This window comes from Juglans microcarpa x Juglans regia, chromosome 1D (genome assembly GCF_004785595.1).
Source record: "Juglans microcarpa x Juglans regia isolate MS1-56 chromosome 1D, Jm3101_v1.0, whole genome shotgun sequence".
Lineage (NCBI taxonomy): Eukaryota > Viridiplantae > Streptophyta > Magnoliopsida > Fagales > Juglandaceae > Juglans > Juglans microcarpa x Juglans regia.
In genome coordinates, this window is record NC_054594.1 from 25,804,226 (window position 1) to 25,876,314 (window position 72,089).

At 39.6% G+C, this 72,089-nt stretch overlaps 3 protein-coding genes and 1 long non-coding RNA gene across 5 annotated transcripts; 3 read left to right on the forward strand and 1 right to left on the reverse strand.

Annotated features, from left to right (window-relative positions):
- The first annotated feature begins 5,924 nt into the window (after positions 1–5,924).
- LOC121254413 (pirin-like protein) lies at positions 5,925–8,246 on the forward strand. The gene is made up of 7 exons (XM_041154450.1): positions 5,925–6,359; positions 6,518–6,567; positions 6,677–6,715; positions 6,802–6,830; positions 6,918–6,980; positions 7,060–7,163; positions 7,460–8,246. The coding sequence occupies exons 1-7, from the start codon at positions 6,097–6,099 to the stop codon at positions 7,941–7,943; spliced, it is 1,032 nt and encodes a 343-aa protein (XP_041010384.1). The 5' UTR covers positions 5,925–6,096; the 3' UTR covers positions 7,944–8,246.
- Positions 8,247–22,853: 14,607 nt separating this feature from the next.
- Positions 22,854–41,334, forward strand: LOC121254424. The gene is made up of 3 exons (XR_005938636.1): positions 22,854–23,137; positions 27,345–27,347; positions 41,323–41,334. It is a non-coding gene; the product is annotated as an uncharacterized LOC121254424 (long non-coding RNA).
- LOC121254417 (uncharacterized protein At5g48480-like) lies at positions 28,380–28,996 on the reverse strand. The gene has a single exon (XM_041154465.1). It carries the CDS (start codon positions 28,986–28,988, stop codon positions 28,707–28,709), a length of 282 nt encoding a protein of 93 aa, XP_041010399.1. The 5' UTR covers positions 28,989–28,996; the 3' UTR covers positions 28,380–28,706.
- LOC121254403 (pirin-like protein) lies at positions 31,927–34,401 on the forward strand. 2 transcript variants are annotated; one of them, XM_041154436.1, is made up of 8 exons: positions 31,927–32,182; positions 32,228–32,425; positions 32,584–32,633; positions 32,743–32,781; positions 32,868–32,896; positions 32,984–33,046; positions 33,126–33,229; positions 33,593–34,401. In XM_041154436.1, exons 1-8 carry the CDS (start codon positions 32,118–32,120, stop codon positions 34,074–34,076), a joined length of 1,032 nt encoding a protein of 343 aa, XP_041010370.1. In that variant the 5' UTR covers positions 31,927–32,117; the 3' UTR covers positions 34,077–34,401. The 2 variants fall into 2 exon arrangements, with proteins under 2 accessions (XP_041010370.1, XP_041010364.1); XM_041154430.1 differs by having other exon boundaries at positions 31,927–32,425.
- Positions 41,335–72,089: the final 30,755 nt, after the last annotated feature.

Sequence of the window (72,089 nt, forward strand, 5' to 3'; positions counted from 1 at the left end):
AAAATTGTTGAACTGTTATCTGATAAATTGTTACATTGAACGATTGATATTTTTAATAAATAAAACTAGCTAATGATATTTGTTTTGATCTTCCAAATGTTTTTTGGCATAGGAAGAAAAATATTATTGATTTACTTTATGTTAAAGATTTCTCGGAAAAAAAAAATATTACCATGAAAGCCAAACCTATTCAAATGAATAGTGAGATTTTAGAATTTTGCAAAAATGAAATTTATAATCTACTTGTTAAAAAGATTATAAGGCATAGTAAGTTATCTTGGTCATGTGCTGCTTTCTATGTTCAGAAAAATGCTGAGATTGAGAAAGGAACGCCTCGCTTAGTCATCAATTACAAACTCTTGAACAAAGTGTCAGAATGGATCATGTACCTCATTCCCAACAAAAATTACTTGATCCATAGGTTAGGTGATGCCATAGTATTTTTCAAGTTTGATATGAAGTCTAGTTTCTGGCAAGTCCATATTAGTGAAACTGATAGGTATAAAACTGCTTTCAACACTCCTTTTGGTCATTACTAGTGGAATATAATGCCCTTTAGTCTTAAGAATGCTCCTCGTGAATTTCAAAATATTATGAATGATGTTTTCAATTCATTCAATCGCTTTACCATTATTTATATTGATGATGTTCGTATCTATTCCAAATCCATTGATGAACACTAGAAACACTTGTATTTGTTTCTAGAAATCATCAAATGAAATGGTCCTATTATCTCTACTAAGAAAATTAAACTATTCCAAACCAAGGTTTATTTCCTTGGTTATGATATTTCAGAAGGAAAAATTCATCCTATCAATAGAGCCATTTAGTTTGCTGATAAATTTCCTAATGATCAAATCTAGTTACAAAGATTTCTTAGTTCTCTTAATTATGTTGTTGAATTCTCCAGGGATTTGAGAAAATATTGTGAACCATTATTTGAGCAGTTACGGTCTAATCCACCTCGTTGGGCAGAAATTCATACTTCTCTTGTTAAACAAATCAAGATCCATGTCATTTTGAATAATTATCCCTGATTTTCTTATCTGTGAATTTCTGCAGAATAATGGACCAGTAGAAAGTCAAGTAAAGATAAATATGTTACAGAGGTTCCTGTCCTTGGCAGGTAACTGGTGAAGTATGAACTTGTTTACCCCTAGATCTTATTAACTGGTTTACTACCCTTGGTAGTATAGCCACTGCTAAATCCAGTTTCTCATCCAATTTAGCAACAACCAATGATCCTTAAGCTAGTTCTATCACTAAATTCCATCAACATATTTAGCCTTTTGATCATCTACTCCAATGACTGATTATGTCTAAAAATATTATTACCAAAATTTGTCTTAAATTGAACCTAATTGATCAATATATACTGATTCCCCAAAACTACTTTTGGATGTTTCCCCTGATTTTCATTGGGTTCATGAAAATATTAAAAAAAAAAAAAACCTACAATATTACTCTTTAAGTGTCACACAAACACAATCCATCACGATTAAATCCAATTTTTTTATAAAATTAATAAAACCAAGCTATTCTACCACAATGTTTATAAATTAACTTTGTTACTAAAGAACAATGAGGAGCCCATCCCTATGTTACCAAGAAGATCCCTAATTCCGATATTACCTACTACTTCTATGATTACATTGAAGCATGGTTCAAATTCATGTTATTCCAAATTGCTGAGATGTCTTATTCTTGGTTCATTAATTTTGACAATAAATTCAATTCCCAATTCACTTTTTGGTTTCTAAGATGGTAGACACAATTTGGTCTTATTTCAAAAATATTCCTTGATAAATGTTCGCATGAAAATATATTTGCAAGTGCATATAATCGTAACAAGTAGTAAAGTATTTTAAAGAAAATGGATATCGAACTCACAAGGAATCATTATGCTATTGAGTATTGAAATTGACTAAATTAATTACTATTTGGAAAACCAAATATTTGAAGAATGGATTATCTAAATTAAACTGAAGAAAATAACATAAAAATCTAAGATTTTAAAGATAATAAGAATAGATGTAGAGCATTTGATTTCACCTAGCAAATTCCATACAATTTATTCTTCCTTGTTATAGAATTCTAATTATCCTAAGTTGATGACAAAAATTCCTTAAATATTTAATATTTTCTCTCGAACAATATCAAAAATATCTCCAACTAATAACTTAATATCTCTATGTAAATTTAACTAATTGGAGACTCATTAAATTCTTTATATTTTTCTTGAAAATCACACTAATCGTGATACAATATCTCTACTTTCACTCAACTAATGGTGCTTAATCCTAGAGCTTTAATTACAAATCACCTTTTAGTCTTATTGTGATTCAATAGATCGAACAATAGGTAGATAGAAAATTGCAAGAATTACGAATAAGGAATAAACACTCAATTATGGAAAGATTGGAATATAACTTGTGTTCAATTCTAGATTACATCAAAGCTCTAGAAAATAAAATTAGTTAGAACAAGAATAAAACTAGTGTTTTTCGTTGGAGTCGGTTGATGAAATATGCAGCTCTCACCTCTGCCCTCCAGATCTGCCTCCTTAAAAGAATTTCAAATAATAAACTTTGAACTATTGAAACCTAAAAACTCAAACTCTCTAAAATTCAGAAACTCCCAAAAAAACTAGAAGCTCCCAAAAAAACTAACTCTCTCTATTCATCCCACAAGACGGGATTAAATAGATATTAAAATTCAAATTTGGAAACAATATAAATCCGACTACAATCTAGCCTAAAGGTCTGGAAACTAGTTTCTAAAGATAAAAGTTAACATAAAAGAAATTATCTCAAGAATAACAGAATTATCTAAAATAGAAGATTCAGTAATAAGTGGCTTGATTTATAGAGTTCGAGAGGATTTGGTGGTTAGCAGATTGATTGCGGAACTCGGAAGAGTCCCACCGGGTAGATGCTATGTGCGTTGAATATAACTGGTCTTCTCACCTACTGAGAGGAAGACTCCTGATCGGGATGATAGAACCCTCTCACCAATCTAGAGGAAAGACTCCCGATCGGGATGATAGAACCCTCTCGCCAACCTTCCGAGAGGTAAAGCTGCTCGTCTTTACTAGTTGTTGCCCACGATGTTGTTTAGGTTGGTATTTTAAGTTGGTCATTTGGACAAGTCGCTCGGATCCTTGCGCCAAGTTTGCCACTGTCTACAAAACTAACCAGCATAATCAGAAGTTCCCTATTTTCATTCACTTTTGCAGGAAATACAAAATTTCTTGGATTCTGAAATGGAGTTATACTAAGAAAAATGATATTCTTGTTCGTAATTAGTACGTCAAGTGGTGGGACATATTTCCTCACACCCAAGATGTTATTGAAAATGTTACTAGAGAATTTTCTCGAGCTTCTCCAAATTTGAAAATTATTGAGTAATTCTCTACTGCTAAAATCATGATTTAAGAGCCTTATATCCTATTGCTCAGGTGATAGAACAACCTTATTCATCTGCTTCATCTGATGAATCGGGTAAATCTTCCAAGGAGAAGTCTGTTCTCTAAGGACTCAAGAAAAAAGATTTAATTTATCTGTTAAGAAGTCCCACCGGAAAGATGATGACAATTCTGATAATGAGTTGAAGTCATCCTCTATAGCCTCTGTTAATAATACTAATCCTTATGATGATATATTCTGACATAATCCAGAAACCACTCCAAAGTTATCTAGAGATGAATCTCCTGTTTTGATGATGGAATTATTGAAGTTGACACCAGCCAATAAAAACTACCACCATTATTGTTGAAGACTCCATAATTCCCGTTGCTGGTTCCTACAAAGTCAAAGATTCCCGCCGCTTTACTCATACTTCCAATAACTTTTCTCTGGTCAAATGACTAGTAAAAAAAGTCAAAATTACTCTTCATCACTGTCCATCTCAAGAATTATTGTACTAATAAGCCACTATTTGCTTATATAAAGAGGGCTTGACTTTGTTGAGAGGCAACCCTTAGGAGCTTCAACACCTAAGAGCTCTATTCTTCTCATGCTTATCGGTCTCCCCTTGTAATTCTTAAATATTTTTTATGTATTATTGTTCATCTTATATGAAGAACAACTACAACTATTTCAATTAATAATTTGTGAATATTTTTCAGCAGTTTTTTTTTCTTTTTTTATCATACTTGCACATTACTTTTATTTACTTATTTGCATATTACTTCAGTTATTTGGTCCATTTGGATTCCAGTCATCTGCTCTCTCTCTCTCTCTCTCTCTCTCTCTCTCTCTCTCTCTCTCTCTCTCTCTCTCTCTCTCTCTCTCTCTCTCTCTCTCTCTATATATATATATATATATATATATATATATATATATATATAATGTGCTTATTTTAAAATTGTAAAAAGTGTGCGAATAAAAAAGTTTTAGAAAATTTGAATCTAAAATGTAGAGGAAACTATTATATAGATGGAAAATGAGATCTGCACAAGTATTAACAGAGAAGAAGGTTTTAATAGAGCTTAACAATGGTTAGAACTAATACATTTATACAAGTACTCATATATCATAGTTCGGTTGTCTCTCTTAAAATATTATTTTTATTTTAAAATTTGAGAAAATTGTATTATTTTTTATATTTTGTTTGGAAGTTTAGAAAAGTTGTAATGATTAGATAAAAAAGTTGAAAAATTTGAAATTGAAAAGTATTTTATGTTTGAGTAATGTTTGGTAGGGGTGGCAATATGTGACACGACCCGTTAACTCAACACGAACAAGACACGATAAAAGCGGGTTAGGGTTTACCCTTAACGGGTTCGGGTCAAAACGGGTTGACCGGTTAAGACACGATAGCTTAACGGGTTGATAACGGATTAACCCGTTATGACTCGTTAAGAAAGTTAAAGTTACAATTATACCCTTATACCTAAAAAATAAAATTGTTGGGATTTTAACTTTGATATTTTTATTGTTTGGATTGTAATTTTAGACTTGTAGTTAGTTTTATATTTTTTTATAGATATTGTGATTTTAATATTTATATAAAATTATGCTAAACTTAAGTAGATAAAATGGGTTAATTTTAGGTCTATTTCAATCCATTTACATAAACGGGTCAAAACGGGTTGACACGACACGACCCGTTATATTAATAGATCGTGCTAGGGTTTGAGATTTTGACACGATAAGCTTAACGGGTCGGGTTAGGGTTGACTTATATAGTATAATATATATGTCTTGACAAGACACGAACACGACCCGTTAACACGATTTGACACCCCTAATGTTTGGAAAGGAAATTATAAAAAACTTTGAATAAGATGAGATGGTCTCATCTTATCCAAGTGTCCAAACATGGTCGGGATATTTGGGAAACGAGATGATATCAGAACTTTGTGAATAGTAACGAAATTGTTTGTGAATAATAATGAAATTTTTGTCTATTTTGAGTTAATATGTTTTATTGGATTTTGGAAAATGTTAGAGAAAAAGTCGAATAAAAATATTATAAAATTAAAATATTATTAGAATATAAATTTTTAATAATACTTTTTTTAAAATTTTAAAAAGTATTTTTTTTTTATGTTTTTTTATATGTTTGGGAAAATAACAATGATTAAGAAAATTTGAAATTTGAAAAATGTTTGTCTTCAAGTGATGTTTGGAAAAGAAATTTTATAAATTTTGAGATGAGATAATTTATGATCCCAAATGAGGCTAAACCAGGATTCGAATCTTCTAAGATTTCTATTAAATCTCAAATTTTAAAATAAATATTTAATATTGAATATTTGTCAAAAAACTGACTAAAATAATTATAAATATGTTAAAACTCGCTTCAGTATTTACTTTTCCACTACTTAAAAAAAAATATTGATTTCAGAAAAAAAAAAAAAAAAAAACAAAACAAAACTAAAAAAAATAATTAAACCACTCCCCGGACTCCAGTACTTAACAGGGACGTGTGAAAAGCCAGAAGGACCATAGCGGACCAGCGGTACCCGGTCTTCCTACCCTTCTACTATCAAAAACCAGTCTGCCGCCAACCAACCATACTGGAACTGGAAGTGGAGTCTTCGGCTGCTTTCGTGTTTTCCTCTACATATCCATCACCGCGTTGTACCAATCCATGTTTCAAAACCTGTTAAGCTTGTTTTGTTTTGTGCTTGCGCCTCTCTATTTTCTCTATGTTTGTGTACAGCATCTGAGTCCAAAATCTGCTACCGTGTTCAAGAGAAAGCCGTCAACGCCGAAAGCTGAGTACATCCAGAATATCATGGCTGAATCAGGTCAACCTCCTTTTTTCGATAAACCCAGATTGGTGGTCAACAAGGTTTTGGCCAGAGCTCAACAAGAGAGTGCTGGTGGTATTTTTAGGAGATGCATTGGAAGGTATTCTTGAATTTTTTTGGCTTCTCTTTCCTTTTTCCTGGAGTTTTCGTCCTCTGGGCATTAATTCTTTGGAGTAACTGTTCAATGTTGGCTGAGCTTTTGTCATCTGGGATTGATTACTTTGTGGGTTCTTTTTGTTGGGGGCATTTGATTCTCAGAAGCGAATTGAAGTCTTTGGACCCTTTTCTAATGTTCGTTGATTTTTCGCGTACGCACGATTCCAATCTCATTCTATTCAGTTCTAAACTTGTCTTTGATTAATGCAGTTGGTATTAACATTGTGTGCTGGTAACTACTTTAACTGTTTGATGTTGCAGTGACTCCTCCATCTGGATTTCCTGATCATCCACACAGAGGTTCTGCATTCAAACCAATGAATCTCATCGTTGATCATCCAAATGAATACGTATATTTTCATCTTTCATATCTATCTATTTTGCAGGTTTTGAGACTGTCACATACATGCTGCAGGTATACTTCTCTCAAAGCAGCTCAGTAACTTGCACAAAATTGTGACTGAACTGTTGAGAAACTAAGTTTGGTTTTTTGGGATTATAGGGAGGCCTTGTTCATCAAGACTTTGCAGGAAATAAGGGAACAATTCGAACCGGCGATGTTCAGGTAAGGGATATCATTTGCAATCAATTATCTTTTGAAAAACTAGAACAAATTATCTTATGACACTTGCCTTTGTTTGCAGTGGATGACGGCTGGTAGAGGAATTATTCACTCTGAAATGCCTGCAGGAGAAGGACCTTCAAAGGGCTTCCAGCTTTGGATCAATTTAGCATCCAAAGACAAAATGTAAGAGCTCTCTTTCCATTAACAGTCAGTTATGAATAAATCTGCTGCACGCTCATTACCCACATGAATTACCATCTTATACACAGATGTCTGTATAAAATTGTACTCTAAAGTCATTCACAATACTTATACCCGTGTGCAATGGCTTTTAATCACTCCATGATATCTGATTTCTGTGTGAGAGAGTGTATGAATTCTGCAATTGATAAATGTGCTCTGCCCTGTATAACAGTTGACTACCGAATACTTCACTAACTTGGGAGTTTCCTGAACAAATTTGAGTGCTTAATTTTCAGGACTGAACCAAGTTATCAGGAACTTTTAACCGAGGAGATAAAAAGGGCAGAGGAAGATGGGGTTGAGGTCCGAGTTATAGCAGGAGAATCAATGGGAGTCCGATCTTCGGTTTACACCCGGACTCCAACAATGTATCTGGATTTCACATTAAACCCCGGAGCTCAAGTGCATCAGAAAATCCCAGAATCATGGAATTCCTTTGCGTACATAATTGAAGGGGAAGGGGTCTTTGGTTCCTCAAACTCATCACCTGTGGCGCCTCACAATCTCCTGGTTCTGGGTCCTGGAGATGGTGTAAGTGTGTGGAACAGGTCTTCAAAGAAACTGAGGTTTGTGCTGATTGGAGGGCAGCCGCTTAATGAACCTGTGGCCCAGTACGGTCCTTTTGTGATGAACACACAAGCTGAAATCAGTAGGGCTATCGAAGACTACCAATATTTCAAAAATGGGTTTGAACTGGCAAGGAGCTGGAGATCGCAATAAGTTGAAAAGATAATAATAATTGTAGAAATAAAAAGAAGGGTTTTCCCTTCTGTCTTTCATGTTTCCCCCTTCCTTCCACCTACTAAAGCTCTCTCTTCCCCCTCTTCTCTTTCTTCCTCTTTTCACTTTCTTTTTCTCCTCCTCCTCTTATCTCCCCTGTCATCACAATCTACCTTCTCCCTTTGGTGACCGTCTTTCAATAAGTATGGGAATGGTTCTATCTTTCGATTAACGTTTGTAAATGGGCGTTTGCTCTTCTAATCAGTACAATTCATTTCTTGGTCATCTGATCAAGGAACACAAGATAGATTTGTTGGCTATATATTTGCAATTTTGTTTCTTTGTATTCTGTTATAGGTTATAACGATTGTTTGGGGCTAAATGTTTGGAATTCTTCACACCATTTCTTTTATCTTGATTAGGCTGTAAAAAAACAAGAATAATTGATAAAATGCTCGAAATCGATTTGGCCAAACTAGCATCTAGCTCCGTTTTTTTTTTTTTTTTTGGAACCCCACCTAAATATTTCATTCATAAAATCAGTCATTACAAAGCTTATCATTCATTATAGAATTAAAGATACATTGGCCCCTCTTTCATCCATATCTGGTCACTCTTATAAAAAAAGAGCTAGTTTGGCTAGCTAATGAGCTACCTCATTTGCTTCTGTATGTAAATTGGCCTCTCAATTGTGGTCTTCCAATTAGTAATCTTCTATTATCATCAATTAACTGTCTGTGCTAAGTCCAGCCCTCTTCGCCACTGTTGGTTGCTTCTATAAGAGCTTGAGTATCTCCTTCGAATACTATCGTTGTAAAACCTAGCCCTATACAAAATTCCATAGCCCCTCTCAGTGCAAGAGCTTCAAGTATACTTGCGCATAAGGAAGCCAATATCTCTCCCTCCGAATCTCTCACAATAACTCCAAGCCCAACTCTCCTTGAATGAGCATCAATAGAAGCATCCCAATTTGCTTTCACTTCATTTTTTTCTTTGTTCTTTTTTCAATCTAATCAATTCCCTCACATTCCCAGATGAGTTTTGTTGTTCCTTTCCGTTGATCTGAGCTTGCTTGAATTCCTCTAGCCCTTAGTATCTTGAATTAACTTTGTTGGACATTCAAACTGGTTTACAAAGATAAAAGCATTTATTCGGATCCACATCCTTCTCATTATTTTCGCCACCAACTCTTACTCCTTGTATCGAAGCTTCACTATCAAAATTTTCCACAACTCCAGAAAGTCTTCCTCTGATCTCGACTATTTGTGTACAGGACGACCTGAATTTGTCCACAAATCATTAGCTGCTGGGCAACTTCACAGAGAATGGCCATTTGATTCCGCATCTAATTCACATATAAGACAAAGGGGAGTATCTATTATCTTCCTTGTTGTTAACACCCAAAAACGGCGCAACCTGGAAGGGGAGAAAGATCCATTCCTGGACGCACTGAGGTAGGCTGGGCCTCGATTGGTGAGGTGCGGAGCCCCCGGCGTGATCCAATGCGGCTGTACAGTGTTGTGCATATGTCCATGGCAGTGAACATTATTTAAATGTAGAGAATATAAGGAGAGATGGATACACAGATTTATGTGGTTCGGTACTAAGCCTACGTCTACGGGGGTTTCGAGAGGGGAGATTCCACTATAATATGCTTGTTTACAGTCTCTCGTAGCCTCTCATTTCTCATTATATAATGGGAGTTGAAAATCTACTTGTTAGAGAAGATTTTCTCTTTGGAGCTCTCTGCCTAGAGGTTGAAGAAGCAGCCGAAGAAGACGCCTGGCCAAAAATCTCTCCAAGCATTTCAAAGAAAAGAAGTTTTAGAAGTCGTAGGCACCCTATCTCTTTTGTCTAACCTTTTTCATGCGTGCACCTCGGTAGTGGTTGAGGGATGTCTGCTTTGTGTGTCTGACCATTTCTCCCTTTCCTATTTTCTCATGACACCTCCCTACCTCCTGACACCCTCACCCTCTTGTCCCTTCTTGTCCCCTCTCCCTCTCTCTTATTTTGTCTTCTAGTGATGGTCCCTTGATAGGCTGGGTTTTGAAAACCATTTTCAACCTGATGTATTTTACCTCCTCAGAGTTGCCTGTGATTCTTACGGGCAATTTGTTTCAAAGAAGATTTTGAGAATCTTCAAAGGTAAAATATGCAATTGAACTGATCCGCCTCCGTCCGTAGAGGAATAATTTCCAGGAACTGGCCCTGGTCATTCGTTCCTCTCGCATTAAGCAATAAAGACTTCTGAGAATGGGATTAAGTGGGAGATGAGCTCGATCGCGTGGAGTGCAAACGCGAAGCTTGTCTTGGCACGATAAGTGGGAGGTAGGCTCAATTGCATGGAGCGCAAGCGCGAAGCCCTAGCGAGGTAAGAGGGAGGTAGCTCGACCGCATGGAGCGAATAGGGTGCAAGCACGTAGCCCAGCTATGGTGAGAGATGGGCTCGATTGGGTAAGATGCATACAAAAGTTGGTTGGGCAATCAAGCGACTTGCCTACCTATTTGGACACCTAGGAGGCTTTTATAAAAATGGTAGTGGATCGAGCAGTTTGTAAGACTGGACTCACCCTAAGTCTTGTTGAAAGATGTACATTCTTTCACTGTCTTTGTTTTCGATGACGGTGGTGAACTTTCCTTTTCCAATGTGAATTGCGGTTAATATTAGAGTATGTTTGTTGTAACCCGCGCAAAGTGGTCAGAGAGCTCGTCGACCCTTTGGGTCCACTTCAGGCGATTGTGGAGCTCGAAGGCACATTAACTCCGAAGGCTCGTTCCAGAATGTAACCCGATGGTAGCGGTTATGGCACGAGTGCGAGCACTCTGCATTCGCTGGTGGAGATGTTGTCTTAAAAGTAATGTCAGGCAGTCGAAAGATTGAACCTGCACTTTGCCATGGGGTAGGCTAGGCTGCCTTGTGGTTGGACCCACCTATTGACCCTCACAAGAAGGTAAGTAGGGGATGCTGCAAAAGTCAAACTTGTTAGTGCAAATATTTCCCAATCACAAGTCCGAAATTCGTAATCCTGAGTTGTCTTGCCAGGGTGCGGTGAAGGTCTGAAGCGCTATCCATTTGGCATTTTGTTGTTGGAGATGACGTTCTATTGCGGGAGATGGCATTCTGTTACGGGAGATGGCGTTCTATTGCAGGAGATTGCGTTGGTGGAAATTGGGTTGTTGGAGATTGCTTTGGTGGAGATTCCATCTTCGAGTAGTCGAAGGCTGACCTGCACTCCTCCGCGAGAAGGATAGAGTAGTCTTAGGCATTACACTCATCCCTTTGCCTCGCAGGGAGGTAAGTTACTAATGGAGATTTCGTTGGTGGAGATTCTGTTTTCGGGTAACCGATAGCTAACTCGCACTCCTCCATGAGAGGGATAGAGCAGCCTTAGGCATTACACTCATCTCTTTGCCTCGCGGGTGGGTAAGTTGCTGATGGAGATTTCATTGATGGAGATTCCATTGGTAGAGATTCCGTTGGTGGAGATTCTATCTTCAGGTACCCGAAGGCTGATCCGCACTCTACCGTGAGAGGGATATAGCAGCCTTAGGCATTACACTCATCCCTTTGCCTCACGGGGAGGCAAGTTGCTGATGGAGATTTCATCGGTGGATATTCTATCTTCAAGTAGCCAAATGTTGAACTGCACTCCTCCGCAAGAGGGATAGAGCAGTCTTAGGCATTACTCTCATCCATTTGCCTCGCGGGGAGATAAGTTGTTGATAGAGATTTTGTTGGTGGAGATTCTGTCTTTGGGTAGCCGAAGGCTAACCTGCACTCCTTCGTGAAAGGGATAGAGCAGTCTTAGGCATTACACTCATCACTTTGCCTTGCGGGGAGGTAAGTAGCAAAGTATTTAGCCGCTAAAGGGATCAATCATGTTAGTGAAAACAAAATTGACATAAGTTTTGAAGGAGACAAACTGGAGTATTTAGCCGTTGTGATTGATTTTTGCCCGCTGCTTGATCAAAATTGCCTGCTGCAATTTGGCATTTCTTCTCTTCCTTGCCCCTCATTTTTATTTATTTTTTTTTTTTACAACCAGTGCAGATGAGGTGTGTTCGTGGGTTAGGAGCATTGTAACACCCCGCTTCCCAAAAAGACATTTTAGAATTTTTGGGGAGGCGGTGTGCTACTACTAAACTTAAACTTAAAAGCTTTTCTTTTAAACAAGCGCCAGATGCGAAAGATTTCCATACATAACAAACTTCAATAAATACGAAAAATTTAAAATAAAGTCTGCAGAAGCACTTATTTTAAAAAAATACGGAAGTCGCATTTGCTTATCAAAATAATTTATTTAAATTATAAACCGTAGAAATAATCATAGCATAATCTGTCTAGGCCTCTGCCTCGCCTCCCTGAGTCAAGTCCTGTCCTGCAGTCTCATCCTCATAAATTTCATCACCTAGGATGGTTTAAAAAATATGAAAACAAATTAAAATGAGTTGAATACTCAATAAGCAACACATCATATAGTAAACATAATAAACATAAGGTTTCTTGAAAAATGTGCATACTCAAAAATACATATGTAATTAACATGAACATGAACATGGACTTATCTTTTTATTTATCATAGGCCATTACCCACTGTTGACCCCCGTGAGTTAGGGTTATCGAATCTAAGTAGATTCCGAATCCGCCCGGTTGTGGAATCCATACATAAGGAAGACATACTGGGTGCACTACCAGCATGCACGACCTGGCAATGCAATATACCCATAACATAGGTACTGTCTTCATATCATAACATAGGCCGTTACATATTTTTATCAAAATCATACTTGCATACTTGTCATCTCATAGATTTCAAAAGAAATCACATACATACTTGTCATATTGTATCATAGATTTCAAATGAAATCACATTCTTTCATAAATATCGTGATACATGTTTCCTTACATAAATTCATGACTTTCATAGAAAATTTTATGCATAACTATCACATAAAATAATTTTATATATAACTCTCACATAAAATCATGTATGACTTCCCGTAATTATTTTAATGCATAAATTATCACATGAGATCATCAATATTTATGAACTTTCACATAAAATCATAGATTTTAATAAATAATTTAATGCATAAATTTTCATATAAAATCATAGATTTTCATAGATATATCATGATTGGTTACGTAAAGAGGAGCTTCCAAAGAAGGGCATACATGCAAAATATTTTTATAAAAGACATGCCATTTACCGTACATACGTGGGTATGATCATGCTACTTACCTTGCAGTCCTATCCACTATTTTCGGCACATAATCGGTCGCCTATAAAATAAATACGTAATTTACATAAATTTCTAATTAAACATGTGATTTTATTTAAAACCTAAACTACTATAATATTCTATATTTCCTAAACCTAGATTCTTCTTAACACTAAAATATTCTCATCTTTTAATCCTAAATAGGCAAGGGTATTTTTGGAAAACAATACAAAGGGCATTATTGTAATGTAACTAACCTACTTAAAATTGATCTTAGGGGTTGCATGCATATTCGGGTTGGGTTTTACACTTGACTGGGTTGCATGCATTCGGGTTGGGTGGTTCGATGCTCATCGAGAGAGGAAGAAACAATCACGACGGTGGGTCTGGTGGTTGGGCACGATGTCAACTCCGATGAGTGGCAGCTATGCAACTGAGAGTGAGAGAGTTATGAGAGAGAGAGAGAAACTGAATCTTAGAGAGAGAGAGATTACGGGGAGAAGGTTTACGCACCACGCAGCGTGCATGGGCTTCGGGCGGTGGTGCTGGGCATCACTGGGTGGTGGAGACTAGATCTCTAGTGTCGTCTGTTGCTGCTGACAGTGGCATTGCTGCCGAATAGTGGCGGAACGTGGCTCTCAATTTGGGCAAGGATATATCCTCTGTTTCGGTGCAGTAAAACAGAGTATTTTGTTGGTGTGGTTTCTCAACGGCTGGGCGACGGTGGTGGAAGGAAGAGCTACGGTTGCTGCGTGTGGGAAAGTTGATGGTTCTCGGTTACGCGTTGGCTGAGGGAGAAGACGTAAGCTAGGGGTGTTGGAGGGTGAACGCTAGTGCGGACAGGTGCTGAACTGGGGTAGCAGCGCTGCGGGACTGAGCATGGGGCTGTGGTCGTGGCTTTCGGTGGGCATCACGGAAGAGGTTTTGGGTGGTCTGCTGGGCGAACTGAGGGGAGGTGGTGGAGATTGGGTGTTCTGACTTACGGGGTGTGGGCTGATAGCGGCAATGAGGAGAGTAAAAGTATATACATATATACATATATATATATATATGTAGGTGATAGAGAATGGTGATAGAGAACGTTCAAAATAAAACCTAGGGAAAGAGATGTGCAACGAGTGAGATGACTAGACGTGCATGTGGAGGAAACAGATGCAATGAAACTGTGCATGCATAGGTTTGATATGTGAGAGAAAGATTCACGATGGAGGATTTGCGGCTTGCAGTTTTTTGGTGAGTGAAACGTGTGTGTGTATATATATATATGATTGAAAACCTAAAAGAAAACCCTAGATAAAAAGAGACGTGAATGTGCATGAGTGAAATGTTTGAAATTCATAGAAGAAAAATATGATAGGGAGGAGTTTTATTATGAAAAGGACTCATGAGATTGAAGAGAAAATAATAATAAGAATAATAATAATGATGGAGCCTAGATAAAAATAATAATAATCTATCCGATAAATTCTCTAATGGGCTTTAACTCATTTATTGAGCTTAAAAAAATCTTTGTAATTTATTCCTAAAAATATAGGATCGGGTCATTACAAGCATACTGTAGAGGAGTTGACTCCACCAGTGGATGAGAAGCTCGTTGGCTGGTCGACGAGCATGGTGGACGACGAGCCAATGGCCGGGGAGGGTCAGGAGTCTTGCCCGTGGTGCATGGCCGAGGGTAGTGGCCGTGGAGTCCTACCCGTGGTGCATGTCTGGGAGTAGTGGCTGTGGAGTCCTGCCCGTGGAGCATGGTTGAGGAATGGTGGCCACTAGAGTCCGAGGAGACCTTGGTCGTGAGCTGGCCGAGGTGTCCAGTGCACATTCTATGCACTAGGTGAGTGGCTTCAAGCCACCGTTGCCCACCGTATGTCAGGGCGTGGAGGTGGCGTCCAGGCAGGGACAGAACACATTGGAGGTCCACAGGGTGGCTGCCAACACCCCTACCGTGCCACGAAGTGACTAACCAGAGGAGACATCGGCCACATGTATGAATGCATGTGGCCGTGTGGTGAGGTTCCCACCATGGACCGTCTCCAAGGAGACAGACGGCGTAGCCCCTGGCTATGCCACGACGGGGCCATGGCTTATCAGGGCGCATGCTACCATGCACCTTCATGCATGGCTCAAATGCAGGGTACGGCCCGTAGGTGGGGACCATCGGCGTTGGACAGAAACTGCTAGTGGGTTAGTGGGCCTCGCGGCGGGGTGGTGCAAGGGTCCTAGCTGCACTCGACGTGCACCCATTGTCCACTATGCATGGCACTATGCGTGCCATGCACAATTTGAAGGTGCATGGCACGCACGTTCAATGCCCGCCCTTTGTGTATGTGTGTATTTACTGTGCACAGAGTATTATGTTAGGATTTAAGCATTGTGCATTTAAGTGCACAATATTTAACCACCAATGCATATGCTATGTGCATATGTCCCGTGCATAAACTACACCCCCTGGGTATGGAGTATGTGTGGCCCGGTCACTTGAGCTACAACTGTCATGTGTAGGCACTTAAGTGTACAACATTATTAACTACATGGGCGAGGAAGAGTTTACTCACTTGATTTTTGCGATGGCATCATTAATAAAAATAAGAGTAGGAAAGCTGTGAGTACTTATCTAAAAGAGTTTCATCAGCTCATTCAGAGATTATTTAGCGTATCGAGACATCGTCATTCTCCACGGTGCAAAAAAATCTCGATCCTACAAATAGCACCACTGTTAACGCCCAAAAATGGCGCAGCTCGAAAGGGGAGAAATATCTATTTTTGGACGCGCTAAGGTGGGCTGGGCCTCGCTCTGTGAGGTGCGGAGTCCTCGGTGTAAGGTGAGGTGATCTGGTGAGGCTGTACAATGTTCGTGCCTACGTCCATAGCGGTGAACAATATTTAAATGCAGAGAAAATAAGGAAAGATGGACACATAGATTTATGTGGTTGTTTACACTAGGTCTACGTCCACGGGTCTTTCGGGAGGGGAGATTCTATTATAATATGCTTATTTATGGTCTCTCATATCCTCTCATTTCTCACTGTACAATGGGAGATGGAAATCTACTTGCTGAAGAAGATGTTCTCTTTGGAGCTCTCTGTCTAGAGGTTGAAGAAGAAGCCTAGCCAAAAATCCCTCCAAGTGTTCCAAAGAAAAGAAGTCTTAGAAGTTGTAGGTACCCTATCCCTTTTGTTTGACCCTTTTCATGTGTGCACCTTAGTTGTGATTAGGGATATCTATTTCGAGTGTCTGACCTTTTCTCCCTTTCCCACTTTCTCCTGACACCCTCACCCCCTTGTCCCTTCTTGTCCCCTCTCCTCCTTCTCTCTCGTTTTGTCTTCTAGTGATGGCCCCTTGATGGGTTGGGCCTATAAAACTATTTTGGACCTAGTGTATTTTAGCCTAGTGTACTTTACCCCCTCACATTACTTTTAATAAGATTTTTTTTTTTAAGTTGGCAATATATCATGACCTACTTTCCAAACAAAATGGTTTACATTACTCGGGACATTTAAACCCCAAATCTATTGCCAAATTGTTTCCATTGCTGCATGTTTTGAAGTTTGTCTTCTCATAATTCTCTTTTTGGTATGCTCCAAGTGGTGTGCACCTTTGACAGAATAAATCCCATTTCTGTATAACCCTAAAGCAATTTATCTTCCACTCCCATTCTGCTAATGGGTATGGTGCAAATAACCTCAGCTTCTTCTCTACTAAAATCTCTTCAACAACAGTTTCATTCCATCTTTCGGTTGCATCATGAATAAGTTCTTCAACTCTGGAATCTTGATCTAAGATCTTAATAGGAGACTGAACTCTATATGTAGAAGGAATCGGTAGCCTCTTATGCCTTCATATCTTAATCTTTTTGCCATTCGCCACCCTCCATATCAGTCATTCTTTAAGCAAATCCATTAAGAACCATAAACTTCTCCATATCAAAGACGGCCCATGTCCTAGTTTAGCATCCAAAAAATGGTCATGTTTGAAATATTTACACTTTATAATCTGTACAAACATAGAAGATTGGTATTCAACATCCTCCAACATTGCTTTATCGAAACATTCTATATCTTGAAAAACCTAACCCCTTCTCTTTTTTTATTCTCCTATCTTTGACCAACTTTTCCACCGAATCCTTAAATCATTTTGCTTGTGGCCCCACAAGAATCTAGACATCACCAAGGACAACTCTTTGCACAACTTCCTTGGTAGTTTGAAAACACTCATAGGGAAAGTTGGAATTTCTTGGATCACTGCCTTGAGAAGTATCTCATTGCTTGCTTGGGATCAAAATGTATTCTTCTAGTAATTGATCTTTTGCCAAACTCTCTTTTTATACTTCTAGAAGTGTTGTATTTTAATCTACCCATCATTGTAGGCAATCCGAAATACTTTTCATAACTATCACTAGGTGAGACACCAGCAGCTTTAGTAATCTGATTCTTGATTGTTGAGCCAATTTGGAGCTAAAAAAGATGACGTTTTCTACTTGTTTAAACACTAAAAAGTAGATGATTTATCCAATAATTGTTGGACTTTTGTCTATTAAGTCAAGTTAGCCATGCATAATATTAAACAGTCATCTATAAAAAGTAGATGATTTATCATTTTACCTCCCCTTACTACTGCAACCCTCTTTGTATCACCTCTTCTATCAGATAGATCTAATAGAGAACTCAAACCTTCAACACACAGTAAGAACAAATAATGAGATAGAGGATCTTCTTGTCTGATGCCTCTTGATGTTGGCATTTTTTCCCTGGTTGTCAATTTACAAGAATAGAATATGAGACTATGGTAACACAATCCATTATCAGAGCTACCCATTTGTCTCCAAATCCTAATTTTCATCACAGCTTTCAATAAGACCATTCTATTCTATCATAGGCTTTTGAATTATCTAGCTAGATAGCTATGCTTCTTGTTTTTCCCTTTTGTTTGGTTTTCATAGTGTAGAACTTCATAAGCTACCATAACACTATTAATTATAAGTCTACTAGAGATCAAAGTAATTTGGTTGCCAGAAAAGATGGCTGGGAGCACTTTCTTTAACCTGCTAGCTAACTCTTTGGATACAATTTTGTACAGTACATTACACAAGCTGATTCTAAATTCACTTACAAGATTGAGATTTTTTACTTTGGAAATTAAGGAAATGTAAGTGAAGTTTAAAGAATGGTCCATACTCTCCCCTTTTAAGAAACTTAGGGTTGCATTACATACCTCATCTCCTACTATATTCCAATAGCATTGGAAGAAGCATGTTCCATGTGATGCCTCGTTCCTTGGTAAAAGACCTGGTGATGATTCATGGTGCCAATGGTTCTAGCTGGTCGGCAACACACGAGGTTCGAATCAGGTCATGCCTGCAACGTTCACATGGAAATGCACGTGTAAGGACATAGATATTAATCATAGCGGAAAAGAAATAGAGGTTAAATCCGAAGGCACATTGTAGTACCAGAAGTCTAATCCATTAAAAGTTTCCCTCAATATTCATGAGTTACTACATTTTTGCAAATAAATACACATATCTAGATACTAGGTTCATACACCCAAAATGAGGCACACTGAACACATATGGTCGCCAAACTAGTAGATATGTACAACTCCAAAAAGAAAAACCTAAACAAATTCTACGACGGAAGCAGGCTCTCGAACCAATTCCTCAAGCGCAGTTGGCTCTTCCTCTTCGCATATTACTCTTAGATCTATCTCTGCATCAAAGTTTATAGTTCCGATATTGAAACCATAGGTTGGTTAAGTAGCTATGACAAAACTATTAATGAGAGACAATGTTTGTACAATGTACAGTTTCATGTATCAAAATAAATGAACACATATATTAGTGCATGGCAAGAAATCACCCTCTCAGGCAAGAATACATATATTCGTAAAAAAAAGGCAAGGAAACATCCTCTCAGTAAAATGCAAGTATAGAAGCATGGCGAGAAATCACTCCTTAAGGAAGTACTCTTTGTGCAAAACTCAGTACATATATATGTATATGTTGTTGAGGCGAGAAATTTCCCTCTTCTTAGGCACTTTCTCAAGCACGTAAAAAGAATCACATTCATTACATAGATGTACGTCACACAAACATTTGTCGCCTAAAATGGCGGTAGGAGAAGTCACTTCACTATTCAAAATCGGGGAATCACTCCCACCTAGGGGGTACAAAATTCAGTCTGGACCGGAAAAACCGACTGTACTGTACCGAATCCTCTCTAGATCAGCCTCGGTCCCATACATTGTGGATCGAATAAATTTAGTCCAATTGTCGTGGCCTATAAATTTTGGATCGGGCCAGACCAGACCAAACCGAACTATGTATATTTTTAAAAATATTTTTAATAATTTAATATATTATTTTTATATAGTAATTATATAATTTAATGCAATTTTCATATAATCTATTATCATTGACCATATAAAATATTAAATAATATATGCTATCAATTAATAATATATCATAAATAATATGATTAAGTTTAATGACAAATTAGATACTATTTATTAATAATATACAAAATGTAAAAAGTTTAATATAATCCATTATGCATTAACTATCATAATACATTTACATACTCTAAGGTAGTAACAAATTAGTAATTAACATCATAAATATAATTAATTATTTTTTTAATGACTTAAATAGTTAATTACATAATCCACTTTAAATATTTTACTTGCTTTTAATTTTACTAATTTAAATAATTTTTTTATTAATTTATGTACAAAAAAGAGAAAAGAATGGATCGGCCTGACCGATAGGGACCAGTTCAGTCCCATTGGGGTTTGCTTCGGTTCAGGCTGGAAAACCATGGACCGAAGGGATTCTGTTCGGTCCAAAAAATACCCTCCGGACCGGACTGAATTCACCCCTACTCCCACCCAACCAACGTGCAAGCCGACTCGACTATCCTATACAGGTTGATATTCACACAGAGTTACTCACACAAAGATATACATGTTGCACCGACCAACCAACTCGAAGACACCACACGTGATACACCCGAAGTATTCTCCTTCCTGTCTATTGGGTGAGGCGAACACAATTCCATTCAACTCCAATTATCACGGGGACTCTCTCTACCCGTATGAAGCTCATGGAAACACATGCAGAAATGGTTCAGGGACTCTCTCACTACCTTAGAAATATGAAGGTGGCGTTGCGCTGCTCCTTTCTTTGTTTCATTTGAAGCCCCTTGTTTCCTCTAAAGAATCCGACTCTAAGGGCACTCAGGTGTTACGATCTCAAAAGTGAGATCTTGGCTTTTACCTTAAGCCTTTTATAGAATGGGTTCATCAGGTGTCCTTCTGACGTTCTTTTCAATCTAGATGTACTTGGATGGGAGCCCTTTAGTCTCGATCGTCCCACTCATCTCTCCTAGAGTGAAGGTCTCTCACGTGGCACTAGACCATATTTATGGGTCCAAATGGTTTGGTTTGTAATACCGTAGCCTTTTCCCTAAAGACGTACTCTAGACGTGACTTTTCAGGTGGAGTGTGGGCTTTTGTGTATGACACTGTCGACTTCTGAGCATTTCCGTGTTGTTCCAGAAAGCTCCCATCTTTGTCCCAATCCTTCCTCAACCGTTTTGCGCCTTCGACGGGTAACACTCTTTCTCACCCTAGTTGCCAACCTCATCAGCTCCACATTCTTGCCTTCACATGTTAGGTCGCTTTTCTAGCTTGCCTACCATATGGTGAAAAGTCTTTTTTCACCTTGCTCTAGGATGTCTCAACTAGGTTTTCTACATAATTTCTCTCGCCTATATATTGGATTAGTTGCACTCTACAGCACCTGTGGCTATTTTTCACTAAACCAATGAAATGTTTCTCATCTTTTCCTTCCACTCACACTCGATTGGTGGTCTGTCCCATTGCGTTGGCATGGTCCTCACACTCCATAACCATTTGGGTCTGGTAACTTTAATGGTTCCATCTGATGAAGAGCCTCTTTTATGTTAGCTCTTGTCAATTCCTTTTTGGAGTTTTGCATTTGTTTCTTTTGTCACTCGAGGCTCAACTAGTGTTAAGCAGTCTTATATCGCCTCCTTTGATGAATTAGAGGATCTGAAAATGTCTTTATAATGCATAATGAAGGCCCCTTCAATCTCAATTTACTCCTTCAACTTCCTACCTTGGCAGTCAGTGATTTGTTGTATCTAGTTCTTTTTTCTTCTTTGGTTTGCACATGCATAAAAGTATTTTGTCTTTTTATCATCAATCTGGTACTAATTTCTTTTAGCTCTCTATCTCCATTTGATGTCTTCTTGTTCTAGTAATATACCCAACTCTTCTTGCAAACTTATGATTGCTACATCATTGTGGTTTCTTCTTCCTCTTGCATATTTTTAGCCTTTTTTTTTTTTTTTTATATATATATAACTATATTCTTTTCACTATCTCAAAACTTTTGGCAACTCCATTGAACCAAAGCGCTACTACAGAACTTTAAATTTTCTTGTACACTCCTTAAAGGTATTGGATTAATTGCATTCTTCGACCATTCTACTATTATGATCATCTTACATTCTTCATCTTTTGCCCAACTAGGTTCATATTTAGGAACCTTTTTTTCTATGTCTTTGCCTTTGTTTATTCTCATTAGTAGCCAGCAATATAGGATTGTGATATGAACTTCTTACAACCAATATTTCAACACTAGCATCTTTGTGAAGTTCTGACCACAGAGGGTTTACAACTACCCTAACTAGTCTTTCTTTTGTGAAATAATCATCTTCATGCTTATTGCTCCACGAAAATTTGTCACCCCTCCACCCCAAGTCATATAGGTTGTTAATTTCTAAAGCCTTCCTAAAGCCTTCCATTTGTCTTTATGCCCTTTGTCTACCCCCACCCTCCTCTGTGACAGAATCTCATTGTAATCCCCTATTACACACCAAGGTTTAAAGAAAGACAATAGTGCCACTTCTCTTTTGTCTTACTAGTTTCAGGATGTCGATATATACCTGTGAGAGTCCACTTAGTATTATTCTCATCATCAATGATTAGAGCATTTATGGGTGTCACTGATCTGATTTGGTCCCATTTTTTACATTTTAAAACTGAACCGGTATATACCAGTTTTGAAATTTAAAAAACTGATACTACACCGGTTATACTACTAAACTGGTATTTCTATTTTAACTGTTTCGATTCGGTTTTTTCGGTATCTTATATAGTATATATATATATATATATATTATAGTATATAATAATATATTGTAGTATATTATAATTATATTATAGACTATAGTGATATATTATAATATATAATGATATAGTATTAGTATAACTACTAATACAATATACTATAGTGATAATATATAGTTATTTATATAGAATTTTAAAATTTAATATTATATTGTTTATCAATTTATCATATAATACAAAATTATTTCATATAATACAAAATTATCATATATTAAATTATATAAATTTAATATATATAAGTTATATAGTCAGTTCGAATCTGGTTCAAACTGCTGAATTGGCCGACTAAAGAAATTAATTTTTTTTATATACTCTGTATTTAAAACGACGTCATTATATTTAAGTTTAAGTGGAATGGCGTCGTTTAATCCTATAGTTGTGTTTTAAACACAACTGAAACGACGTTGTTTGATAATAAACCAAACGGCGTCGTTTTATTTATAATGTATTAAAACAAATAAGTAGAACGACGCCAAACCAAACGGCGTCGTTTCGATATCAATCCGTCTTCTTCCTCGCGTCTTAGTTCTCATCCTCTCTCTCTCTCTCTCCTCTGCAACTCTCTCTCTCTAGTCTCTACTCTCTCAGATGAAGCTCATTCTGAGAACCGACTGTGAACCGCCACAGAAATGAAGCATCGGCCAGCATCGGCGTTTCTCCTCCCCATCGACCAGTTTTGGCCGGTTTTCTCCCCCAAAACTTAAGCGTCGGTCGGCGTTGGTTTTTCCCAAAAACCACGCCGAAGGGGTCGGTTTTCACCCCTAGTGTCTGCTACCCTTCTCCACTCGGTAACATTATATCTTCTCCTTCATGTATTTGAGATTTTGCCCTCATCTCAGCTGCCAACATCTTCTCCAAGATTCCATCGGGAGTAACTTTTGCAATTCTGAAATCACCCGTTACCACAAATTGCGCCTCTACATGCGTTTCTTCCTTCTCAGCCTTGGAATCGCCATGATTCTTGCCCCCTCTTAAGCTCTTTCATAAAGTCGTTTTACTTGTTGCCTCGTAGGCCGCGGGTGAAACGACTATCTTTTGAAGAAAAAACCTTTTCATTCTGAGTTCCTCATGTGTGAACTGAGGTCTGCTCAGAGCCACGAACCAAATTGACTTTTAGTCACGCTATTCTACTTCCTTGACTCTCAATACTGCTACAACCCCGCCTCCCATGGGTTACCTGGCCAAACTTGAAGCACATCCTTGGCAAATTTTCATATTTCAAAGGCATCCAAATCCTTTGTCCCTACAAATTAACAATTCTACCTCACATGATTGTTTTCCTCAAATCAATCTCAATCTTGACATGTAAGTAACTACCCCCATCCAAGTTTGTGGGAGGTTATTTATTTTACATTTTTATTATTTTTTTTTTCAAAAAAATTTTAAAAAGTGTTTAAATTATTTTTTTTTTAAAATATGGGCAATTTAAACATGATACCATAATTTTTTTAAAAAAAAGTATTAATAAATCTGGACTAAATCCAGTTACAATCTAGATATCCGTATTTATAGCCAAAAAAAGGAAAAAACATCCGTATAACCGGATTGAATTCTGTTATCCGCCCATATTATTTCTAGATTAATCTAGGTGAATAACCACCATATTTTTAGAATCCGGATCCGGATCTGGTTGCACACCCCTAGCGGGGTGGGGGAAAAAGAGAGAGAAGAGGGGAATAGATGAAAAATAAACAAGAAATCTATTGTATGTGAGTGTAGATAAAGATTTATTACATGTCCTACATGATAAAATTCTATTGGTGGGTGTTAAAACTAGATTTTCACTCAACCGGTTGGGAGTAGCTCTCTTAAAACTCGCTTCACATATTTCACCTTGAAATATTCTACTCAACCACCCACTAATCATATATCCTCCGCACGCTAGCCCACGTGGCTTATTTATTTATTTATATTTTAAATGTTGTCGTTTCTTACATTTGAAAGTTCAAATGTTCTCTCTCCCAGGAACACCCCCCATCACGTCCCACGTCTTCTCACTCTCTGCAGTGAATCTAGGGCAAACTTGACCCATAGTAGTGAATCAAGCGGCAAGCTCGAATCGACAGCAAACTCGACCCCATGTTTCCGTCGATTTCAAATCCCCTTGCGTCTAGAAATAGCGTCGATTTGAACACTGTTTGGAGGTTGTTTTCTGTAATTTATATAGCCTATATAACAATTGGGCATTTTGCTTCCCTACTCTTCGACGATCTCTATGCTTGTTTTTCTAGGTCTAATACTTGCTTGTAAAATAATTTGATAGATATCAAATATACTGCATAGAAGATGGGTACTGCGGAGCCCAATTTGGAAAAGTTTTTTGAGAAGAAGAAGCATATCAGGAACCCTTTTATTCCTATTGGTAAGCCCCCATTCTCAGTTTCCATTAGTCATTTTTTAAAAGTGGAAGAAACGTTCTAGGGGGGAGAAGGCGCGGGACAACGTTCTGGGGGGGACAACGCGGGACATAATTAGGGGGGGGGGTTGTGTTCCTGGGAAAGAAAACATTTGAAAGAGGAAGAAACGTCAACGCTTAAAAAAAAAAAAAAAAAGCCATGTGAATTGGTGTGTGGAGGATGTGTGAATAGTGGGCGGTTGAGTAGAATTGCTCATTTAACTCCTTTTGAAAAACTCTTGGCATTAACCACTGTTTGACATCAGCCAAAACACACCTTACATGGAAAGGTGATGTCAATTTTTTTTTTCATTTTTTTCCCTCCTTCTCCTTTTACGCATTGCCCGCTTCTCTCTCACCCATTTGAAATTCTTCTTTGAGCCGAGTCGCCCATCCTCTCCTCCACCCCCACCCCCTGCGTAGCCGTCGACCCTCCCTCTTCTACAGTGTGCTTCATCCCTCCCGCCAACCACCCAGCATCCAGAGATCTGTTTCAGGGGAAGGCTCTCTCCATTGAAACATCCTTCCCCTCATTGTGTTCCTCTCTATCTCGGTTCGTTCCGTCTCTCTGTATAAGTCCAGATCTACGGTAGAGGAACCGTGCCTGCGTTGTAACCCAGTCCAATCCAGATCTCAGTTCCTTCCTCATCATGAACCCCAGTTTGTTGTAACCCATTATAGTGATGGGGTAAGCTAATTTCTATGTTTTAGACTGATTTTTATACACTGAATTTTGGTTGGTGACAAATATTGTACTCTGATTGTGTGTATTTTTTTTTATCTTGGTTTTGTTTTAATTTTTGAGTGATTCTAGTTTTTTGTTTTGTGCCCATATTGTGTTTGACGAAATGATTACTTCACCAAATGGTTCATAGGAATCATTCCCTTTCTTAAAGTGTATTCCTCTGCTTGATTCTGAAGGAAACTGTGTTGCAGTCAAGTATTACTCAAATGATTGGCAAAAGAATAGTTCAAAGTTAGCTTTTGAAAAGTCTGTGTTTACTAAGACTTTGAAGTCTAATGCTTGGGTAGAAGGTTAGAACACGGTTTGTACAATTATCATGGACTGAAGGTTAGAATATTTTGCTAAGGATATGTAGTGCAGAACTCTCATTACAAAGAATAAAACGAGGCCAATTAACTTGTGTTGTAGGCAAGCACACTCTCGTTTGTATTGTTTTTTACTTCCAATTGTTTGCTAGTCCATCATGGTAGAATCTGTTTTCCAGCCATTAATTCCAAAGCAAATTTAATCTTTGAACTAATCCTTTCCAAGTTATTTTAGTGTTGTGGTTACTTGCAACAGGGATTTCAATCTAATTTGCAACAATATGCATCCATATTTGGTATAAAGAAGGAATCCGTCAAAGTTACTTGCTTAGGAGGAATCCATCCTTTTTTTTTTTTTTCTTCCGTTTGAGATTAGAAGAATTGAAAAGAAAACTCAAAAAAGAGGAAAAGAATTTTAACTACTGCTTAGTGGGTATTGCCGAATAATTTCTATTGTCTATTTTTTTTTTCAACTTTTGGTTAAGATAAATTAGAAATTCATAGAGAATTTCTAGCCTACTGACATATTAATATCTTGAATTACTATTGATACATGCAGTTTGGAATTCTTTTGGCTATTAGAGTTTGTTGATCTAGGCGAATCCAGCTAAAGTAGAAATGGTTACATTTAAAAAGTGTCCAGGGATGGTGAGGAAGTATCAATACCTGGAGGATTTTCACTAGGTAGTTAGACCACTTCTGATTTCATGAGCATTATTTACAGCCATGAAGCTAGGAATCTTTATTGGAAAGAAAATGGGGAGATCAAAAGTGCAGAAGCACGAGGCTAGTTTAAAAGTGAAAATGGGTAGCTGTTGTGCTTAGCCTATATTCCCAGAGTTAAAGTACAACAGGAACTAATGTTTCTCCCAAATGTGTATGTATAGCTTCAGCTCAGACATGTCTGGCTCGTTCTAATTTGTAAAGATTCACTTATGCTAGTCAACTAATTTGCTGTGATTATTAGTAATGTTGGCTGGTTTAGCATCGAACGTGCTCTGTTTTAGACTCTGGAAAACTAGGGGTGTGTTTGGCAAGTGAGAGTGTTTGAGGTACTCTCACTACTATTCTTTACTTTATTATTACTTTTTACCTACTTTTCTACTATTCATTACTTTTCACCTATTTTTTAATATTTTATTATTACTTTTTCATTACTTTTTTATTACTATTCACAAACATTCTCAACACTTCTCAGGTATTCTCACTATCCAAACGTAACCTAAGTCCTTGAACTCGGATAGGTTATGAATATAATGGCAATTTGCAGGTATTTAGACTTCTTGATTCTTTGTTGGGATACTTCCAATGACATTAGACTTGGACGGGTACAATTTACATACACAGGCAGGATCATTCCAGTCATACAAATACTGTGGCTATCTAAATACATAACATGGATGGACATTTGGAGATTCAATCAAAATCTTTGCAAAAAGAGTAACATCTTTAGTGAATCCTGTGTCATTCTAGCAGCATAGTTATAGTTGCAGCCACCTATTGTATAGCCATAACCTGTAAATCAGGGGGTCATTTTTCAACTTCATTCATAAACAACCATAAGAAAGTGGGAGTGAAAAGGAAAAGTTTGCAGGCACAGTGATCAAGTGTGATGCAGTGAGCTCTAGGCCTGCATGGTTCAGTAGAGCCACAAAGCTCAACTGCCTCGTTGGTTACTTGAAGAGACATGGAAGACCAACTCGAAGACAATGCACTAAACACCTTCGCAAGCACAAGAATAAAGCCATACTTGGAGTAAAAATTAATTAAATCAAAATGGGATTTCCCTGAACAAACTATTCACAAATGATCATATTTGGCGCCAAGTGAATAGAGGGGCAATGAAGCTTAGATCTCAGAAACAAAAGAAATACAAACAAGATTTCATGATCATATGATTGGTTTAGTATTACAATAACGAAGAGTCAATCCATGGTCAAGTTCTTCTCTATAATGATCAACTCCAACATAACTTAAGAGCTAAAATCATCTGTGGGAAGGATCACAAGAATAAAGCCATACTTTGTGCAGAAATAATTAAACCAAAACAAGATTTCTCTGAACAAACTATTCACAAGATCATATTAGGCTTTGTCCATGCTACTCTAAATTCCATATTGGAGGACCTAAAAGCACAACATTCAGGTTCTCTAGGTCAAAATATTAAAATCGTTGAGGTTGATGTCTTTTGCTTATTCGAACATAAAAAAGCAGCAACAAGAACAAAATAATAAGCCATAAACAACAAACTATATATAAAAAAAAACCCATTAACTAGCAAAAACCACGCCAAAGCTAGACTATAGATAGACCATAAAAGAGCAAAAACTTCAAAATAAAAGGTCTAAAAGATTCAGAAAGAAAGCAAACGGACTTAAACATACATTGAGGACCAAAAATGGACAACACACATGACTAAGGGACAAAAATATTTAAAAGATAAGGGAGATCAAAACTTGATCAGAGGCGAGAGTCCGGAGAAAAAACTCTAGTAAGTTACATATTTGACCAAGTCAGCAGAAAAGGACACAGGCATCTAATGGCAACGAAAATGGAAAAAAAGAACGGCAAGAAAGCTAAGAAGGAAGCGACACAGAACAACCAACCAGAGATGGAGATCTATAGTACTATAACGTTGCGATCAATACGCGAAAAATGTATGGAATAAGGAGCCATGCATATGAACAACTATCTAAAACCAGAGAAATTAGGTATATTCTGAAGTAAAAATCGTAAAAAACTAACGCAAAATTGCATGAGATCCATTAAATTGCCGAAAAATGCCTTTGAGGCCTACAGATCCAAAGGAAAGTGACACTCTACACGAACAAACAAGAATGTTCGGAAAAAGTATATACGCGGCGAGAGAGAGAGAGAGAGAGAGAGGCTTATGGAGCAGTAGAGTCATCAGTGAGGTCAGAGACGAGAAATGTGGAGCCATCAAGCTTCAGCTGAGCAGAGGGAACGAGAGGGAGCTCTTGATCGGCTTTGCGCTTGGGGTGCTTGGTACGACAAAGCTCCTCAGCACCGAACGCAGCCTTGTAGAACTGAATGGCGTCGCTCACCTTGGGAACCTCCACAAGCAGTTGCGGCTTTATCGTTGTGAAAACCAAGGCGTCGATGACAGCTCCCTTAGCGGCTCCTCCGTTATGGACCTCCTGCTGTGCCATTGAATCTTCGGGGGACAGAAAATAAGAACCAAGCGTCAGAGAGAGATAGAGTGTAAGGCCCTGCCTTTTCATCAAAGTGGCCCGGATCAGTGCGTGAAAATGGCCCAGCCATTTTCGTGTTTAGTGAGAATCCTGAACGACGTCGTTTTTGAGGTGAGTGTTTTCTTCTTCAACTTCCGTTTCTTTCCGCATTTTTCTGTTTCAGTTTCTCCCGCATCTCTCTCTCGCACGTCTCTCTTTTCTTTTCGGTTTCATCTTTATTTCTTGTTGTTGGCATTAGTTTGAGTTTCCGAATCCCATGCCCTAGACCTCCTCACGTGGATTTCTGTTGCTGTGTTGCTTCTGGTTTCCCGAGTGTTGCCGTCTGCTACACTCTATTTTTCCTCCATTTTTGCATTTTGGTTTCCGTCTGCAACTCACGGGCATCAATTCGCATCCCCTCCATTTTCGACTGGTAAGGGTTTCTTTCTCATCCAAGTATCGATTTCTCCTTCTGTAACTGTGCGATTTCTGCTTCTTAGTTTTGGGTTTGGTTTATCTTCTTCTTGATGTAGTATCTGTTTTGGCTGTGAGTTTGAGTAGTTTTTGTGAGTTTTTCTGGTTGTTGCGTGGTGAGTATTTCGGGTTGGTGTTTTGTCCTAGGTTTGGATTATTTGAAGTTTCATTGTAGTGGAATTGTTGGACTGGTGGTTGAGAAAATATTTGGTAGTGTTAGTTTATACTTTATGTTATGGAGTTGGGAATGGAAAGAAGAGTGCTTTGTGTAGTGTAAACTGGTTATGTTGGCAAAATCTGCGTACTTCGCTCGAGCAGACTGTCGAGCGCGATTCGAGCGAACAGCCAAATGAGCATTGGCTTGAGCGGAGTGTCGAGCGAGACTCGAGCGAACCTCTCTGACTTGCATTCGCTCGAGCGGAGTGTCGAGCGAGACTCGAGCGAACCTCTCTGTCTTGCATTAGCTCGAGCGGAGTGTCGAGCGAGACTCGAGCGAACCTCTCTGACTTGCCTTCGCTCGAGCGGTCTGTCGAGCGAACTTGGCTCGAGCCAACTGTCAAGCCAACTTTCAGCAAACATTTTTTTTAGTTCCAAATCAGTCTCCACTTATAACCAACATACTGAGTTTAGTATAGAATATTTTGGGTCGAAGGGTGGGCTGTCCGGATTGTTATTTGGCTAGTTAAGTTTGATTAAACTCGTTGAATTATGGTCTAGAGTTTGAGTCTTGAGTTGTTTAAGACCAATTGTGTATTGTTGGACTTTAATATTTAGTTTATATTATCTTATGAATAGGTGGCGAGACAGATAGAGACCGTATCCAAGTCATAGATAATACACTGCAGGAGTCAGGTAAGTGGGGTTCCTATGCTAGGTTTTATACAAATTAATAAGACTGAGGCTGATTTTATGAAAAACTTGCATATTTTGTGTTATGTTGGGAACTTGTGAAAATAAAGATCAACCTCGGTCACTCATCTGCATTATTCATGAAATCTGTGTGAAAAAGGAAAAAAAAATATGTTTTGGCATGCATTGTGTAGACATGAGCTAAATTCTGTCATGTGGTTTCTGAAATCTGGAAAAGAGCGATATTGAGGATATGAAAAGTTGTGCATTTTTTTAGAAAGAGGTTCTGGCTTTTGTGTTCAGCGTGTGTAACCGTCTGATTCTGTTTTGGTACTCTGTATTATTTTGTTATAACATCTGAAAACCTTTGGCATGGTGTACTGGTTTTCGTATCTGATTCTGTCTCTGCTCTGCTCTGCTCTGCTCTGTTATGCTCTGCTCTGTTTGGGTTGGTACCAACTTCTCTGTCTCTGAGTGCACCCATTTTGGAAACAAAGTGGTTTTATTGTGGTCTTTCCTGTGTGCACACTCGGGGCTCCGAGAAGAATAAAGGAAAGATTTCACCTCTGTCTCTGCCTGGTTTGGCCACCGGGGTTAGCACAACCCTACCACGGGGGTGAAACATGGTCTCTGCTCTGTTTGATGCTCTGTTTTGATTTGATGATGATACTCAGTTTATGTTATGCCAAAGTACCATGGGTTTTACTTGTTTTAAAACCATCGCTCTGTTATTTTGAAAATATGTTCTGTTCTGCATGATAACTCTGGAAAAATATTTTGTTCTGCATACTCTCCTTGATAAATGCTCATGTTTGCACGCTAGCATATGATTTCTGCTTACTGAGTTATTGATAACTCACCCCCTATCATTATAATATTTTTCAGATGATGTGGTGAGTCCAAATGAGAACCTGGATTAGAATGCTGTTTGTGTCTAAGCTGAGGAGATGTCGGTAGAAGAAGGACTTCTGGTGTTCTTAGTTTTAATATCTTTGAGTTTTATTTATGTCTTGAGTTTAGTAGGATTTATGAAAGATTTAGTTGGTTGTTATGACTATCGGGAGGTTATGGACCCCTTTGATTTATTATTATTGCATTAAAGATTGTGTGGAGTTTGTAATGAGATTATTGAGAAGATTTGAGATTGTTTTCATTTATGAAGTTTTTTTTGGAGTTTATTCTTTGGATGTGTTGGGAGATATGTTTATTAGTGACAAGTAGAAATTCTCCAAATCATCCGGATTTGGGACGTTACATAGAGAGAGTGTGAAACCCTATCAATAGGAGAGAGAAAGAACCAAGCCTCTCGAGGAGTGGTGGCGCTGGGTAGACGGAGGAGCGTAGCTCGGTGTTGCTAGACAGAGCGACGGCGTCGCCGAGTGGTGCTGGGCAGAGGAAGGTGAATGGGGCTCTGAAATTCGAATGGGGAAGAGAGAAGCAACTGAAAATCAAAAGGATTCAAAACGCACGTTTTCTAAAAAAGAGAAAAAAAGAAACGGATTGCCACGTAGCTGCACTGGTTGATCCCTATCAGTATCAAAAGTCAAAAGTCGCTTGAAAAATATCTTGATTTACAGAAAATAAAAATAAAAATATTAATAAAAAAAAGCCCCGCTCCCCCTAGCTAACAGGGAAGTAGAAGGGCCCACAGCGGTACCTGGTCTCTCTACCATTCTACTATCAAGAACCAGTCTGCCGCTAACCCACCATACTGAAACTGGAAGTGGAGTCTTCGGCTGCTTTCGTGTTTTCTTCTATACATCAATCGCCGAATTGTGCCCATCTATGTTTCAAAATCTGTTAAGGTTGTTTTGTTTTGTGCTTGCGCCTCTCTATTTGCTGTGTGTTTGTTTATTTTTCACCATTAGCGAGACCGACGACGTTGCTACTAAAAGTGTACAGCATCTGAGTCCACGAGCTGCCACTGTGTTCAATAGAAAGCCAGCAACGCCGAGAACTGAGTACATCCGGAATATCATGGCAGAATCAGGTCAAGCTCCTTCTTTCGACAAACCCAGATTGGTGGTCAACAAGGTTTTGGCAAGAGCTCAACAAGAGAGTGCTGGTGGTATTTTTAGGAGATGCATTGGAAGGTATTCTTGCATTTCTCTGGCTTCTCCTTCCTTTTTCCTGGAGTTTTCGTCCTCTGGGCATTAATTCTTGTGAGTAAAAATTCAATCTTGGCTGAGCTTTTGTCATCCGGTATTGATTACTTTGTGGGTTCTTTTTGTTGGGGGCATTTGATTCTCAGAAGCGAATTGAAGTTTTTGGACCCTTTTCTGATGTTCGTTGATTTTTCGCGTACGCACGATTCCAATCTCATTCTTTCCAGTTCTAAACTTGTCTTTGATTAATGCAGTTGGTATTAACGTTGTGTGCTGGTAACTACTTTAACTGTTTGATGTTGCAGTGACTCCTCCATCTGGATTTCCTGATCATCCACACAGAGGTTCTGCATTCAAACCAATGAATCTCATCGTTGATCATCCAAATGAATACGAATATTTTCATCTTTCATATCTATCTATTTTGCAGGTTTTGAGACTGTCACATACATGCTGCAGGTATACTTCTCTCAAAGCAGCTCAGTAACTTGCACAAAATTGTGGCTGAACTGTTGAGAAACTAAGTTTGGTTTTTTGGGATTATAGGGAGGCCTTATTCATCAAGACTTTGCAGGAAATAAGGGAACAATTCGAACCGGCGATGTTCAGGTAAGGGATATCATTTGCAATCAATTATCTTTTGAAAAACTAGAACAAATTATCTTATGACACTTGCCTTTGTTTGCAGTGGATGACGGCTGGTAGAGGAATTATTCACTCTGAAATGCCTGCAGGAGAAGGACCTTCAAAGGGCTTCCAGCTTTGGATCAATTTAGCATCCAAAGACAAAATGTAAGAGCTCTCTTTCCATTAACAGTCAGTTATGAATAAATCCTCTGCACGCTCATTAGCCACAATTTCCCTCTTATCCACATGTGTGTGTATAAAATTGTACTCTAAAGTCCTTCAAAATACTTATACCCATGTGTAAAGGATTTTAATCACTCCATGATATCTGATTTCTGTGTGAGAGAGTGTATGAATTCTGCAAATTTCTCACGAGTCTTAAATTGGAAATTACCCCAAATTTTGCAAAGATCCCAGCCAATTTATAACTGCAATTGATAAATGTGCTCTGCCCTGTGTAACAGTTGACTACCGAATACTTCACTAACTGGGGAGTTTCCTGAACAAATTTGAGCGCTTAATTTTCAGGACTGAACCAAGTTATCAAGAACTTTTAACCGAGGAGATAAAAAGGGCAGAGGAAGATGGGGTCGAGGTCCGAGTTATAGCAGGAGAATCAATGGGAGTCCGATCTTCGGTTTACACCCGAACTCCAACAATGTATCTGGATTTCACATTAAACCCCGGAGCTCAAGTGCATCAGAAAATCCCAGAATTATGGAATTCCTTTGCGTACGTAATTGAAGGGGAAGGGGTCTTTGGCTCCTCAAGCTCATCTCCTGTGGCACCTCACAATCTCCTGGTTCTGGGTCCTGGAGATGGTGTAAGTGTGTGGAACAGGGCTTCAAAAAAACTGAGGTTTGTGCTGATTGGAGGGCAGCCGCATAATGAAGCTGTGGCCCAGTACGGTCCTTTTGTGATGAACACACAAGCTGAAATTAGTAGGGCTATTGAAGACTACCAATATTTCAAAAATGGGTTTGAACTGGCCAGGAGCTGGAGATCTCAATAAGTTTAAAAGATAATAATAATTGTATAAATAAAAAGAAGGGTTTTCCCTTCTGTCTTTCATGTTTCCCACCTACCCCCGTCCTTCCACCTACTCGACCTTCTCTCTAGCGTGGGAATGGTTCCATCTTCCCCCTCTTCTCTTTCTTCCTCTGTTCACTTTCTTCCTCTTCTTAACTCCCTTGTCATCACAATCTACCTTCTCCCTTTGATGACTATCTTTCAATAAGTATGGGAATGGCTTTATCTTTCGTTTAACGATTGTAGATGGGCTTCTGCTCTTCTAATCAGTACAATTTATTTCTTGGACATCTGATCAAGGAACACGAGATAGATTTGTTGGCTCTATTTTTGCAATTTTGTTTCTTTGTATTCTGTTACAAGTTATAACGATTGTTTGGGACTAAATGTTTGGACTTCTTCACACCATTTTTTTTTTAACTTGATTAGGCCGTAAATAAATAATAATAATCTTCCATCTGTTTATCATCCTTTCTAGCCCTACCATACTTTTCACTATGATGGAAGATTTCATTAAAATCACCTAAACATAACCATTTTTTAGGTTGGAGGAGATTCAGATGTCTCAAGATACCCCACCTTTCATGTCTCTTATCTGTTTCAGGGTTGCCATAAAAACAAGTGAGCATCCATTCAGCTGCTGGTTGATTAACCCACATATTAATGTGTCTTTGTGAGTAGGTGCTTATATTAATCTGAACATCATCTGCCCATAACAGAACTATACCTCCACTTCTTCCCACACTATCAACTGAAAATAAACATTTGAATCCCAATTTCAGTTTCAAAGCATCTAAGTTCTTCTTATGCAATTTTGTTTCCATAAGAAACAAAATGCTAGGCATATGGATCTTAACCAACAGGCTAAGATCTCTAATTGTCTGAAAGTTGCCAAGCCCTCAGTAATTCCAACTTAGAAGCCTCATTTCTCTCGACGGGATTGACTAACAGCATCTGCTGATATATCAAAATCAGATAGTAAAGCTTGTTTCTTGCCCCTACTATCTTGTTGATTTTCGTTTGCCATCATAACAGATTCTTCATCATTTTTTCTCTTCCTAGTAGCATAATTAGCAGATTACATCAATTCAGCGGTTTGCTGTCCCCTCACCCTCCTCTTCCATCTATTAGAACATAACTTAGGAATTTTCTCTGATTCACACAACTTTTGCTGATCCTGTAGGATTTCTAATTGATCAAGCTTACTAGGCATCACCAATGCTATTGAAGGTTGAACTGCTGACTGGTCCAGTAAGTCCTTTGAATTGTCAAGTACTATTTCTTTTGATTCTGTCTCCCTGTTGAGCACAGTTAAATCAATAATTTGAAGTTGGCCTACATTACTTTCTTCTTTATACTCTTCTATTGTATTATCTTTAAGCAATTCCTGATTGACTCCACTTCAACCAACTGAATTTCTTTTTGAGCCAGTTGTTCCACCTTATTACATGACCCTTGCTTTATTATAGTAGGAAATAATGGACCTGAGGTGCTATCATAGCTGGAACCTGCAGCAGAGCTTGAAGCATGCAACCATGATCCATACTGTTGCATATTGTAATCTTTGGTATCTTCCGTCTGTTTATGTATCCCCACACATCCTTGCACACCATGCTTAATACTCCCTCTTATTAAAGGCTTCATTAAATACACCTCAACCTGCACTCTAATCCACTTTCCCCAGCAATTACCATCATAATCAGCCTCCACCTCAATAACTCTACCTATAGTGGATCCAATTCTACCTCCAATTTTCTTATTCATGCATCCAAGAGGTAAATTATACAATTGAACCCACAAAGTAGTGGAATTAAAATTCAGATAAGCAGGTGGAGTAACACCATCAAATTTTTTATGCAAACCAGATTTGTGTCAAACAACCAGGGCTAGCCTCCCCAAATTTTGTTCAAATCTTCCTCAGTTTGGAATTCAAACACAAAGATTTTCTCCTACTTCATGAATTTTTGCTCCAACACAACATTTCCGCACTTTTAACATTGTGTTCTTGAATGCATCTTTATTAATCTTTTTATTAGCAATTACTTTTCCCACCTGACATAATCTCCCTCTCTTCATATTATTCTCAATGTCTTGGTCAGTTATTACAATCTCATACATTTCCTCTTTAGTTAAGGAAAACTTGCTCTATAATTCTGAAAGTTCCTCATCCATTTGAACAAAAATCCGATCCAATAGTAAAGCGAAGATTAAATTGAGTTGATAGAAGTAAAACTAAGCTACTATTAACTTGTCCTAGGCAAAAATCTCTTCCACCAAAAGTGAAGGATATACTTCCTCCTCACCAGAAAGTGTTCGAGTCGAGAGAAAAAACTCCCTATCTTTACTACTTAGATAGAATTGTAGTACTCCACTAGTAATATTATTCCATGGAGTGAAGAACTACGTACAATGATCCGTAGCACACATCATATTGGATGTTTTAGCCTCATCACGGACTGAGGACACACGACCTGAGCATTACACATGATGTTGTTGCTCACTACAACAATCCACTCCTATGCTCCTGCAATTATTAGCCAAGTGTTTTAAATCTCGATGGTGGATCCTGTAACAAGATAGGATTTAATAATAAAAGTAGATTATTAGAGGTAACCTAGACCTCATTCAAGAACTTTTACTTCACTTATGCCTTTAATATTCATCAATTGAATAATATATATAACTTCCTTATAAAATCATTACAAAACAAAAGGATAAATACGATAAGATATAAATATAATATTCAATTAACAATATGTATGGAGATTTTTTCCACCTCACAAAGTCCACTGGGCCTCGGCCCCAGAGTTCCAAGATCACCCATGAAGTAAGACGCCTACAGAGAAAAGTAATTAAGTGGTTGATGGGACTGACCCGCCTAATATCGCTCGGCCACACTTTGGTCATGGGAACTTGTACAAGACATGGCAAGAAATATGGAGAACCCTCGATCCTCTGATATGAGAACATCGACGGATCACAAAGGATAAAGCATGGTCAGAGAACCACTCCGCATTAATGGCACCACTACCCAAACTACACGCCACATTAATGGTGTCGTCGCAGAACCACGCCATATTAAAAGACTCTAATAGAAGGAACAATATGAAGGGCATAGACTTTGTAGGGACAGATACGATCTGTCCCCTCCCCAAACTCTAGAATAAATATCAAGTGTTAGGTACGAGAAACTCTCTCTAATTCTTAGACTCTCTAACTTATTTACAAACTTCCAAGAGAATTTTCTGACTTTGGCATCGGAGACTCCCTAGCTTTAAGGCCGCCCTTTCCCAATTGCCTTCCTTTCTATTTTCGAAGGCCCAAGTTCTGAAAACTTGAGTTGCTAGAACCAGGCCCAAAGGCGTACGAAACATGACGTTAACGGTGGCGCCATTTGTGGGATCCTTATAGACCTTGCATGTACTTCGTATGCCTGCAACAACCTGTTCCAGACAATTTGAAGCTCACCAATAGTGCTGATGAACATGGAAACTGACCAGCGAAAGAACCAAACTCCTAGGATTGAAGGGAATGTCATGGAAGAAAGATGGGAGCACACTCGCAAAGAGATACCTCCGAATGGCGGGGTAAGCACAATGTGCCCTACAGTGGATGATTGCACCTTGCCACTACCTCTCGACTGTGCACCAGCTGGAGGTGAGGTCCAAGATGAGTAGAGGCTCAGAAAGACGAAACCAAACAAGCCGTTGGAACTTGTCCCACTCAACCCGAATCAACAGCCATGGTGAGGATTGGCAGCAAAAGTACATCTGAGGCATGGAGCGCCAGGCAACAACTCCTCGTGGAGCACAAGGACGTATTTGCCTGGAGCCACAAGGACATACCCGGAATAGCCCCCAAAATCATATAGCACAGCCTTAGCATAGACCCAAAAGCCAAAAGAGTGAGGCAGAAATGCCAAAGCATCAGTGTTGAAAAGAACATCACTATAGCTAAGGAAGTGGACCGTCTGCTAGCTGCTGGATTCATTCGAGAAGCCCACTACCTGGAATGGTTGTCCAACGTGATGCTTGTAAAGAAGCCAAACAAAAAATGGAGAATGTACGTCAACTTCACCGACCTCAACAAAGCCTGCCCTTAAGACAACTTCCCACATCCTCGCATCGACCTGATTGTGGACTCCACAGCGGGCCGTTGTATGCTCAATTTTATGGATGCCTATTCTGGATATAACCAGATTCGCAAGAATCCCGAGAAAGAAGAGAAGACTTCATTCATCACTGACTAAGGCCTGTCTTGTTACATGGTGATGCCTTTTGGACTTAAGAACGCACATGCCACCTACCAGCGGCTGGTCAACCGCATGTTCAAAAATCAAATAGGAAGAAACATGGAGGTCTACATGGACGACCTGCTGGTTAAGAGTGGAACCCCAGAACAACACTTGAACGACTTAAGGGAGACTTTCGCAATACTAAGGCAGTACCAAATGAAGCTAAACCCGGCCAAGTGCATCTTTGAAGTTGAATCGAGGAAGTTCTTAGGATTTATGGTATCAGAATGCAGAATCGAAGTCAACCCCGAGAAAGTAGAGGCCATCCTCAACATGACCCCACCTCGAAATATAAACAAGGTGCAAAAGCTGGCCAGGTGAGTGGCAGTTCTCAACAGGTTTGTGTCAAGATCCACCAACAAGTGCTTGCCTTTCTTCAAGGTCCTATGAAAGGCACAAGTATGGGATGGCGAGTGCAACCTAGCGTTCGAGGCTCTAAAAAAAGTACCTCATGAGCCCCTACTCCTCAACCAACTACGATGCGGGGAGACACTGACTCTCTACCTGGCAATCTCCCCTCAGGCAGCCTCATCAACATTAGGGCACGAAGAGGAGGACGTCTAGAGGCCGGTTTACAACACCAGCCTGGCATACCGTGGGGTCAAATCTAGATACCACTACATAAAACAACTGGCCTTTACGCTGGTAGTAACCACCCGTAAGCTACACCCATACCTCCAAGCTTACCCATTAAGGGTCCTCACAGAAACCCCCTTGAAAAAGATACTGCAATGATAGAACGCCTTAGGCCGATTCATGAACTGGGTAGTAGATCTGAGCGAATTTGACATCGACTATACACAGTAGAAAAGGGGCAAGTGTTGGCAGACTTCATTGTTGAGTTTACTAGTTTCCTGGTAGAAAGTAATCATGCACCTCTGTTCAAAACCATGAACAACAGAGCAAAATATGAAGCGCTGCTTTTAGAACTAGTGGTGGCCAGCTCTCTGGGCGCCACCGAAATTTTGGTACAGGCCGAGTCTCAGGTGGTGGTCAGTCAAGTGCGAGGGGAGTTTGATCTAAAAGGCGAGAAATTAAAAAAATACATAGCACTAGTAGAAGCTGAACGCCCCCATTTCAAGTACTTACAAATTCAATAAGTGTCGATGGCAGAACATCAGAAAGCAGACAAGTTGGTGTGCGTCTAGACAGGGGGACTCCGCCCTACCAGAGCAAACATTGATTCGAACCATGGAAGTACCTGTTGTAGGGATTAAGGTAATGGAAATACTGCCCGAAGCCTCAGATTGGGCGAAGGACATACTCAAGTACTAGGAAACTAATGAGGTGCGCAAAGATAGACACGAGGCTAGGAAGATCAGAAATAGAGAAGCGCGCTACACTCTAATCGAGAGAATTCTATGTCGAAGGGGCCACTCATAGCCTCTTTTGAGGTGCATCTCCCCTGAAGAAGCGTAGTACGAGTTGGCAACAATACATGATGGGATCTGCGGTAGTCACTCAAGAAGAAAGGTGCTAGCCAAGAAAGTAGTGAGGGCGGGGTATTACTGGCCACGGGCCTGTGTTTTATGATAATGTTTTTCTTCAAAAAGGTTTTATAATATTAGATTTGGATTATTCAAATATGAATGAGTCTATTGCTTTTCTTTTTACATCTAATAATTTGGATTCATATAAATGGCATGCTAGGTTTGGCCATATAGGGCAAGATAGAATAGCTCAGTTAGCTAGAGAATGTCTGATAGGCAATCTCGCTAAAGTCATCTTGTCCACATGTGAATATTGTTTAATGGGAAAAGTTAAGAGAAAAGCGTTTGGAAAAGCCAGTAGGGCATCTTTTCCACTGCAATTAGTCTACTCAGACATCTGTGGTCCAATGAGTGTGAGGGCAGGACACAAAGGTATCTACTTCATCACATTTATAGATGATTTTTCACGTTACAATCATGTCTATTTAATCTCTCATAAGTCTGAAGCATTGGAGTGCTTTAGGCGATATCTAAAAATAGTTAAGAATCAGTTAGACAAGAGTTTAAAAACTCTAAGAACTGATCGAAGACAAGAATATCTCTCTGAGTAATTTAAAAGTCTCTGTGATGAAAAATGAATCAAAAGACAGTTGACGATGTCGAGCACGTCGCAACAAAATGGCGTGATGGAAATGAGAAATCAAACACTACTTGAGATGGTTAAGTCAATGATGGCGCAAGCAAACCTACCAATTTCTTTTTGGGGGATACACTTTTAACTGCTATCTATATTCTTAACCGAGTGCCCTTCAAATTAGTAACTTTTACCCCATATAAACTATAGACCGACAAGAAACCCAATTTGAGTAATTTGCAGCCATAGGGTTCAATGGGTTTTGTTCAAGATCTTTCTCATAAGTATGAGAAGTAAGGCCATAAAGGAAAGAAGTGTATCTTTATAAGATACTCAGAACACTCTAAAGGGTATGTGTTAATAGATGAACAATTTGATGGAAGTGTGAATGAGATTAAGTCATGAGATGTGAATTTCATTGAAGATGAGTTTCCAAGTAGAGGTGAGATTGATAGGAGTTTAGAACTTTATGAGATTGTGGAATAAGAGAAAAGTACTTCAAGGAATTTAGTTGAGAATGATGAAGAAATTCTTCAAACTCCTACAAATTATAAAAAAGACTTGAATATGAGTGGGAGCATATTACTTGTCAATCAATCACATCAACCTCAGCTGTGTAGAAGCACATGTGAAAGTATTCTCCGTCATTGTTTTGAGATTTAAGGAGAAGTTTTTATGGTAGCTCCGCATGATTATGACGAGCCTAGGACAATTCATGAGACTCTCTTATGTTCTACTAAAGATGAGTGGATGAAAGTACTTAATGATGAGATTGAGTCTATGAAGACTGAGATTTGGTTAATCTACCGACAGGATGTAAGGCTATTGAGAACAAATGAATTCTTAAGGTCAAATGTAAGTCGAATAATAGATAGGTACAAAGCTCGCTTAGTAGCGAAAAGATATACCCAACAGGAGGGTATAGACTATGATGAAATATTTTCACCAGTGGTGAGTTTGTCTCAATTCGTCTTATTCTAGCTATAGCAAACATGGATTTGGAACTCTATTAGATAGACGTTAAGACAACATTTCTCAATGGAGAACTAGATAAGATTTATATGGATTAACCAACAGGTTTTATGGTCAAAGGTCAAGAGCACAAAATGTGCAAGCTCAAACGATCTATATATGGCATAAAGCAATCATCTAGACAATGATACCTCAAGTAATTTTATAAAAATAAATTTATAAATAGACATGACTTAATATTATACGTACGTTAGATTATAAATTTTTTTTTATTATAAAATAATAAATATATATGTTGAATGGAGGGGCGCCCACGTGGGGCTGACCCCCTCCTCTCTTGTATGTAACGCATAGTTTTAAGACACGCGTTACTTGCTTGTAACGTTATTTCCATTTAAATGACAATTGAAGGCTGGCCTTTAAGGCCAACTGTGTGGGGTGGGCTATATATAGCCCCTTTCAATTGGTTTTTTGGATCATCTGAAATACAAAAGCTCTCTCTTTTTGTTCTCTTTTGAAATAGTATTTAGGTTGTGGATGTGTTGAGTGTTATTCTAATCTATACTATATAATATACTTTGCCACTAAGATGAGACGCTTGAGGATTACTAAATTGGATAAACTTGTAGAGCAACTTAGTAAGTTGTGCTTGATGTATTTTTCTGTTGTGTTTTTTAACAATATATATTATATATATATATATATATATAGCTTTCTCAGCGTGTCTTGCAGGAGCATCTATTTTGATATAAAGCAATGGGCATTTTTGACAGAAGGTACTAGTCAGTCTGAGAGACGGCAATCTTCCTTCTTCTGGTAGTGTCGGTAATGGAACAATGGATCATTCATCGTCAGATAATCTTGGGGTTCCTTCATAATCATTTCCAAAAATATTTGAGTAGGGATTAGCCATTGAGGCTTCTGATGATGCCTTTAATTTTTTATCTTCATCAGAATTGTGATTTTCTAAGGATCTTTTAAAGAGTTGAATTAAATCCTTTTTGTTTAATCCTTCAAGAACATTGGTCTTTTTTTTGGATTTTGAAGATTTCTTAGTGGAGGAAGCGTTGGTTGCTTTCCCTCTTTGTGAAGCAGTTGGTGAAGCAGATGCCTGGATTTGAGGATATCGAATTAAAACAAGAGAACCATGTGTGATAACAGGGAATTCTTCTTTATTCTGCAGATCTGTAGCAGTTTATGGGAAATCTCTGATCACATAATCAATAATGTTTTGAATATAGGGAAACCTATCCCACCATTTTCTGAAAGCATAACGGACTAAGATATCACCATTTCTCTCATAGTTCCATTTCATGATCCAATGAATCTTGTACCATTTGTAAAAATGGAGACAGTAAGGAAACTTGGCCATATTTCTGTCCAGTTTCGAACAAACAGCATTGAAAAAAACCTTTGAATGCCCTGAGTAGTGGATCAGGAAAGTTTTCAAGAATAGATCCAAACTGGCTCCACCATGTGAGAAACTAGAAGGGTAGTTTTCCTTTAAACTTTTTATCAAAATTGAGAAACTAAGAATGACTTATATCAGGAACTTGAAAAAACATGAATCTGTTCCAAGCATTGATGTAGTCATAATAGTTATAAGAAATATTTGTATTAGCAAGTCTTTTAGAAGTAAAGGGGTTGGTTCCCCAATCTTCTTCTATTATGACATGAAAAATATAAGCACTGTGGTAGATCAATTTTATTTTATCAGTTTTGTCATAAATGGATTTTATGACAATTGAATCAGTTTGGACTAAGAGGCTAGAATAAAATTGAAGATTTTTTGTGGAATCTTCAGGGATTTAGTGAAAACCAGGGGGAAAGTAAGATGAAGCAATTTTAAAAGACTTTGTATACACAGACCGATTTGTTTCTATGTAAAATAGATTGGTTGAATGCATCTTCCTTATATACTCAGTTTTGGACTTGGGAAGTAAATACTGAGTAACAAGTGCTAAAGCAATGGCTTTAACGTTATGGATCATAAGGGGTAGAAACAGTTGAAGCAAAATAAGCAGGTTGAATTACTTTGCCGAGGGTAGTGAACCGATTGGCAATTTCAACAGGTGAAGTATGTTCTTTCTTGATGAGTTTTCTGTCAGGGATGGGGGGTGGAGCAGCTTTTTGTTTTTCTTTTCCTTGCTCATGGTTTGGTGTCTGCAATAATTCATGGGTAAGAAAATCAGGGATAGAATTATTGGATCATTTGATATATTCAATATCGAAATAAAAAATACTTAAAATAGCTTACCATCGTGCAAAAATATATTTTGATGCAATGTTTTCAACATTTTTTTCTAATACATATTTAGCACTTTTGCAGTTAATTCTTAATAAGAACTTCTTATTAAGTAAATCACTTTGAAAGTTAGAGATACATAGTACTATAGATAAAATTTCTTTTTTAATAGTACTATAATTACTTTGTGCAGGGTTCCAGACTCTAGAATGAAAGTGAACTATTTGTTCAGAAAAGTCCGGCGAAACAATTTGTTTCAGAATGCCACTATAACCAATATTAGAGGCGTCTGTTAAAACAATTTAAAAAGAATCAGCAGTAGGAATGCCAAGGCACAGAAGAGTTTTGACATGTGCCTTGATTTGTTTAACAGTGTTAGTATGAACTTCTGACCAAGGAGGAGGATTTTTCTGTGGTCGTTGAAATAAATGGAGGCATTGTTTCCTCATATCTTGATAGAATTCAGCAACATAATTAAGAGAACCAAGAAACCTTTGTAACTGATTTTTGTCAAGAATGACATCTGAAAATTTGTCAGTAAATTCAATGGCCTGATTAATGGGTCTGATTTTACTTTTAGAGATGTCATAACCAAGAAATCGAATCTTGGTCTGAAACAATTTGATTTTCTTAGCTGAAACAACAAGACCATTTAGTTTAATAATATCTAGAAACGAATTCAAATGTTTCTAGTGTTCATCAATAGACTTGGAGAATATGAGTACATCATCAATATAGACAATGGTGAAATGGGTGAATGAGTTAAAGATGTCATTCATGATGTTTTGGAATTCACTAGGGGCATTTTTTAAGCCAAAAGGCATCACATTCCACTCGTAATGTCCAAAAGGAGTATTGAAAGCAGTTTTATACTGGTCTGACTCTTCTATCTGAATTTGTCAAAATTTTAACTTTAGATCAAATTTGGAAAAGACAACAACATCACTTAACTAATGAATCAAGTCATTTTTGTTGAGGATAGGGTACCTAATCCAGTCTAACATTTTGTTCAAACGTCTGTAATTAATAACTAGGCAAGGGGTCTCTCTCTCAATCTCAGCATTTTTCTAAACATAAAAAGCTGCACAGGACCAAGGAGACTTACTATGCCTAATTATATTTTTATTAAGTAGATTAGTAATTTCTTTTTTGCAAAATTTTAAAGTCTCACTATTCATTTGAATAGGTCGACTTTTAGTTAGAATATCCTTTTCATTAAAATATTTGATATAAGGAAGAGTAACAACATGTTTCTTCCTATTCCAAAAAGCATTTGGTAAATCAAAACAAACATAAGAAATTAAATTTTTGTTAAAATTAATAATTTGGATTGAAGTAAAGCACTAGATAATTGTTTTAAAACCTTCTTATATTTGATTTCCTATTGAAGGAAATTCAAATGTTTGGTTTTTGCAGAAAGCAGAGATTTCAGACTTTTATCTGTATCAATTTCAAATCATGAAACAAATTTAAATTTGAATTTTTGTCCCAAAGGAACAGTAGTGATACCGTCATTTTCAGTCAAAAAAAAATATAAAGAGGAAATAAAAAGAATTCCTAAAATTACTTTATCATACATATTTCTGACTAAAACAGAAGAAATTTTAAAACATACATTATCTTGGCAAACATGAACAGTATTAAGCTCATAATTGATCTTCATCTTAGATCCATTTCTCGAGAATAATCTTTCAGTAGATTTTTCAAAATATTTACTAGGTATTAGTCCTTTTTGGATATAATTCATATCCGATCCGGAATCTATCATAGCAACAACTGAAAATTGAAATTCATGGCAAACAATAATAGTGACTCTTGAAAACCATCTGGGAGGAATAGTTTGACAAATTAAACATATCTGATTATCTGCAGCCTTTTCTTTTTGGCTTGAATTAGAGTCATTCATTTGCTCATTATCAAAAGGAATATCTTGATCAAGTTGTTTATCAATTTTGAAACATAAAAATTCTTGTTTTAAAACATCATTTTCAGATTTAAGATTATTAATTTCAGATTTGAGTTCAATGATTTTTTTTTTAATAAGATTAATTTCATGTTGTAGATCACTAGTAGAAACATAATTGAATTTTTTCTTTTGAAATCTCTCCAAAGTGTCTTGAAAACTAATCATTTGTTTAGAAGTTTTTGGTTCTTGGCGAACCATTGTCTTTTTGAATTTAAGAAGATATTCTTCTTTAAACTCAGGATTTGTGATTTGAGAAATCAAAATTAACAATAGATTTTCTTATTCTTCAGCCTTGGTTAAAACATTGATTGTTTTACTCGAGGATTTGCAACAAAATTTATCACAATTGCAACCAAGTTTGATATTAGGAGAATCAAGAGACTCAGTTTCTAAGTGATACTCTGAATCAATAGAACTGAATTCATGAATGTCCGAAGAAGATTGCATTTATAGGAGTTGAAACAATTCTTCTTGATCATTGGCATCAATATTCAACTGATTAAGCTTCTTTTGAAGTGTGTTGGGCTTCACAGGACATTTATCAACAAAATACCTAGATTTGTCACAATTATAACATTTTCCTTTTAAAAAAATTCTTTTTCTTAGGAAAAGATTTAGAAAAAGGTTTTTTACAAGATTTTTTGTAAAATTCATCATGCGTTTTCTCCTTATTCTTCCATGAGGTTTGGAATACTTTGTAAAATGTTTGTGTTTTCTTCTAAATGGAGCAATAGGAGGAAAGCCAAATTATTCGCAAAATATTCTCATTTCGTATTTGGCTTTCTTACTATTTTTCATATGTTCACCAAACATTTTTTGATCATTACACATACTAATACCAAGTTTATTAATTACATTGAAAATATCACCATATGTGTAATTTTTGTAATTAATAAATCCTGATATATCAATAAGTTCTTTCTTAACTTTATGAGCAAATAAACAAGGTAGACCATCAATAAACTTTTCCTTCTAGTAAGGCTTATGACTATTGTCTCTAAGCATTACTTTAGAAATAAAAACATCTTGATACCATCTGTAATTAGACATTTGATGGCATCGTAAATTATTCAACTGATCACCAATACGATTAGTAATGTTGGAGGGAGTTCCAATAAAATGTTTAAGAATAATGTAAATCAAAGTATTAACACATTAGGATGTGTCATTCCTATAGTGTCATAAAAAGTAGGTAATGCTTTGTCATTACGCTTAACAGCGTTCTGAATGATTTCTTTGGCTTCATCAGTGAGGTGCTTATCCCACCAATAACGAAGTACTCCAGAAAAACCTTGTGTTAAAATAATAACAATATTAGGTTGCCTGATATTATTGTTAATATAAGCATTTGCAACTAAAGATATTTTACTCATGGTATTGAGAATTTCTTGTTCAGATGATCCATCAATATTCCATTCACAAATTTTGTCAGCAGAGTAAGAAGATTGAGTTTGAAAAACTTTTTCTTCAAATTGTAAATCAGGAGAAGTAGATCTGGAATACCAATTCTTCGTTAGACTCATTGGTTTGGGTCCTTTTGAAGAGAATCTGGCTATCTCAAGTTTTAAATCAAAATCTTGAAAATTCTTTTCAAGAAGATCAATATCCTTAACAGCAGATGAATCACTATCAGATGATTCTATTGTAGTTTCGACAAGAACGACTTCTTTTTCGTTGCTGGTCAGAGCACTAGTAGAAGGTTATTTTTTTCTTAACATCAGCAAGCATTTGATCAATTTTATCAAGGGTCTTGGTTTGTAGGTTTTTGAAATCAATTTTAGGCCGACTTTGTGGTAAAATAATCAAAGGTTTTTCAATGGTTTTGGAATTTTTCTTTGACTGATCTTTAGGGAAAATCAAAGGATTTTCAAAGTTGTTGAAATAAGGACTAAAGCAAAAATAGGTTTTTCTGTTTTTTCTTCGATCCTATCCAACTGTTGTCTGATAGTATGAAAAGCAAGATTTACAAAATTATTTTGTTGAATAATCTTTCTTGTTTCTTTCAAAATCCTGTCTTCTTTTGAATCTTTGGACACAATCTCAGGGATCTTAAAAGGAGCAGTAGTTACTTCAGATCCTTTGTGCGAAACAAGGATTGCCTCCAAAGGCGGGTGACTGGATTGAATCACCATTTTGCCTTCTTCCTTGACAAAATTATTTTTAACAACATTTAAACTATTTTTTGAAACATAATAGTTTTCAACAAAATCGAAGAAAAGTATGTGCCTTTGCAGGCCATTCATCTTTTCTTTCCATTTTCTTTTAACACCCTTTCGCTTATCATGGTTTTCTTTTGAATTGTATTAATTAACAAAAGCAATTAAATCAAATTCAAAAGCCCTGTAATGAATAGGTGCAATAGGAGCAGCCATATCCGAAACTGTAGGAGACAAAGATGAAGTATTTTCTTCTTTCTCAGCTTCTTCCTTTACAGACTTACCCTTGGATGTTTCGGCATCCTTGGTGGAATAATAAGCATAAGTAACCTAAGAGGATGTTGAAATTCCTTTCAGTTTTAAATCAGGATTAACAAGTTGGGCTGTTTTGACTGAATTTTCCAGAAATTGTTTGAGATTTTGATCTCTTCTTACTAGATTGTCAGAAACAAAACCAATAAAAGAAGATCTAGATTTGGCAAAAGAATTTCTTCTTAAGCTGGTAGCTTGATCAAAACTAATTGTAATAGTTCCATCTAAATATTGTTGGATGTAGTCCAAAGTACAATCATCTGAAACAGTTTTAATAGGAGGAATTCATGTTCTAAAGTCCATTCATTGGAAAGAGAAATATATTCCCAATAAACCATATTTGGAACTTGAATGTTTGCATCTGTGGTAGAACTCTGGATTAAGAGAGTCTTTCTCGCAGTTGGTTTTGAAATAGCTTTTGGATTTAAATTCATTTTTAAAAGACTATAGTAAATCCAATAAACAAGAGCAAGATGTTTGCTTCCTTCTAGCATGTCATAGCCAGAGGTTAAAGTATTTAAAGTTAAAACTTTAACAATGTTATTATCATCCAAAGCAAGAGTTAAATATGGAAAACAATCAAAATGAATTGGTCCTCCAAACAAAGAGGACTAAATCATCCTAAGAATACTAGTTTCAAACTTGCTGAATCTAGCATCTCGTAAACAAAGTAGAACAGATGCGTTGATGCCTTTCCTTGCTAATGGTTTGACGGCAACTTGAACAAAACCAATATGCAAGTATTTGTAGCCTTTTTTCAAAAAATATTGAATCAAGATTTTAGTAAACTGACAACATTTTTCTTGAGATTTTAAAATAGCATAGGTTTGTTCAACTGTTCTAACATTAAAAGAAGTTTTAAAAGTAGATTGAACCCAAGAGGTTTGATAAATAGAGTTTGAATCAATTTTTGAGATATTCCATTGGTTGAAATCACTTGGAGTAGTTTCTGCAAAAGCACAATCTTCTTCATTAACAATGTTAGGTGATACCGACGACCTGGAATTAATAGTTGAATTAGATCTAAACATTCTACTTATTTTGTTCCCAGTCAACACAGTCCTTCACACTTCAGTGTCTAAAGCTAACATCCTTATCTCGACCTGACAACCTAACTACCCTCAACGCTCTCCTGCAAATGGGTCTTACCAAGGTACTAGACGGACAATAAATAGATAGACAAGACAAAATAAGAATTTAGCGATTGGGTTGAAAAGCAACAAAATAAATAAAATGAAGAGAAGTAATTAGATCTACCAAGAGCCAAGTGGCTCTGATACTACAAAGGATCTTTGGATACAGTTTTAGAGATCTTAAAAGGAGTAGCAGTTACTTCAGATAATGCGGGTTCGCCCTTGGCCAACCAAAGACAAAAACTTATCTTCATCGTCAGCATCAACAGGTGGGAGCAGGTCCAATTACAGACTACCCGAATGACTTACCTTCCCGCGGGATACCAAAGGTAAAGGTAGGCTGAAAGGTTATCTTGTTCCTCCCGCGGCGGAGAATGGGACCAGTCCCACGGCTACCCGAAGAACTTACCCCGGCCTCCACTATAATGAAGTGTGGGATAAGCGCCAGCCTGACCCAAACTTACCCTTCTAGTCCCAAACTACCCGAACGACCTACCTCTACACTAAAGATTATAGGTGAGCAGGCGGCTCGAATAATTTATCCCTATCCCCATTGCTATGAAGGAGTGGACCAGCCACATCGCTGTGTGAATTACCACCCTCGGGGGGTACCAGATAGAAAAGTAGGCATAAAGGTTGCCTTATTTCTCTAACGGCGGAGTGCGGGTCAGTCCTCAACTACCTGAAAGAAAAAGACTTACCTTCCTTGTAAGCATCAACAGGCGGGAGTGGGTCCAGTAACAGACTGTCTGAAAAACTTACCTCCTGTAGGATACCAGAGGGAAAGGTAGACCTAAAAGTTGTGTAACACCCCACCTAAAGCTCCTTAGGCCTTGACCTTAGTAACCTTAATCCTAGTTAATTAAGAGTTGGGCTATTTGAGAATGAGAACAAGTTTGGATATTTGAGTTGGTAAGAGGAACATATATTTTGGGTTTTGAAGAATTAGTAGAAGATTCTAGTGCAATATTCATTTTTTTAGGAAAAATGAAATTTTTTAAGCTTGACTGGTTTAGTAGTATTATTTTGGAGAATTTTTAATACTTAATTAATTTTGAGGAAAAGTGCCAAGAAGCCAATGTTAGAATGACAAGTGGCATATTGGAGATTTTGCCACCTTATTGGGCTAAGTAATTTGGGTTAAATATTAAATAGAATTGGAGAAGGCCCAAATAGTGGGTTACGAAGGGCCCAAACTTTTTGGATAAAAAGACTTAGGAGAGGCAATAAGACTTTAGGGTCCTAATGCACTAAGGATGTGATGAGTTAAGGTTAAAATGTTAAAAAACTTTAGGCCAAACTTGAGAGATATAAACTTTTAAGTCTTTCTTGGAGGACATTAGAAAATAGGCCCAATGAAAATGACATAAGGCCATTGGTCCTAACTTAGTAATAGTACTAAGAGTGAAGGCCTTAGGCCTAAATTGGAAGACATAAGAATTTAGGCCTAACTATTTAGACCCAAGGTATTAGGGTAACTTAGTAAACATAAGGTCTTTTGGGCCAAGCATGGTATAGGTTTGACCCATGGCCCATTTAGGTCAATGTAAGCCTTTCAAGCCCCATCTTAGTGGATCTTGAGGTCTCTTATAATTCTTCAAAATCTGAAACAAGGCCCCCATTCATTCAAACCAAAAAGCCCTTGGACCAATAACCCACACTCATGACCCTTTTAAGCCCACAAGGCCCAAAGCCTTGTTTTGTTCTATTTTACTCTTCAATCTGAAAGCCCAATATAGCATACCATGGGTCTATTCATGAGCCTTGGACAAGACTTTTCCACCGAAAGTGGGCACCAAAATTCCAATGGCCTTTGTGCATAACTCCATTTCAGCAACCACCCTCCATTGCATCATCTTCTTTGAGCTGCACCTCCATGATCACTTAGTAGCCAACCCTCCACCTTCTACCACCTGAAAAAGCCCTTAAGAAGTGACCTTACACCTATACAAATCTGTCCAAAGAAAACCACCTTGAACCCGTCAGCCCCATTGAGGTTTTTGATATTTTTTCTCCTCTTTCTTCTGCACCACGACTTGACTAGCACCCTTAGGTTCATTGTAGCACCTGTAATGATGAAATCATGGTGATTTTAGGGGACTATTCACTCTGCACAAGTGACACAAGGTGATGAAGTGCAATCTAAAAATTCAGCCACTTACACCACCACCCATGTTATCCAATCACCACGGACTTAGGCCTATGTCTCCACGTCCTTGGACACCTATAAAAAGTTCCTTCACCCCCTCATTTCCTCCAAACCTCATCTCCAACTCCCCCTTGAGCATTAAGAGCCATCTTCCCCTTTAGTTTTAAGAGAAATTGATCGAAAGGTGAGTGAACATGAGTGTTCATGAAGTTCTTGTGAGTTTTGTGCTAGGAGCGTGAGTGGGATATGAAATTTGTAAGTTTTCTTGACCTAGATCTTAGTTTACATGTCAAGTTTTGATTTTAAGTGTTAGAATGATTTTTGAATGAATTTAGAAAAGGTTACCATGCTTGATTCAAAACTGAGTTCATTAAGGATGGGTTATGTGTCTAAATTGTTTTAAGGAGAAATTTTAGTTATGGCATGTCTTAGCATACTTTGATATGATTTATAAATGTCTTAGAATAATTATGGAAGGTTTCATTTTTTATTCAAAGCATGCCATGATAAGTTTTAATTCTATCTTGTTTTGATTATCAAAACATGCATGGGTTTTAAGTAAGTTTGTGATTAAGGTATGAAGTTTGATTTGTTCCACCTAGGCTAGATGATTAAGCATTTAGAAACATTCTGATTGGGATAAGAGAAAAAATGCATGTTTTGAGTGAGTTTTGAAAGCATGCATTTGTGAATTATACTAGGAACATCAAAGCATGATTAATGAAGGATTAATGAAGATTAAGGTTTTTAACCTTTATTAAGTATTGGGATGAACTTGATCACCGAATAATTGACCTTTATCATATCATTAAGGACTATAGTGATTGTTTGTGACCAAAGAAAATTACATAAGTATGCATTCATATGGATCAATAGTTGAAAACACATTAAAACATCAACTAGAATGCATGCCATGGGTTGAGAGTGTTTGAGCTAGTTCCACTATGAATTTTGAAATTCTAAGAGTATAGATGGTTTTAGAATATAAAAAATATGAGGTCCATGAAGTTTAGTTAAATTTGAGTTTTGCTTGTAAATAGTGAAAATTTAGGGCATTAGTGGTAATTTTGAAAGTTTTGGGGTATTTTTGTAAATACTCATTTTTTAAGCCTTTGATTATGAACATCTTCCTTAGAGGTTCAAATCCTAACTTAGTATAAATTTGATTTCAGCAACCGCTATGACTTTTCAAACTCAGGAAGTTTGTAAGTTGTCCTCTAACTTACACCTTCATAAGTTATTTATGATTTATTGATAACTACCACATTTATGTTTCAATTATGATTTTGAATATAAAATATCATGTTATATGATACATTGAGTGCATACGTACATGACATATGATATTTTCACCACTTCATATTGCATCTATAAATGTCATTTTCACATGAAAGCTTGTTATATATGCACATGTCAAGAAATACATTTTTTAACATAGCATTAAAATAATTTTTTTCACGACCCTAAAGGCTAGGATGAGAAATTATCCTAGTGGAACTTCTCTGTCTACTCTAGAGTGTTTAAAAATGGAATGGTAACCCCTGAATTGAAGAAGAACAATCAAACGAGCTTCGAATGAGTTCTTTTCAAAAAATGCCAGAGCGAAGTAAATGTTATGGCACCTAATGCTGGTGGGTGTATATGTTATGATGTTATGATGATGTTATGTTATATTACCAATGCATTGAGAATGAGTCTGCAAATAACGTAGTTCCAACGTGAGTTGTACTACGATCACTGGCAGGTACTCATAGTGCATATGGGGAATTGTGATAATACCACACATTATGATTAAATATGAATTGCTAATAATGATGAAATATTATGATGAAATTATATTTTTGAAGATTGAAGTAAAAATGTTCTCTAAACAAAAATATGTTTCTCAGTTTTTCTGAAAAATGTTAAGAAATTTGGATGGGAGACACGCAATTCTTTCTGTATTTCATAATTCATTCTTCATGCATAGTGGGTCCACAAGGATGCATATTTCGAATAAATCTCACCATTGTGGACCTACTATAATTTCACTCGGAATGATAGAAGTTGTGTAAGAATTCAAAGAGGACGTGGTAGATGGAGCACTAGATTCGACTGATTGACGAGGAGTCAGACCTCGAGAGGAGACTAGACTTGCTCCTTATGTTTATAGCCTTAGTCACTCATGCTCTAGAACACATGTAGTGGCTGATTTAACTTTGGAGATTTTTATGTTTAGCTTACGCTACTATTTGGTTTTGAACCCATGATTGTCATTAATGCACTGGGATGTTTTCAACTATTTTGGCATAAGTTATATTTTCACCCTTAATCCATTGCGAATATTGTATTTTGCTAGTTACATTTATAGGATGCATTGCATATTAATTGTCATATACTGGAGTATGTAACCTTGTGTTACATGTCCCGACACTTTAAGTCTCTATTCCATCCCAAGCGAAGATTAGGGGCGTCACAAGGTTGTATCAGAGCAATTACGTCTCTGGGTAAACCCACATAACCTTTGGAATTTTATGCCAGAATGTAGGTTTGAATCTTAGTTTTGCATAGGCTTGAATCCTGCAATTGGAGCTCGGCCTGATACGCATACATCTTAGGAGTTGGAAGATTAAGGACAAATGGCACATGAAAGGCAAGAAAGAAACCCTAAAGGATCTAATGCCCAACAAGATCAGGATCGTTGTTTGGATGGAGGACGTGACTTGGTGAATGCAATTTGTCAAATGATGGAAACCATGAAATAGCAACAGAAGATAATCATGAGGCAAAACCAACAATGCCCATAGGTTGAAAGGCAGGAGAGTCATGGGTGTTCGTATGAGAAGTTTTTCTGATATACAGATACCTTGATTTCATGGGAACCAAAGGACCCATGAAGGCCAACAAGTGGCTATTAGATCTCGACAGGACCTTCGAGATAAGCGGATGTACTGAGCAGTAGAAAGTATAGTACGAGGGGCACCTGCTTTAAGGAGAAGCTGGTATCTGGTGGGATACCAAGAACTTTTAATAAGGGAATTGGGAAATATCACTGCTCTGACCAGGGACAGGTTCAAAGAGGAGTTCAGTAATCGATTTTTCCCTAAATCGATGAAGACCCAGAAGGCTCAAGAGTTTGCCACTTTAGTTCAAGGCAATCTTGCAGTTGAATAGTATGCTGCAAAATTCATGGAGCTGGGAAGGTTTGCTCCACATTTGATCGCCACTGAAAAGATCAAGTTACAACATCATAAGGAACAAGTTACAACGTAAAGCGATTCATTACAATAGCATACAACAAAATTTGCCAAGTTGTAAGACGCATTACAATAACAAAGAGTTGTAAGACGTAGCGAACCAAAGTCTGATCAAATCATAATCCAGTGGAAGTGGCAGACAGGGTTCTCCATCACTACGACGTGCTGATAACGACTGAGGTTACCTTTAAAAAAAATCAACAAGGATGTAATGAGGCAACTAATTGAGTCGTACGATGACAACAACCGCTAGAACACCACCAAGAACTGCCTGCCAGCTGGGGATGGGCACGAGGAACTGTCAAAGAGGTGAAGACGGCAGGATACAAATTGCCTTGAAGACGAGCTCAATAAACAAAAGGCAGCGACTGAGAAGCTGAAGAGGAGAGCTCAATAAGCAAAAGGGCGAGAATGAGAAGCTGAAGAGGAGATTTGAGGGTACAACAGTAAAGAAGAGAAAAAAAATCCGTCAAAAGTGTCGCACGGCGTGCACCTGAGGAGAGTCAACCCTCAAGGGGCAGGATAATTCCCAGTGGAGCTACCACCAAGGGCACTTGAAATTAGACTCTTCTCAAGGAGAGTGGCCTGCTCCACGGACTCCTTATGCAGAGAAAGCTCCCGCACACACAAGGCCCTCAGGTCACATTGAGGATTTTGGATGATGTGAGTCTTCATCCACTTTAAGCTGTCAGTATATCCAAGGTGCCAAGCATCATCGTGGACACCACAAGCATATGACAACGCCTCCCGCAGATCTCAGATGGTAGCATCACAGGCCTCTAAAACCCGACCTGCCTCAGCATGGTTTGCCTCCAAGTCCTTCCTCCGCTTCCTTTCCTCCTATACGGACTTTTTCTTGTCTAAAAAAGACGTAAAAGCCTCCTCGAACCGCCCCCTCAGAAAAGTTTTCATCCTGTTGTCTATCTCCAGCTGCTTGTGCAGTTCCTAGACCTAAGCCTGTAGCTGCTCAAGCTCCTGCTGATAGTCGTCAAAAGACTATTGTAGCACTTTCCTCGCCTCAGAAGTGAGTGCGACCTCGAGGCAGAGTGTCGACCTCGCCCTAGGATCTCGACATGTCGGTGAGGGCTACTCGGCCTCTTCTTTCTTCTTTCGCTCCTTCATTGCATAGTCTAAGGCCAACTGCACGAGTAAACGAAGTGCCCTATTCTCGCTCGCCACCTCCTCTCGACCATCCACGATAAATGCCGCCAAACGCTCTAACCCCTGCCACAGAAGTCTGAATCAAAATCAAGAAAGGAAACAATCAAGGAGTTCGATGAGTTTACAAGTGAAGATCTTACCCTAGCAAATAGCCTCTTGAGCCTCCTTCCATCTTGCGGATGCGATCAACACGGCTAGCGTAAGCATTCTACCGGACCTCATCGCCAACCTCCTCGCCCTCCCCCTATCAGAAGCTGTAGGAGATCATGGCTACTTCTGGCAAATGAGCACCCATCGTCACCTCCTCAGCCCAAACATCAATCTGTGCCACTTTGACGTCATCAAAGGAGACAACCTCGACCAAGGGAACGGCTTCAATAGCAAGTTAGAGGATCGGTGGCTCGGGCTTAGGGTCCATGACAACTCCTTGAACCGCGGCACGGAGCGAGGACAGTCCATTGTCGTCGTCATCTTCTTGGGTACTGACGGTTTGAGCCGGATAACAAGCGTCATTGTAGACGAACCCCCAGAAGGAATGGGGAGGTCATTAAAATCATATTTGATGGGGGAAACCCTCTAGGGCCTCTTTCCTTTCCCCTCCACCGCCAGATTGGGAGAGCGACTGCGGGCTCGCGACATGTCATCCCTTATGGGGAAGCCTATGTCAGAGTGCAAATTGGCCGGGGGAGCTAGGTACCGACGAAGGCGGTCCTCAGCAGCAGGGCCTTAGAAGAAACATCGTCCGAATGGGCCTTCACCCAAGCATGAATGACCTTGAGCCTGAGTGTCTCCTCTGGGGTCGGGCTAGGGCGAAGGCCCTTTTTCCCATCCATGACACCCCATATGGTGAAAACAAGGAACAAGTCCCTAATGGTCTGCCCGATAGGGAACTCCCATCCATCGCCAAACAGAAAGAAAAACCGACGACTCCACCCCTTCACAACGGTATGTCTCACCTTCCGCAGAACCAATTCCTGGACTGGCTAGAAGCCATACATGTGACGACCTTTCCCCAGAATGTTATGGGTGAGGAAGAACTCGCGCGCTGTTAGATCTGGGTAGTTGGACCCAGCCTCCTCCAATGCACAATGCCAAATGACATAGCATGAAACAAGAATCGTTCACGCGTTGGGAGGTACCTAACCAGGCGCCAACTCAAAGAAGCCTAGTACTTCTCACACCGGCTGACAGAAGGACAGCCTGAGGCCACAGGAGAACATGGCAGGGTACATCGCAACCTTGGTGACGTAACCCTCAGAGTCTACCGCCCCTTAGGTAGGAGGGGGCACCACAAATTCCACCTTTCGAGGAACTCTCTAGATCTCCCTCAATGACTACAGTTTAGTGGAATTCACCTCCAGTTGCCACAATAAACTAGCAAACTCTTCCAGAATAGTGCTGCCTTGGCCACCGACTACTTGGATAGCATCAGAAGGCCCAACAGATCCAGAAGGATGCAAGGATTTCTTCGGGACCATTAGTAACCAAAGGAAAAATAAATAAATAAAAATAAAAAGGAAACTAGAAGGGAAACTAGAAGAGAACAATGCATAGAAAGGAGTCTAAAAATGGGAAAAGAACACAGAGAACAAAGTACAAGACGGAATAAGTGAAATAGACCATCACAGAGGAGGTAAGGGGCTTTATATAGGCAAAATTGACGATAGATCTCCCGAGGCTATAGAAATCCACATGCCCCACAAGGTACCAGAATCCCTCGATCGCCATGATTCAAACAGAGCATATCCGTTGATATAGGATCATGGTGAAGGGACCGAATGGGCGCCATTCAATGCGAAACAGAACCGTCAAAATACAGCGATGAAAGCTAGAAGACCAACAGTTGCAAGACTTAGCATAAAGACAAAAGAGGCCGCGTAGTCTTGAGTACAAAGGCTTGTTAATCAAGGGAGTAAAGGAAGAATTCCTCTTGAACCTATCCAAGATCACCCATGAAGCAAGAAGCCTACAAGGAAAAGTAATCAAGTGGCTGACGGGACTAACCTGCCTAACATCGCTTGGCCACGCTCTGGTCATAGGAACTTGTACAAGACATAGCGAGAAATATGGAGAACCATCGATCCTCTGACATGGGAATATCAACGGATCACAAAGGATAAAGCAAGGTCAAGAACCACACCGCATTAATGGCACCACTACCCGAGCTACACTCCATATTAATGGTGCCATCGCAGATTCACGCTGCATTAAAAGACTTTGACAGAAGGAATTGTATGAGAGGCACGGACTCTGTAGGGACAGGCACGATCTGTCCCTCCCCAAACTTGGTATAAATATCAAGTCACAGGTAAGAGAAACTCTCTCTGATCCGTAGACTCTCTTACTTATTTACAAACTTCCATGAGAATTTACTGATTTTGACATCGAAGACTCCCCGACCCAATGGCCACCCTCTCCCAGTTGCCTTCTTCTATGTTTTCACAGACCCAAATTCTGAAGACCTAAGTTGTTGGAATCAAGCCCAAAAGCATGCGAAACACAACGTTAACACAACCTATCCTCAAGAGATAATGATGGACTTAAGCTACTGAGCTATAATCCTCTTATTAACAAACTATATTTATTCTATAAAACTCTAGGACTTTTGACAAAGTTGACGAGTAAGGCTAAAACTTCATGCAGCCACGTGGTGATGGATGACCATTAGTAATTGTCCGTTACATTACATGGGCCTCTTTCTTGGTACTTTGAGTTTAGAGATCATCGAATCCTATAATATATTTTCATAATTTTATTTTATTTTAAACTTAATTTGAGGAAATTGCATGTGAAGATTCTCACCCTTTTATACATACTTTGTGTTAATGTCATGTTTCCCACGCCTTTAGGCTGGGTTCCAGAAACTCGGGTCTTCAGGCTTTGCCTGCACACTTTCAGTAAACGTAGAGAATGGGGTCCCTGATGTTGACAGGGGAGTCTCTGACACTAAAGTCAATATTATCTTCTTATTAGTTTTGTGTGTAAGCTTACAGGAATCAAAGAGTTCTTCGCAACTGGGGATCGACTTTTAAACTAGGTTTTAGGTGAATGCAGCTCATCCCTGACTTTGAGGAACTTATGTCTTTTTCACTGTTCATTTGTCAAAATCCTTTCATGCCATGTGGCTCTGGGGCGGCGTCATTAATACGGCGTGGGGTCTGGGTAGTGCTGGCATTAATGTGACGTGGCTTTCTGACTCAGTTTACCTTGTGAACATTCCTGTTAAGCCTCTTCATGCCTGCTGTCAGGAAATAAAGAGTTCTCCATATTTCTCGCCCACCTGCCTGCACCTATTCACGAGGGTATGGTGTCATCGGAGAGGTGTCAGGGCGACAAGTCTTATCTGCATATATTGTTCTCTTTCTCCACACGTGGGTTGCTTTGTGGGTGAGTTTTGCTCATGGGCCGAGCACTTTGTAGAGTCCCCCTGACTCCTTTGGAGGAGAGCCATAGGTCTCGATTGGGCTTGGTTGGGCTTTCCAACTTACTTCCCTAGCGGCCCCCCGTAGACTTGCTTTAAGGGTCGGTAGGGCGAAAAAGCCCCCTTACAGTTACCCCGTTAATTCTTATCAGACTAGTCTGATGAGAATTCCTTTTTGCCTTGATCTTCACAGTATATACTTTTGCGATGTTTCTATTGTTGAGATCCTCTTCCCTAGAAACGGGCGTTCATTACTCTCCCAATTCTTCTGCTTGTGAGGTCCCTAGTTCAAGATTATGCCTGCGTGGCTTTTTCGTGATTTTAATCAGGAAATAGTTCCCCTTCTGACATTATTGGCACGTTTTCTGAAGGTTGGACTTCACACTTGATTGCGTCCCTCCAGTCCTTTTAGCATTGATGGTGTTAGGCGGCTCCTTCTCTCCACGTCGCGTCGCACAGTGCATGCTGCAGTATTCGTGCATATCCCGCCAGCTTCGTGGGGTGCTTGCATTCCCACAATCTTGGGAAGGCCGACCACCGATGGGGTCTATTTAAATCCCCTCCTTTCGACGTTTGAGCCCATTTTGCCTTCTCTTGCTTTCTCAGATTTCTTCGTACTTATTCATTTTCTCTTCAATCTTCCTCTGCATACATCTCGTTTTCTTTTCTTCTGTTTCCACATTCACATGGCTCCTAAGAACTCTTCATGTCCAACTGGTAAAAACCCTATGTTGGCCAAGCCTTCTGGTTCTTCGCATGTTCCCGGGAGCCTAGACCCTATTGAGGCCCGCTTCTAATCATAGAGATTTGATGGGTTCTCGTGGTGGTCGGTCGTGACTCCTGGTGAGTTGGAGTCGCTGAAGTCAACTTTTAAGGTACCTGGCATTCTAGAGTTTGAGGTGTTGTCTCCCAATGAAGGAGCAGTGGACTCCGAAGGGTACACGTCAAAGGTGGTCGTGTACCCTAGCATGCTCTCCAGAGGGCTTAGGTTGCCTTTCTGTCGTCCAGTTCGTGATGTGCTAGACTACCTACACTTGGTGCCAGCCCAACTCCACCCAAATGCGTGGAGGATCTTGGTATCATGTTGTGTCAACTGGCGGTAAGAGTTGAAGGAGGTAGGTTCCGAGTTCCCTGATCTTACAACGCACAAGTTCCTCCTTATCCACAATCTTCTGAAGTAAAGTGGCAACACTTGCAATTTTAGATCCATTCAAGCATTGGCTCGCTTGGAGCCATAGTAGAATAGGGTGAAAGGGTGGAGCTAACGCTTTTTCTTCTTGTCTGGTAAGGGATGGGAGTTCCCGGTAGGGCAGGGCAACCGATGTGACTATCCTTTCATGCCATCTCAGGGGTCATGGGCGATGACAAAAGTTCCTAACCCTCGGCAACTCGTGAGGAAGTGAGCTGGATTGAGGTTGTTCATGCTTGGGTGAAAGCCCACCCGAATGACATTTTTTCAGAGGCCCTGTTGGATGAGGGCAGTCTTCGGTGATACTTGGCTCTTCCAACCAATATGCATTTCGTTGACTAGACCATACCGATACAAGCGACTATGCCCTAGGTTCGTAGGCGTTCCCAGGCCCACCGATGGAGGTGAAGGGGAAGAAGCCCTGGAGGGAGTCTCATGGCAAAGCCCACTCCGACGAGATGCCCATTCCCCCCCCAGGGCAATCTTCGACCGCAACGCTAGTTCAGTGGCCAAAGCCAAGGTCACCGAAGAAGACGGTGGGGGTTGGCTCTGCCTCCCCATGCCTCTCCTTCTTCCTCCCCCCCATGAGTGGTGGGTGGCTTTGATTCTCTTCAGCATGTTCAAGCTGATCCATCGATGGCTGCCCTTGCACAACATGGACAGGTTTTCCCCGCCATCCTGGAGGCTTCTTCCTTAACCCCACCGGCCACATGGGAGCCGTGGAGCTTTCGCCTGGGGAAGAGTTGCTCTCCATGCAATTTTATGGAGTCCTCTTGGACCGCCCTATTTGAGAGTCTCAGATTGTGCCTCCATCTCCCGAAATTGATCTCGAGAGGATTCCCTCACCTTTGTACGAAGAGCACCCCGTCGGGGGTGATGATCTCCTTGACTGGATTTCAATCCTGGATTCTCCCATCGCTTAGTCTCTTGAGGTCAAGGTCGTCTAGACTTAACCTAGCTTGTAGGGCAAGGGGGCTATGACGGGGCGTCCGGGAGGGAGATAGCGAGAGCCGCATTGTGGGCCGAAAGGGTTCTGGCAGACACACTCGAGGCTAAGGTTGCAGGGGCGTCAATGAAGGTTAGTGAAGCTTAGGTTGCTGTAGTTGACGTCGGGGCTCTGCTGCCCTTCACTTACGCCACCTCGGCCTTGCCTTCAGCTAAAGCTAGGGTTGAGGTAGAAGTTGACAAGGGTGGTGAGGTGTCTACCATACTGGCGGACACTGGCACCTCTCTGCCCTTCCTGCCTTTGACATGGGAGTCTAGATGGGGACAATAATGGCAGGGTAGACCAAGGGAGCCCTCCCTGAACTTACAACAGATGTGCCAACTGCTGAGGCTCCAGCAATTTTCATGGGCACAAGGGTTGGAGAGATTTCCAAATGCACCATGGGGAGGTCCATCCTTGCCAGAGGTGATGGGGTGGCGCTCGAGGACCTTTCTAAGGAAGGGGTGCTGCCACAAGACTCTCAGTAGGCAGGGACCATCATTCATTGTGGACAACCAGGAGGCGCTAGAAGGCGAGAACCAGGGGCTCTGATATTTGGCTTGGCTGACCTTGCGATGTGCATAAGAGGAGAGGGAGAGAAAAGAGTTGGAGGAAACTCTTTTCAAGGTGCAGTTTAGTCGGCAGAAGAGGATATTCAAGCTTCATCGATGCAAAACCCAACTTAAGTCTGAGTTGGCAAGGTCTTGGGAGACGTCCAATCGCCAGGAAAGGGAGTTGGAGCAACTACAAGCATATACGTGTAGTTGGACAAACAGCACGACTCCGTCTCTCAATCGTACAAGTGGTTGGAAGGGAGGTTTGAGGAGGCCTCTAAGTCTCTGCAGACTAATAAGGACTTTCTCAAGGCAAAAGACCAGAGAGTAAAGGCCTTGGAGTTTAAGAAGTCGAGGTCGGTTGTGCGATAGCCGCCCATGTGGCCACCATCTTGGACTTGCTCTTTCACCTCGATAGCGCTGGAGCCGCCTTTCCTCAACTGTGCAATGAGTTGTTGCTCATCCGTTTGGTTCGCAACGATGCCTGGAGCTACAACTACTTGGAAGGTTTGGAGAGAATGAGAGATCATGTGCTCTTGAATCCCCAAAAATTTTGAGGGCAATGAAAGTGCAAGGACTCCCTCTAGACCCAGTGGCATTGAAGTGTCACTCCTTGATAGGGAAGGAGCTCGTCTAGAGCACACTGTTGGACAAATCCTGCAAGTGACCACCCCATCAGCTGAACATTTCCCTTCCTGCGCCAATGTGTTTCTTTTCCTTATGCTCAGAAAGTTATGCACATTATTTCCTTTTCTTGTAAAGAACTCCATCCAAGTATCTTTGGACGCCCTTGCGGCTAGTTGAACGTACTTTGTATACATTTAACTTATCAATAAAATTATCCCTCTTTTTTTCTTGCCATTTGTTCTGCTCTCTTCTTCTTCTTCTTTTTCTTTTTTTTTTTTTTTTTTTTGTCGGCCTGACGGGCCTGATGTGAGGGGATAAGCCAAGTTGCTTCGCCATGTGGCCGTGGTTCCAAGAACGGAGCCACATGGCAAAGAAATTTGAGGGAAGTAGTTGATCTCTTTTTTTTTTTTTTTTTTTTTGGCCAAACAGTTGAGAAAGTGGTCTGCCCTTCTCCGTGAGGCGAGTGGGGATGTCCAATGTACTATTGGATAAAATAAATTAGTATAGTTCATCCTTGATCTACGAGTGTGAAATTTATAAACCTGGGTTATCTTGCTGGAGACATGAGGTGTTAGTCACTCGGCATCCCATTTGGTGAAGGAAAAGCGAGACGAGGAGCCCAAGGCATTGCTCGTTTGGCGTTCAGTTGTTGGAGATAGCGTTGTGTCGTGTACTCGAAAGACAAGACCAACTCTCCGTTGGGGGAGGGGTCGAGATGCCTTAGGCCAAGCCCGCCCCTTTGGTCCCCCGAGGAGGTAATTTGTTGAATGGCTGAGAAGTCGGTCCGCTTTTCGCTGTGCAAGGATGATGTAAGTTGTCAATCAATTTGAGACTGGACCCACTCCCACCCATTGACATCACCGGGAAAGGTAAGTGTTAGGTCAAGCTAGCGTTGATCTCACTCTTCGTCGTGGTAGTTTTCAGGCAGCCGAGGGGCCAGACCCGCTCTCCATTGCAGGAGGGGTGAGATGGCCTTAAAACTCATCTAACCCCTATCTCATACAGGGAGGTAAGTTGTCCGGAAAATTGGGACTAGACCCGCTTCCGCCTGTTGACGCTCACGAGGAAGGTAAGTGTTAGACAGATGAGGGCTGGCATGCTCTCCACCATGAGAAAGATAAAGCAGCCTCTAGTGTGACTCGTCCCTTTGGTGCCTCGCAATGAGGTAAATGTCGGACAACTGAGTAGCAAATCCGCTCTAGTTGTTCCCATCTACTTCAGCATGAGGTCCCCAATTCTTACTTCTGCCTCAAGCCTGACCTCCTTGAGCAAGTTAAGTTGCTCTTCTAGTCATCCGTTGTTCGAGTTGTGCTCGAAGTGCTATAACCTATAGGTTGAGATCCTGATCTAGACTGGCGGTATTACCTCATGACCATAAGTGAGTGTGAAAGGAGTTCTCCCGTTGGGGTCCTTACCGTGGCACGGTACACTCATAGGACTCCGGGAATTCTTCCACCCACACGCCTTTTTTGTCACTAAGCTTCTTTTTGAGCCTCCCCATCATAGTCTTGTTGGTTGCCTCCACTTGTCCATTGAATTAAGGATGTCCTGGAGACGAGTAGCGGAATTCGATTCCCTACTCTCAGCACTAGTCTCGGTAATGGTCAGAGTCAAACTGCCTACCATTATTTGATATGATGGCATGGGGGATGTCACATCTACAGATGACCGTTTTCCACAAAAAGCGCGTGATGCTACTTGCCGTGATCATCACCAAAGCCTCAGCCTCTACCCACTTGGTGAAGTAATCCACTACCACTACTACAAACTTTACTCCTTCCTTACTTTGGGGAAGGGAGCCTACTAAATTGATTCCCTATTGGGCGAAGGGTCATGGCGAGGTGATCAACGTTAGTTCTTCTAGTGGGCTATGGGGCACTTTAGAGTATTCTTGGCATTTCTTACACTTTCATACGTACTCCTCAGCATCCCACAAGGCGCGAGGCCAGTAGTACCCTGCCCTCATCACTTTGTCTGCCAGCACTTTTTCTCTAGTGTGGTGACCACAGATTCCCTCATGCACTTCCACCAGCATGTATTAGGCTTCTTCAAATGAGATGCACCTCAAGAAAGGTGCAGAATGTCATCTTGGGTATAGGCCCCCTCTATTACGATGTAACGCACCGCTCTGTTTCTGATATTTTTGGCCTTGTGTCTGTCGTTGGGTACCTTGTTTGTATCTATATACCTAATAATATCCAACGTCTATTCTGAATTTCTTGGCTTTACTTCCACCACTTCAATCGCCACGGTTGGTATTTCGACGGTCATGATCACTATCCCTTTTGGCAGGGGAGAATTTTCTTACCTGGTTGCTGTTTGCACCAATTTTTCCACCTTTTGATTCTCAGCCCTTGGCACTTGTTGGATCTAAAAGTTCTCGAAGTGGGTGCACTCAACTTCTATTAGCATTAGATATTTCTTTAATTTCTCGCTCTTTGCAGCGAGCTCCCCCAGTACTTCATTGACCACAACTTGAGAATCGGCTCACACCTCTACCTCCTTGGCGCCTAGAGATCTAGCGACTGCCAAACCCAAGAACAATGCCTCATACTCTGCCTCATTGTTAGTGGTTTTGAATGCCAACTTGACGGCATAATTTTTCTCTTCACCTTCGTTCATAATTATATGCACCCCCACTCCCCCACCAGCTTGCTAGGATGAGCCATCAACAAAGACCTACCAGGGCTTCACAGGACATGCATGTTCAACCCCTTCCGTGAAACCGATGAATTCTACTACGAAATCTACCAACACTTTCCCCTTAATAATATTCTGCTGGGAGTATTTTATGTCAAACTCGTTCAGCTCCATGGCCTAGTTTGTAAGGGGACCTAAGGCGTCCAACCTTTGTAGGATCTTCTTCAGGGGGTTTGGGTGAGGACCCTCACCGGGTGTGCATGGAAGTACGGTCAAAGTTTTCGGGCGATCACCACTAAGCCGAAGGCAAGTTGCTCTATGCACGGGTACCTGGCTTTTGCTCCTCGGTATGCCCGACTTGTGTTGTACACGGGCCTCTAGGCCCCACCTTCATCTCATACTAGGGCCGAAGAAGCCGCCTGTGGGGAGACTAATAGGTATAGGGTCAACGTTTCTCCACACCTAGGTTGGCTGAGGTGCGATGGGCTAGTGAAGTATTTCTTGAGAGCTTCAAATGCATTGTCACACTCTCCATCCCATGTCCATGCTTTCCACAAGACCTTAAAAAATGGTAGGCACTTGTCAGTGGACCTTGACACAAATCTATTAAGGGTTGCTACCCGTCTGACTAGTTTCTGTACTTTATTTATGCTTCAAGGGGGGCCATACTGAGTATGACTTCCATTTCAGATACCATGAATCCCAAGAATTTTTCAGAGCCTACATCGAAGGCACACTTTGCCAAGCTCAGTTTCATTTGGTACTACCTTAATACCATGAAGACTTTTTGGAGGTCGTTCAGATGTTGCTTAGGGGTTCCACTTTTGACCAGCAAATCATCCACGTAAGCCTCCATGTTTCTCCTGATTTTATTTTTGAACATACGGTAGACCAACTATCAATAGGTGCCCCCTGCATTTTTCAGTCCAAACGGCCTGGTCGAGTAGCAATATAATCCTCGATCAGTGATGAACAAGGTTTTTTCCTCGTTGCCCAGGTTCATGCAGATTGGTTGTACCCAGAGTAGGTGTCCATAAAGGTGAGCATGCAGTGGCCTACCATGGAGTCAACGATCAAGTCGATCCCGGGTAGCAGGAAGCTGTCTTTTGGGCAGGCCTTATTCAAGTCGGTGAAGCCAACACCCATTCTCCACTTGCTATTTTTCTTTTTTACCAACACCACGTTGGACAGCCTGTCCAGGTAATGGGCCTCCCATATGAAGCCCGCCGCGAGTAGCTGATTGACTTCTGCCTAATGGCGACATTCTTTTCTGCGCTGAAGTTTCGACCTTTTTGCCTTACTCCCTTAGCCTTTGGGTCCATGCTCAGGTGGTGCTGTATGATCTCTGGGTCAATCCTAAGCATGTTTTTGTGACTCCAAGCAAAGATATCTTAGTGCTCTGTGAGTAGCATTTGTATCTGTCGGGTGTCATCCGACTACCAATCGGATTCAAGGGGATCAACTCAAGCGGTTCGTCTGTCTCCACCTTCCTGAGCCCCTGCTCTTCTCGAATCTCCCCCTTAGCTGGGGTCTACTCAGGCGGGGGTGGGAGGTCATGGCCATCGGTCGGGAAGTGGACCACCTGTACCTCGGTGCTCTTGGGCTTCAACTCTCGAATGTAATGCTCATGTGCCATGACCTACTCCCTGCAGATCTCTCCCACTCCCCGAGGGGTTAGGAATTTTGGTGGTAGGTCCATAGCCATCACCTCCATGTTGTAGGGTACGCCCGAGCTGGTGAGCAATTGATCTACCGACGACGAGGTGCCCTTTGTCGCCATCTCCTTGTACTTCCCTTCGAGATTACGCAGCTCGTCTTGCATGTTTTTTCTTTTTTCTTTTGTGTCGCCTGCTTCCCTTACATTCTTGGGTCCTATGTGCTCGTTGTTGCTTAGTTCCGCTTCATTCTCTAGCTCGTTGGTAACCGCTTTGAGTGTCTCGTTTCCCTTCTAGAGGGTCTCCACCTCGGTAGTTAGTTTTCCCACTAGTTGTTCCATTGCGGCAAGCCTCGCTTTCATGTTTGTTGACGTTGTTTCTTCCTCTTCCCTAGTTGTCTAAGAATGGGTTGTTGCAAGCATACGAAGGACACGTGAAGTTTATAGAGATCTCACAAACAGCGCCACTGTTAACGTCTTGTTTCACCCGTCTTTGGGCCAGGTTCCAGAAACTCGAGTTTTCATGCTGTTACCTGCACACTTTAAGCAAGCACGGAGAGTGGGGGCCCCAGTGGTGGCCGCGGGGTCTCAAATGCTAAAGTCAGTATATCTCCTTACTAGTTTTGTGCGTAAGCTTAGAGCAATCAGAGAAAGTTCTTCGTACCTGGGGATCGACTTTTATACTTGGTTTTAGGAGAGGGCAGTTCATCCCTGACTTTGAAGAACTTATATCATTTCTATTGTTCATTTGTTAGAATTCTAATGCGGTGTGACTTTTGGGGCGGAGTAATTTATGCAACGTGGAGTTAGGATAGTGGTGCCATTAATGTGGCGTGGCTTTCTGACCCACTTTACCCTGCAGTCGTTCCTTGTTAAGCATCTTCATACCTACCGTCAGGAGATAAAGGGTTCTCAATATTTCCCGCGCACCTACCTACACAGGTTCACGAGAGTGGAGTGTCATCGGGGAGGTGTCAGGGCGGCAAGTCTCATTTACGTCTACCGACCGCTTTCCTCACGTGTGGGTTGTTTAGTGGGTCGGTTTCACTCATGAGCCGAGTACTCTATAGAGGCCCACTGACTCTTTTGGAGGAGGGTAGTAGGTCTCAATTGGACTTGGTCGGGCTCTCCGACTTACTTCCCCAGTAACCTTCCGTGTGCTTGCTTTAAGGGCTTATAGGAGAAAAATCCCATGCACTTCGTTTTATGTATTTAATAATAATAATACCATGATTAAAAAGATAACAAATTCATGTGGGCACAGTCCTTTTCTGCCCCACTATCATCAATGGTGGAATCACCACCCAAACTTCTAGAAGTTGACAACAGAAGTTGCAAACAAAATTAATGGATGTTATAAATGGACATGCTGAGGTAACTAATTGGCTTAATTCCCGCTGCATTCACTTTGGCTATCATGATAACATACATCATGAATCATGATACATCATGAACGTGGCAACAAAGTTCATTATGGTAATCAATCCTTTTCGCAATCGTGGGAGGTTGATTTAGTACTTGGGCCATAGTCCACGTACGTAGTGCTCATGACTTCAGCAGCCGAATAGATGGTTTCATAGTAACGCTGGATATACTTATTGGATTGGATCGGATCGCCATATATTATTTTAAAAAAAGAATAGAATGTATTATTAAAAAATTAATTTTTTTTATATAGATATCATATTTATTTTTTTAGAAAAAAAAAAGTGTACATTGCATACTCTATAACTGTAAATATCATTTTTCTTTATTAACCTATTCACATATAGTTTTATATATATATATAGAAATAAGACACTCCCTTAATTTTTTCAAAAAACACAATTAAAATTCTTTCAAATGAAGTGGGAAAAAAAAAACTTCTTATATAAAAAAGTTGAAAATGACTTCTAAAATTATTAAAATTGAAAATTAAAAGGAAAAAACAAAACAAAAACAAAAACAAAATCCAGGCCACCGGTGGTGTCGGGCAGTCACCATTGTAAATAAAATAGCCTACTTTTTGTACGGCCTTTGCATTGATTTATATGGTGTTTACAGGAATCAAAAGTTGACATTAATTTATAGCTCTGATTCTAGCTGTATAGAAACTATAGAAGGAAATATACAACTGCTATGTAACGGATACAATGTTTACATATAAAACTATAATCATGTATTTACTGTCATCTCGTAGAGATATTTTAGCAACAAATCAGAAACAAATCATGGTCTTGTCTCTTCATTCCCCCTCAAGCTCAAGGTGGAATCAGTCCAATGCAGAGCTTGCAATGATTAGGTGTAAATTGCATACTGCAAATGGGCTTGGTGAATATATCTGCCACCTGATCTTGGCCAGCAATATGTGCGAGAGAGATAACACCCCTTGCAACTTGTTTACGGACAAAATGCACATCTATCTCGGTGTGTTTGGTACGATGGGGAAAGATTGGGTTTTTGGCCATGTTAAGGGCACTGATATTGTAAGAGTACAATGTTGGTGAAGGAAGCTCATAACCAAAGTTCTTCAACAAATGAATATACCACATCAACTCTGCTGTGGTGGCTGTGAGAGCACATATTCGGCTTCAGCTATAGAACAAGACACAATCGCTTTTTTTTTTTCACCCCAAGACAAGAGATTGGCATCCATAAAAATTGCAAAACCAGTGGTTCATCTTCTGTCATCTCGCTACCCAGTCGGCGTCGCAAAAATAGTAAGAGTAGAAAGTGGTTGTTTAATAAAATGAAGTCAAAGATTAATGGTACCATAATACCATTGAGATAGTGAAATATTCTCTTGACAGCAATACGATGAGGAGCACTAGAGCTTTGCAAGAATTGGGAAACAACGTGATAGCATAGGAAATGTCGGGACATGTCAAAGTAAGATATTGAAGAGAATCAACCATCTGTCAATACACCATCAGATCAACTAGAGGATCTCCCTCTCTGGTAGAAATGGATGCACTTGAAGCTATTAGAGTGGAGACAAGTTTAACACCATCGAGAAAAAATTCCTGAAGTAGAGTTAACAGATACCGAGTCTGGTAGAGTGCAAGATTGTTGGAGTCCCGAGTTACCTGAAGTCCAAGGAAGTAATGCAAATCTTCAAGGTTTTTCATGTGAAAATTGTTGAGAGATGAGTGATAAATTTGCTTATGGCAGAGGCAGAGCTTCCTGTTAGGATGATATCTATAGAAAAAATGAACCCTCAATGTTTTATTGTAAAAACTCTGTCACAGTCATATTACAGAGGAAGTGCCTATTTAAACATGTCTACCTATATGGACAAGAAAGGAAAGAGCAATTGATTTGCTCTACTGTACAAAATAATACATGAGCTAAAATTAAGGAAAAACTAAATATGGCAGCGTTTGCTGGACTGAGATCAAGGAGAAACAGATTGCTGGGTTGCTGTGATCAAGGCTGATTTGTTGTGATCATCTATTGCGCTCCCGTAAGATGGTGCTCCCATCAGTGACACCAATCTTGGAACGTAGAAGCTGGAACCGTGTACGAGACAGGGCCTTAGTCATTAAGTCAGCCAGTTGGTCTTGAGTGGATACATGTGCAACTTGAAGTATACCTTTGTTGACATAGTCTCGTACAAAATGAAGGTCGATGGCAATATGTTTCATCCGAGAGTGAAGAACTGGATTCAAGCTTAACTAGGTGGCACCAACGTTGTCACATAGAATTTTTGGAGTGGATGGAAGGAGGACACCAAGCTCACGGAAGAGAGATTTCAACCATGCAATTTCAGAAGTGGCACTCGCAAGTGCCCTATATTCTGCTTCGGTGGAAGAGCGAGCAACAACCCTTTGTTTTCGAGTGCACCAAGAAATGGGATTGACTCCAAGAAAAATTATGTAGGTTGAGGTAGAAGTTCGGTCATCAAGGTTCCCTCCCCAATTAGCATCTGAGTAGGCAAGGAGCTGAGGAGTGGATGCAAGACGAAATTGAATGCCATGATAGAGAGTATTTTTGAGATACCTGAGGAGCCTCTTGACAGCAGCCCAGTGAGTTTCAGACGGTGCATGCATGAACTGAGCAAGCTTATTTACAGGGAAAGCAATGTCAGGCCGTGTGAGTGACAGGTACTTGAGAGCACCAATGACACTCTGATATGTAGTGCTGACCGCAGCTTTTGAACCATCATCCAATTGAAGTCGACTTGAGGTTGCCAAAGGAGTGGTGACATCTTTAGCTCCATCCATACCTGTTTTGAGAAGCAGCTCATGCACGTATTTGTGTTGTGTGAGAAATAAACCATCAGTTGTGGGAATGACTTCAACACCTAGGAAAAAATGAAGGGGCCCAAGATCTTTTAGTGAGAACTAAAAACCAAGCTGATGAATGACTTGAGAGAGAAACTTAGTGTCATTTCCAGTGAGAATCAGATCGTCAACGAAAACAAGAAAATATGTCACTATGCTTTGTTTATTGTAGATGAACAAAGAAGAATCAGATGCAGATTTTATAAAGCCAAAGCTGTAGAGACATTCATGAAGAGCACGGAACCAAGCTCGCGGCGCTTGTTTCAGTCCATAAATGGACTTTTGAAGATGGCAAACATGTTGCGGATGGGAAGAATCAATAAAACCTGCAGGTTGCACCATGAACACATCTTCATTGAGGGAGCCATCCAAAAAGACATTATTCACGTCGAGTTGGGGAATGGACCAGCCATTCATCCCAGCAAGTGAGAGGATGATGTGTATGGTGGTAGGTTTTACAACCGAGGAGAATGTTTCTATGTAATCAATTATCTGTCGTTGATGAAATCCCTTAGCAACTAGGCGTGCTTTATAGCGGTCAATGGAGCCATCAGATTTTCTTTTGATGCGAAACACCCATTTTGAGCCAACTAAGTTCTGTCGAGGATGAGGAGGAACCAACTTCCAGGTGCCATGCCGAACAAGTGCTGTGAATTCATCGCTCATAGCTTGACGCCAGTAAGGGTCTTTAAGAGCTTGGTGAATTCCAGTAGGTTCGAGAGCTGGAGGTAATGGATGTTTAGAAGCCATGAAGACCCTTTTGGGTTTATGATTGTTATTCATGGAGCGTGATCATGCGAGAAGGCTGAGTTGGCCCAGGTGCAACATCCTGTTCAGTAGCTAAATTGGAAGAAGCCTGCATGGGTGGAGATATCTCATCATGTAAAGGCTGCGTGGAGGAGATACTATCACAAGGAGATGACGGCATCTGTTGACTAGTGGCTTCCAACTGTCTTCTTGGACTGAAGTGGCATAT

Bases quoted from the DNA above. Each gene is read 5' to 3' on its own strand.
- LOC121254413 (XM_041154450.1), top strand. From the start codon at position 6,097: ATGTTTCAAAACCTGTTAAGCTTGTTTTGTTTTGTGCTTGCGCCTCTC. The intron at 6,568-6,676 runs GTACGCACGATT...TTGATGTTGCAG, and splicing joins AATGTTCGTTGATTTTTCGC to TGACTCCTCCATCTGGATTT. The intron at 6,716-6,801 runs GTTCTGCATTCA...TCTATTTTGCAG, and splicing joins TCCTGATCATCCACACAGAG to GTTTTGAGACTGTCACATAC.
- LOC121254403 (XM_041154430.1), top strand. From the start codon at position 32,118: ATGTTTCAAAATCTGTTAAGGTTGTTTTGTTTTGTGCTTGCGCCTCTC. The intron at 32,426-32,583 runs GTATTCTTGCAT...TTTGATTCTCAG, and splicing joins TTTAGGAGATGCATTGGAAG to AAGCGAATTGAAGTTTTTGG. The intron at 32,897-32,983 runs GTATACTTCTCT...TTGGGATTATAG, and splicing joins CTGTCACATACATGCTGCAG to GGAGGCCTTATTCATCAAGA.
- LOC121254417 (XM_041154465.1), bottom strand. From the start codon at position 28,988: ATGGCACAGCAGGAGGTCCATAACGGAGGAGCCGCTAAGGGAGCTGTC.